Genomic DNA, 71,621 nt, shown 5'->3' on the forward strand with positions numbered 1-71,621 from the left:
AGTCTAGCAACATTTAAGGTGCCCATATTATGCCCGTTTTGGGGCCTAAAAACCAGGTCCTTGAAGTCCCCAAAATGTCCCTGAACACTGTCATGTTGAAAAGCTGTGTGGATTATGACTGGCAAGTCTGAAAATGTGAACAACCTCATTTGAAACTTTTGTGAACCATGAATATAGTTCTGTAAAAAAAAACAAGCATGGACAGGTTAGAACATACAAAATGTTGTAGGGTGTAATAAATGAAGAGAAGAAGTGGATTTTTCATCTGATGACCATATGGGCTCAAAAAACATTCACCTTCCAATGGAATACATGAGTCTGCAATGCATGTATGAAGTAAACGTAAATTAACATTGATTGCAGGTGATCTATTTAGTGTGAATTAATTAAAGATTAGAAGTATGTGTCTTAAACCATTATTATAAAGTGTTAATAGAAAAGTGCACCTAATGTTTAAAAGTGGAAAAAAAATTGTAGAGTTTTAATGCATGTAACGTTTATATACTATTTAAATAATGTTTCACGTCACATGACTCTTTATTAATTTATTTATTTTTAGATTATAACTCAGTACATGCTGCAGCTGCTGAACTCTCCATTTTTAAGGCCAACCTGACTGAGCTTCTCAGTGAAATGAACAAAGAGCTGAATAGGTTTCAGTGTTTGTGCAGGCAGGGTAAGTGTAGGTCATAACACACATGGCACAAGATACCTCAAAACCAACAGAAGAAAGTGCTGCAAACACAATAATCAGTTCAAGATAAGAGTCCCTGTCATGTGTTTTCACAGTGAACTGAAGTTTTCTCGAAGACAGAGGTTGCGTTGGTACATTCTGTGTTCATGTTCTTCTGTGTTGATTCTTAAAGGTTTAAACCTTATCATGTAATGTGCATTGAAGTGGGTTTAGTTGTGTATTATATTAATGAACTGAATTGAACTAAATGTTAATAATCTACCATTAACATATTAATATATTTTATTTAATTTCTAATAGTGTTGTGAGTCATGAACCAAAAGTGACCTCTGATTTACCTCATGCAGTCTTTCTTTGGCAGTAGATGGAGTTTTGTCTTGTCTGACATTTAATGTCTGTTTTCTTATGTTCCAGATAAAACTTGTCCTGCAGGATGGACAAAGTTCGGGTTTTCCTGTTATGTCCTCTCCACTGAGTCTGGTTCCTGGACAATAGGTAGAGAGGACTGCAGAACCAGAGGATCAGATCTGGTGGTTATAGAGAGCAACACAGAACAGGTGAAGAGTGTTTTTGAGACATTTAAAGAAATTAATTATTTTCCATCATATCATGAATGGAACATTTCACAGGTTGTGTGGATATTGCAGGTATAATTTGTCATTGGTTATTTCCAAATGTATGTATTTTTTACTTTGAGTTTGAGTTTTTCCATTGTTTAAATTGAACTGATCTTCATCTCTGGATTTATCAAAGTAAAAACTTATGTATTATCTGTCTGTGTACACTTATACATGTACATGTGATGTGGTTTAAACTTGATTAATAAATAGACTGACTTTTTTTTATTTCTGTCAACCAGACTTTTGTCTCCAACTTCACTAATGCTCACACTTGGATTGGTTTGAGTGACAGAGACAACGAAGGAAGCTGGAAATGGGTCGATGGAACTCCACTGATTCTAAAGTACGATTGAAATGTTATTTACCTGCTTTGAATCCAAATCTTTTATATAATGTGTATCTGGAATTACCAACACAACTGAAACACAGGAGTTTACATGAAGAGATCATAACGGGTTCAAATAGATTTTGAAAAAACAAACCCAGAGTGACAGAAAGTCAAGTAGACAGAGATTTGTACCACAAACGAAAAGTCAACAACTTAAAACAGAGCAAAGAACGAACACACACACACACACACACACACACACACACACACACACACACACACACACACACAATAGGAGATTTAAATTTAACAGTGTTACCATTAGCATCACTTCTTTAACTATAAAGTGCTACTGAGCAACTGTGTTTATATCTGATCTTTACAGTTTCTTCTTCATGTTGTTATTTGTTTGTTTTGGTCAGTAACTGGTGGAAGAACCAGCCTGATAATGGTGGTCGAAGTTCGTCAACTGGTGATGAGGACTGTGCACATATCAGATCTGACTCTGAGTGGAATGACCTGCTCTGTGAAAAATCTCTGCAGTGGATCTGTGAGAAAATGTTGTAACACCGGTGAAATTAAAATATTCTTTTACAAACCTGGATTCATCAGTTTTTGTAGGATTACAGCCCTCTGTGTGCTCCCTGTTCTTGTCTACCAGCCTCCATCTACCGGCAGATGTCCCCAGATTGTCTCCTGCCTCCTTTGTCCTTTGTTCCTCTTAATGATTAAAACAGTTCCTAATGTAAAAGTGAAGCATTAATTAAAAATACAATACAGCACTCAAGTTAATTGTCCTTGTTTTATATTTCTATAGTAAACATGCTTCATATTACATCATGTATGAACCTGTCAAATTAATGTTAACTATGAATAATTCAGATTTCAATGAGTCTGTGCAGAGCATTCACATATCATGGTGCATTTTCTAAACACATTATGGAAATAACACGGTAAACATGTTATTTCCATATTTCCATCTGTGGTTACCTGCAGTCCAGTCTCTACCACATATTTTCAAGTTACTCTGTAAACACAGCTCACTGATAGACTTCCCCAAGAGCATCAATAAAGTCATTATTATCATAAAATACATAATTATGATGTTTTATGTATATATTACTTTAAACAAATTTAAATCTCTCATTTAAAAAAATAATTTTATACAATAATTAAATAAAGTGTTTGTGCTCTGTGTGTGTGAGTTCCTCTTTTAAGTGAGATGATTGGTGACTAACATAACAATACTCACTATTTGTACACATGACTTCCTGGTAATGTTGAAAAGAGCTGAAATCAACATACAGCAGCTTTCATCATTTACATGTAGCACAGCTTTCTCTGCAAGTGATCTTTATAAAACATGGAGAAAACTTATGCAAATTCTAACTCTGACAAACCGATTCAACATTCAAAAGCTCAGTCAGGTAATTTTATTAGACTGAACTGTCACTAAATGTCATTATTACTGTTGTATCATTAGTTATATTCTCCGCTCTGTTCAGGTTCCAGGAGATTTCATGGAGCTGTTTTTGTCTGTCTGGTGCTGCTGAGTGTTTTCCTGCTGATTAGACTCATCAGCCTCGGTGTCCACTGTGAGTCTGGTTCATGTTCAGATCACTTTGTTAGAAAGAGTGTTCAATATCATTTATACATATGACATATCAAAGTGTTGTTCGAAGTTGGGAATTTAACACCCCTTATCTTTGCTGAAGAGCAAAGATAATTGTACATTGCATTATGAAGGGGGCACAGGCTTCAGGCTCACCAGAGAATATTATAGTAATATTACATTATAATAATTAATTTAGTGTTTTTTGTTTCACCAACGTGTCTCTTCATTATTTCAGATCATAACTCAGTATATGGTGCAGATGATAAATTCTCTACTATTAAAAACAACCTGACTGAGCTTCTCCAGGCCAGTCAGATAAAACTGTCCTACCTGACTGAAGAAAAAAACAAGACCAACCTCAATGAAATGACTGAAGAGAACAACAGGCTCCAATGTTTGTTCAGACACAGTTTTTCAATTTTCAAACTGGAATAGTGCTCACACTGTTTCTCTTTAGCAGTAGTTAGAGTTGTGTCTTGACTCATATTTGTTTTGTTTCAGATAAAACTTCAATTCAGCTGTTCCTGTTATTTCCTCTCCACTGAGACTGGTTCTTGGGCAGAAGGCAGACAGGACTGTAGAACCAGAGGAGCAGATCTAGTGGTTGTAGACAGTGATGAAGAACAGGTGCAGTGTGTGTCCATGTTTAAATAAATGGAAATGTTCTGATGTAATGGAAATCATCATGTAATAGATACAGACAAGATACATTGGAAATACTAAAAAGAAAAACACTATTACCCATCAATTCAAAGAAGTACCTGTAATCATGTTGAGTTTAAGTTGGAAATAACTCAGATATAACAGTGTACTCTTTGGACAGTAGAGGGTTAATAATAGTTAGCACAGTATAGTATAATAGTATAATAGAGACACTTCCTCTGTTACTTATCAGGTGAAGTTATAATTGTAGTTACCCAATTATAAATGGTTTAGTGAACCCTCTTTAACTTGTTACTAACTCCATGAACACTTTTCCTCTCGTGTCATGGTACAGTACATACTGGATACACTCTTGTTTTCCTGAAAGTTTAGTGGTAGAATGGAAACTATAACCTTAAATTTATTTGCTTTGAAACAGACATTCCTATCTAACCTATCCTGACTATACCTCAGCAGCTGCAGAACTTTCTATCAAAACCAACCTGGCTGAAGAGAGAGACGTGCTGAAGTCTTGTCTCTTTGAAATTACTGAGAAGAGAGATTTGCTCGAATGTTTGTGTAGAAAGAGTGAGTCAGTAAGAGACAAGGAACATGGTGTCTCAGTGATGACAGTAAAAAACAACTGCAATAATCTTCTGTGGTTAATATTTGAGGACTTAGGCATGGTTGTGTTTGCACAGTTAACTAAATGTCTGAAAGCACTGGTCACAATCTTATTGCATCTTAATATACTAATATAAACATGTTAAGATGCTTGATGAAATCAACACAAAAACATATTATCATCTGCAAACAAATCAGTCATATTTTGGATTGGACTGTACATTATAACAATATTATTATTCTTTAATAATCCTTGTCTTCTGTGATATTTTATTCTATTGATTTCATTCTTTCAGATCATTTGTTTCCTTCCTGACCTTTGACACTGAATAGTTAGTATTGTCATTTCCATCACTTGTATTATTATTATTATTCTTCGGCAGCTCATGAGTCTTTAGAGCACTGAGGTATGGTTTACAGATTGCTAGATTTATAGAGTTTAAGTCTGGGCTGTTTTTGGGCCACTCAGAGATAAATTTCCCCCATAGGTACTCCATCATTACATAGTAGATATGTTCAGATAAATGCTATATGTGTTGTTCTGGTTATGTGTAACATATCTCTCGTCTTCATATCTTTCATGTTGTTAAACAGACATTTCTCTCTGGATTTACCAGTTATTCAGCCTGGATCAGTTTGAGTGACTTAGAAAACCAGGGAACCTGGAAATGGATAGATGGTACTCCACTGACTCTGACGTAAGGCTTCACTTTGGTGGTTCACTCACTGATTAACATTTACATCATTGTATTTTACTAGAATTTATTTGTTTTGGTTTGAATTACCAGCAAACAATTCTTGCATAGACTGCAGAAATATCCTCACTAGAGGACTTTTATGGATAAAGACAAACAACCCAAACTATGTGGTAATAAATACTTAATTTTTAAAACTGTATTGTTTAATGTGTGCTCATATACGGCACATATATGTAAATGAACTAGTTTTTCTGCATCATTTTGAGACAGGATGCTCCTAATTTTTGCACGATGCTGCAGATGTAGGTTCTTCACGGTAGTGCTGGAGGGCTGTGAAATCTAGAGTAACTACATGGTTATATAGTGTAATAGGTTTTGATCCTAAATCTTGTTTGTGAGGGTTAGGGTTAGGCTGTTTTGAACTTTGTCAGGGATAAACAGTTTAATAAATCATTTGTTCACTGACTTCCTAGGTACTGGGCAGGTAGTCAACCTGATAATGGTGGTGGAGACCCTAAATATGGAGAAGATGACTGTGCACACATCAGAAAGATAAGAAAGATAAAAAAGTGGATGTTATGCTGAAGACCATTTTGTTATTTGTGCATTTGTGTTATGCTGAAGACCATTTTGTTATTTGTGCAATACAAATTTGATGAGAAACTACAAGGGTCCAATGAACCATTTGAGCAATAGAATTGCAATTTTTTTACTTTTTATTTTAGAATTTCAGTTTTTGGGTAATAACAACTCACAAAAACACTAATTCCGGTTAATTTCTGACTGGTTACTCTGAATAGTGTTTTTTTAATATATATAAATGTTTACACTGGTAAATGTTGCTGAGCACCCAGTGTTTTGCTGCTCTATGCAACCTAAGTGACGCCAGATTGTCCAATTTTATAAATAAGCATTGAAGCCTAATAATCAGTAAGCTACTTCTGATTATTAATTATTAAATAATAAAAAATATAGTGATAATGTAATTTAAAAGCGATAATATTATACAATTTTAAAATTGGCAAAGATCTGCATTTTAATTAGCTCAAACATGTCAGATCCAACATGTACGGTACTTACTGTATCTTGGTCAGGATGCTACACGTTCTTATGAAAACACTCCAGCAGAGGTGTTCTTAAAAGGCTTTAAAAGGTTTTCAGCACTAGATTATCTCTTGTAAATCCTGATGTAGCTCAGTCTTTTTCCACAAGAACTCAAAGAGGATCAGAAATCTTTGATCTTTTTCTGTGGGACAGTTGTTTTAAATAACTTCATGGGACAACAGAAGTGGTTGGATGTCATGGGTCCTCTAACATATCTGGTGAATGTGAATAGAACATGTGTAAATGGAGATAAATTAAAGGCTTGATGCAAAGAGACATAATGGTGATTAAAAAAAACACTGAAGGAGATTATCAGATGGACACATGAGATGGACAAATGGATGCAGCAACCAGAGGAGATTAAGATCAAGCCTTAGTAGGTGAGCTCCTCCACATACATCAATGGAAATCAAATTAAAATAAATCAAATAATGTTGGATCGAAAGAATCAAGTTATGATGAAAACAGTCATTTGGCTAGGTGTTTGACTTTGAATTAAAACTGAACTTCATTGAAAAACACAAACCAAACTGTCTCAGCCCTCTTACATTAATAAAATGCTGTCAGTGGAAAAAATCATGTGTGAGTGTGAGCCAGTCTGTTAGAGATTTAATCACTTGTGAAATTTCCTGTTTTAGTTTGCACATCTGTACTATCAGTACAGAGAGTAGTGGTGAGTGAGGTGGCAGATGTAGGCAGATGCATTTCCTCTGAAGTTAAAGTTCAGACACTGATAAGAGTTTTATTTCCGGTGTGTGTTGTAGCTTGTGCGGAGAAGTTAACCTTCAAAAAATAAGACATTTTTGTGAGCAATGGATGAAATCTATGCCAATGTTGAGCATGACAAGTTTTGTTCCAATAGTTTCTACATATATTATTATTTGGACTTGCCATCACTGTAGTCACTTTTTTCTATTTTCAGCTCAATTGAGTTCATAAAAGGTATAAAAAGAGCATCTTAAGTCAGACTCTAAAAGGAAACGATGGGCAGAGGTTCACCAATCTCTAAAACGTTGCATCTACTGTACGAAATCTTAATTTCAGAATAATATGATGCATATCATTGCAGGGGTTCAGAAATACTAAACTGTGAGCACGGTTCACCGTGCCATCCAAAAATGTGAGTTGAAGCTCCATCATGCAAAGAAGAAGCCAAATATCAACAGGATTCAGAAGCACCACTGTCTTTTCGGGGTCACAGCTTAAAAAACTGTTCTGTGGCCAGACAAACTGAACGTTGACATCCTTTTTAGAAACTGTGGACGTTGAAGTGAGGGGCCCTCCAGCTTGTTATACCGCTCAATTCAAAAGTCTGCATCTCCCTGGTGTTGGGGTCTATTAGTGCCCATGGAAAGGGAAGCTTGCACATGAAAAAGGCACCATCAGTGCTGAAAGAAACACATATCCAGGTTTTAGAGCAGCTCCCATCCAGATGATGACTTGACAGCAGAACTATGCTAAACTGCTTTTTATAATCTATAATCCCAATTCCAAAAGGGTTGAGACACTGTCTGAATCTGTATAAATTATTATTAAATGGGGTGTGTGTATAAAAATGGTAAATCCCTAAATGGTTGATGCCACAGTTTTGTTAAACCCCTCGAATTAAAGCTGGAAGTCTTGACATCGCTCACATCTTGAGTGTTTCATTTCACTTTGACTGTTTTGGTGTACAGATGCCAAAGTCTAATAAACTTATCTTTGAGAGATATCTTTGTTCCATTATTGAAATAACTGTAGTACATTATATTTTATAGACATTATTTCAGATCATAGCTCAGTACGTGGTTCAGCTACAGAACTTCTCCAGTATAGTGAAAACAAATAGTTTCCCTGACTGAAGACAGAGACCTGCTGAAAGCCAGTCTCATTCAAATGACTGACGAGTTAGACAGGCTTCAGATGTTGTCCAGACAGTGAGTATACATTCATGTACACCCATTTGACACTGTAAATGATCTAAACATGCCCAATTAATGTTTTAGATTTAGGGATACTCACACAGTATAGTAAAGGTAAAGACCCAGCAGACAGGGATGGCAAAGCAATGTGTCAATGCAAAGAGTCAACAACATATAAGCCATTTACAAGGAAGGATTGTTTTGGTGGAATAGCTGGTAAACTGGTAGAAGGCAGACTGAACAAAAGCCGCAGAGCCAGAGTAGAATCATGATAGATAAATCTAAATACAAAAATACAAACAGTCTGTCTATTTATTGTGCATTGACATAGACATTCCTCTCTAGACTCACCAGTCTTCCAAGAAAGAAGTTGGGGATGATCCAGACAGCTGCAACTCATAGCAGCAATACCCACTACACTGTATCCTCATATTATCAATATCAGAGTAGACGGACAAAAGACAATTGTAATTTACAACATCCTGGAGAAATGCACACTGTCAAAGGCCTCTGTGCTGTTTATATGTACCTAACCTACGGCTGACCTCTAGTGGCCATGTGAATTCAGACTAGCCCATCAGAGGGAAAGGTGTTAACGTGCCATAAAAACCCATCCAAGGCCCTGTCCCACCTGCTTCCAATCCTGGTCTTAATCTCTCCTCACCAACATTAAAAGAGGAAAAGCACACTGTGCATTTATTTATTGCTCATCTAATCCAGCTGAGCGACTGTTAGCAGAAACTTTGAATCACAGTTCAGAAAAAACTCATCTTTTCCCTTCCTGGTGTCTTTTCCTTACATACCTTATGATATCTTGCATCCCTGCCTGATCTTCACCACCTGAGCCTGGTTCTTCAAGAGCAGCTTTATTTTAAATTTTAATCAGAGTAAGAATAAAAGAATAATGTCCACAATTCGTACCCTGAAGATGTGTAACATATGGTTGAAAAGAGTAACAAATGATATTTGAATATGTTGAATTAAACATGAAGATATAACCAAATAATAGCTAAATGTAAATTAAGTCTATTGGAATAAATACACCCACACTGCCACACACAGTGTCTCTGCACTCCACCTTCCCTCCTCCACCACTAACCACACTTCAAGCCCAGCTGCTGTCACTCAGCAATCGATAGAGGATCGTCTTCACATTCAGATTTCAGATTGTCGTTGGAGTTTCTGTTCTCTACCTGCTCCTGAGTCTGGCCTCTTGGACGTTTGTTTTACATTTCATGTAAGTTGGTCTTTAGACTGAGTTTTGTGTTTGTGGCTAGCTCCCTGTCTACCAGCTTAGATTTAGTTTTTTCTGTGTGATGTTTCTGTTGCCTGTTTTCTTTGTATTCCCTTTTGTTTGGTCTGATTTTATATTAAAACTTCTTTTATCTATACCTCCTCTACTCAGTCTCTGGGGCCCTCATTTAGTAAAAACCTTTAGTCAGTGTGTGTTTTGAGTAACATTGTCTCTTGGTCGCACTAATGCTGAGAAGCACGTCTCATTAATTTAAATGTTCACACTTCAGTAGAGACAAGATAACAAGATGGTGCTGCCAGATTTTGGTTCCTCATTTCTCAGAGATGCTGTCATTTGACAACCACAGTCTGAAGCACCTTGATCAGCAGTGCACTACATTTTATATTTGTATTGAGTCTCTGTCCCATCTATGACCTGCTGATTAAGATTGCTATCAGCTGTCAGATTCAGTAGTAGGTGTGAGCATAAGCTATCAGAAGATGGGTATTACATGAGGCGAGCAGCATGTTGCTAGAGACCCTGTGGTGGCGAATGACCAGGCTGAAGCCTCTTAAGCACACTTACAGAGGACAATGTTGCTGCAGTATCTACTAGTTTGGTCTAATTTCATATGTGGAGTTTGCAGACCAACAAAAAGAATCAACCAAACATCTACTGAGGACACCACAGTATTTAAAATCAGCAAAAAAAAATGCAACCACATAAAGCAGAAGACACTGAGACCGTCCTTGTAAGCAAGATGTTGTGAGAACTGGATGAGGTTAAATTTCCTTTTTTTTTAATTTGTGTTTATTTTCACTATTACAGTCACTTGATCTCCTTCATCTTACCTTCTTCTGTGTTCCAGTGACCTCCCTCCACAGTTAGCTATGAACACTGCATCACCTCTGGAGCCGTACCTGCTGTGCTGTTGCACAGAGGATAGAGAAATCCTACTCAGCCAGAGCAGTACACTCAGACCCATCATTGCTTCTCTCCCTTCATTCCAATTCTCTCCTTATTACAAATTTACTTTTCAGATTTACCTGTGGTGTCTGCTCTTTTTCTGTGAGCCCTTTTAAAAAAGACATGTATCACTTGATCTAACAAAAAATATAAAATTAGAAGAATGGAGCCAAATTTTTGCTCAGTTCTAGCAATGATAACATTCATTCATACATACATACATCACTTTAAGATAGCATTGGAAATCATGGTGAATGCTTAGTTCTTCCTGAGGGGGGGCGTACCAGGAAATAATTGAGAAGCACTGCTTTAAAGCAATCTATGAATGGATTAGGTTTTGGTGGTTAAAGATGACCTCATGTATGTCCCATTGTCAGCAGTGCTATAATCCTGCCTGCAGGAAATTTCATTACATTTGGCCTAAACAGCCACTTGGACACATGCATAAGCTTATTGAAATATGAGTCTGGAGAGACATGCATGCAAACTACAACTGTACTCATTGGCAGAGGCAAACAAGTGCAGTGTGTTAAGTCAAATCAACAACCCTTTTTTACATGCACTGCAGTCTGTGCAGCAGAGCTGACCCTTCAGGAAATTGTTGGCCATTCTATGAGCAATGGAAGAAATATATATGAATGTTGACCATGACAAGTCTGTTTACTCACAACCTTCAACAAATCAGAGAGGTAAGATTGTTTGGCCAGAAAGAGGCATTGAAGTATTGCGCTGTCTAAAAATGAGTGATCACATCTATTATCACTGGTGTATGTGCTTATTAACATATTAAGATTCTAGTTACATAATTCCCAACAGAATATACACTAAAAAAACACATGTTCTCTGTTTAGCTCCCAGGACATCAGAGAAAATATTTTTTGGAGCCATTATCCTCAGTCTAGGAGTGCTGAGTGTTTTCCTGCTGGCTGGGCTCATTGGCCTCAGTATTCATTGTGAGTCTGGTTTTCTTTTACAATATGAACTAACACATATTCATACAACTACTCAGCAGTAGCAGAGCTCTAGACAAACAGAAACACCTCTTACTGTTTATTTTCATGTCATATTCAAACGCTTATGTCCTAGTACAGTATGATGGAAGGTAAATATGACATAATTTACTGTATAAACATGTTGGGTAGCCTGAAATCAGACAAAATAGACAAAATTAGGAAACAGTAACACAGGGGACACAATGTGAACTGATATATTTTGTTTCACAGACATGTCTTCATTATTTCAGATCATAACTCAATACGCGTTGCAGCTGCAGAACTCTCCACGGTGAAAGCTAACATGACAGATCTCCAGGCCAGTGATAAACTCTCTGCACTGACTAAAGAGAGAGACCAGCTAAAGGCTAAGCTCTTAAAAACAACTGAAGAGAGAGAGCTGTTGAATGCCAATCTCACTGAAATTACTACAGCCAGAGACATGTTGAAGGCCAGCCTCTTAAAAACAACTGAAGAGAGAGAGCTGTTGAATGCCAACCTCAGTTCAATGACTGAGGAGCGGAACAGGCTGCAGATGATCTCCGAACAGAGTGAGTGTAAGGTGTAAGAGATGTGATATCTCAGTGATGCCAGACAGAAGACATGGGCATAAGCATGCTTATACTTATGCATCTGTCAATTTCTATGTGCATACTTTCAAATAGCCTCACCTGGATGACTGACAATCTTTACTGACAAATAGGGGTCATGTACTAAAAACTAACTTCTGCATGTTTTACCTTATACCAACTTTCCTTGGCAGTACATGGAGTCTTATTTCGACTGGTAAATATTGTTTATTGTTTCATGTTGCAGAGAAAACTTGTCCTGCAGGATGGAGGATGTTCAGCTGTTCCTGTTATTTCCTCTCCAGTCAGTTGGGATCTTGGACATTTGGCAGAGATGACTGCAGGAAAAAAGGAGCACATCTGGTGGTCATAGACAGTGCAGAAGAACAGGTACAGCATTATTTGACTGCGTTTGTGTCTGTGAAACTGTCCCTTTTCAAGACAACCCTCAGGATTTCATCGAGAACCAGGACGTGCCATCAACAGATTTTACCATTAAAAACCTGATTGATGAAATGATACTGAGCGCTTTTCTTATTTGCAAACACTTTGGAATCTGAGAGGAAGTCAGCACTCAACTTTCAGGTGCATTAACAGATGGGTTGTGGGACAGCTGAGCTACACAACGAAGACCTGGAAAGAGACCAGACTACACAAACACATATGGAAGAATAACATACTTTTAAAAAAAGGATGAGAGACAGAGTGAAAGGCAGAAACAAGACTGAGACTACCAGTAGATGAAGATCCATTCCCAACCCGTGTGGAATCATATGCTCAGATAAAAACTTGCGAACTGCAGATGTTGTGCTTATACCTAAAATATTATGTCTTTCCTTATGTTGAACAGACATTTCTCTCTGGATTCACTAAGCAACAAACTTGGATTGGTTTGAGTGACTTAGAAAAGGAGGGCACCTGGAAATGGATGGATGGTACTCCACTGACTCTGAAGTAAGACTTCACTGGTGGTGGTTGAGTCCTGACATTAACATTTAGGGTTCATTATTGATCATTAAAGGCCTAATTTACTTAAGATTTGCATGTAGTGAATCAGTCAAAGAACAAATCCTGCTCAGAATAATCCAGGGTTCATCACAGTATTTCTTCAATTGCTAGAGTATCTATATGGTTGGGTGGTATTTTGCTGAGGTTCTGGAGCCTAAAAACAACACAACCTCTTTTTGACTGAGATTTTTCTCTAAAGTTTTTAATTATGTCAGAGATAAAAAGTGTGATGATTTGTTCACTGACCTCCTAGATACTGGACAAGAAATCAACCTGACAATGGTGGTGGAGACCCGAGGTGGGGTGAAGAGGACTGTGTACATATCAGGACTGAAGAAAATACCCTCTGGAACGATCTTTCATGTAACAATTCTCAGCAGTGGATCTGTGAAAAAATACCATAACACTGCTGTAATTTTAATCTTATATTTGAAAATGCTTTTAAACTTAAGCTCTGATTATGTAAAGCTTATTATTTTAGTGTGAATATTGAAAAAAACTTTGTTCACTATTCTAAATTTTTAGCTTTCAGATGATCAAGAATCAATTGATTAACTGATAAAGACTTTTTTCTTATTATTTAACTCTGTTTAGGGTTGGGCAGTAATAAAGTCCAGAAATCCTCCAGAGTCTTCATCAGATGAGATGTTAGCTCACTGGTCTGTAGTTTTCAGGCTCAATTGGGGCTGCCATGCTTCTAAGTACAAAGTGGTCTTCCACACTGCTCTCCAGACTTATCCTGTAATGGTAATTTAAGCTCTTTGTATCTCCTGGTATCAAACTTCCTCAGACACAACCTTCTTTTTTCTCACCAAAGTCTGAAACAAATTTTTCCCTTTGATCATGCCGTCTGATTTCCCTTTGCTCAGGGTCTTTCTTCATTCTGACCGCTCGCGCGTTGATTGACCTTCTTTGCTAAGAAATAAAACCTTGTTGGCCGGCAGAAGTTTCATTCTTCACCAGCAGAGGAAAATTTCCACAACAATCCTCAGGCTGAAGATGGTATAATTATTGTTTGAATTCCATAATTATTGGAATAAATAATTAGACCATGCTTTGTCTTTGTGAGAACACAACAGATTTTTGTTCAAAAGATCAAGGTAAAATGTATTTGTTTGTTTTTAGTTCCAAAGACTGATGTAGTAGAACTAGGACATCCCCTGTGTGTGCGGTGCAGGTGGAAATGGGGATAACGCCACTGTGTTTACGGAGAAAGCAGCTCGTAGTTAATTACTGGTTACGTTTAAAAGGGATATATGGGTGAATATATGGGTGACCATCCCACAAAAGAGGTTTTGTAGGACTGTTGGGAGAGAAGGGACATGAGTAAGAAGAGTTTTGGGTAGGTGAGAGATAAGACAGCAAGAGAGATGGAAATCCTGGAGAGGGCTTTTTGCCCATCTGTGATTTGGCCTTTGATTCCACTATGGGGGTTGGGGAGTCCAGTTGTGAACTTGGATGTATTAGGGCAGGGGTGTCAAACTCAATTGCACAGGGGGCCAAAATCCAAAATGCACCTTAGGTCGCGGGCCGAACAGGATAAACATTTAGTGAACACACTAAATCTTTTAAAACTTAACTTTTTTTGAACATAAACCTTAAATAACTTATAATATTTTGCTCTCTATAAAAAATATATCCTGTCTAAATTATTTAAGTTAGAAATAAAGCAACATTAAAAGTCAAAGCTATCCAAATTCAAAATATGAACATGCTGCATAACAAAACCTGGAAGTATAAACAAAATTTGTGCTTTTCAGAAAATCATTCAGTTGTCTTTGCTCTTGTCTCTGTCATTTTATCAGAGCTGCATCTTTTGTTGTCAACAAGTTCATTTATATTTGTTGTGAGGTTCTGTGTTGTGGAGATTCTCAGGATGGACTGTAGGTTCTCACCAGTGAGACGACTCCTGTGTGCTGTTTTGTTAGTTTCATCACTGAGAACAGCTTCTCACTAAGATTTGTGCTACCAAACATAAACAAGGTTCGAGCCGCATCTGGACGGAGCTGGGACATTTCTGCGGACAGGAGTGAATAAACTGTGCGGGTCCTGCAGTGTCCTACTTTACCTTCAGTCATTACACTGCAGCTCAATCAGCTCCATCTGAATCTGCACAGGTGCAGTTTACACATCGACGGCAAATGGGTTGCGAAGCAACTCAAAATTCTTTTCTTGTTCGTCAAAGTCACCAAAGCTCCGTGAGAACTCAGTTTATCAGCAACGTGCGTATTTGCGGACACCGTTGTGCCGATATGGTTGAACATTACTTGGCATCCTACACACCGGGCCGGATGTGGCCCGTGGACCGTGAGTTTGACACATATGTATTAGGGATTACACAGGAAAGGGAAATTGGGGATTTAATTTAATCAATTTCTATGAGCATGTGGAAAAGCAATACCCTGGGTTCACCCATGTATATGGGTCATAAAGAGAATTTGAAAAAGGCAACGCAATAATTTTCCTACAGATGGCAGCAATGAAACATTTTTGGATGCCGGCTGCCTTAAAACCTCAGAGAAGAAGAAGTTTTGATCCACGGTTTGTAAATTAAGTGCAGTTAGTTTGTTTGTCATTATTAGCCTAAGCTTTGTATTTTTTCCGGTGTATGCTGTTTTGTTTTCTTCTTTGTTCCAGTGTTAGCTGCGTTTGTTGTTATCATACCTGTTAATCTTTTGTGGGAACTCTCACTCTGCATTTGTTGTCCTTCTGCGAGTGGGTTTGCTAGTTGACATGAGTAAATATTTAAAGTAAACTGACTTATCATAATTACAACAAAACGTGCATTATTTTCATGTTAATCCAAAAGTGCTATTTTCAGTCTATGCTTTAAGTAACTTCCTCACTGCTCAGCTGCTAACACTTAAGTAGCAACACGAAAAGTAAGTGATCTGCTAGTTTTACTTCCTCTTCTCCTCTTATTATTTTTATTTGAGTATGATTCAGTGCTACAAAAAGTGCCTAAAGCACACTCTCAAGTTCTTTAATCGATAATCTATTGCAGCTGCAAACAATATTTGATCTTTTGTGATTTTTTTTTTATCTATAAACTAAAGTGAACTTGTTTTAGTGGCATTGATGGGCTGAGATTTCTCCCAATACACAACAAGCTGTGATGCACTAGGTTTTCTAAGACTTGTTGAATGCATGTCAGCTACAACATCAATGGATGGTGGTGGCACATAACCACAAAGAGGTCATTCTAGGTTCTCATTCTGTCAACAATAAAACCACTCGGTTCTAGTAACATTGTGTCATGGTGGCTAGACTAAACGTGACTTTGTTTTCTATTGATTTTTTTATCATGAATAAAAATTGTACCTCATAAAAGACAGAACTAAGTGCTTCAGTGTTCTGTGGTTGCAGCATGGTATGTCTTATAACTGCCCACAAACTTGTCATTTCCTCAGCAGCTCAGCTTCCTGAAATCAAAGGGTTTTAACATTATGTGCATTTACTGCAGTCTGTGCAGCAGAACTGACCATTTAGGAAATCATCGGCCATCTTATGAACAATGGAGGAAATCTATAGCAATGTGGACTTCGAGAAGTCTGTTGACTCAGAACCTTCTAGACATCAGACAGGTAAAAACTGTGTCGAACTGTGAAAACATCTATGTTCAACTGATGTTCCACTGTGTGTATAACTCTGTTTAGGTCCAAAGAGCTCAGAGAGAAAATGTTATAGAGCTGTCATTGTCATTCTGGGGCTGCTGAGTGTTTTCTTGCTGGCTGGGTGCATCGGCATCCGCGTCCACTGTGAGTCTAGTTTTCATAAGATAATAATTATGTCGATTTTCAGGATTTTATATAACTTTATAATGTTCTCCCCTTGTTATGTGAAATGCTTTGAGATGATGCAGTTATGATTTGGAACATGTACAAATAAACTGAATTTTTGAATTTTTGGAACCTTATATTACTCTAAAAGCTGTTTTATATGTTTGTTTAAGCTTTTAATATGTGTTGGTCTTACATGCTAGGCTTTTCTCAAATGTTTCATGATTTTTAAAACTTTTGAGAAAACTGAAAATGCTTTAATCTAAACTGAAATAAAACATAAAGCAGAGATTTCAACATGACAAATGCATGCAGATATTAGGGCCAGACAAGCAGGAACTTCAACTAAAATTAAATTCTGACATGATGTCTCAGTGACGCAGCCATGCAAGTGTGTTATTACTTTACTAAGGTTACTATAGCACTTGATGGTTGGCATGTATTTCAAAGTAGCTGATATGTGATGATTGTTTAATTCTCCATAAGGTGTCTAAAGGATTGAATAAACATATTTTATTATAGCCTTACTAATATTACATAACTAACTGCACATGGTGTTATTTGTTTCACACACGTCTCTTCATTATTTCAGGCCATGGCTCAGTCCAAGCCAGTAATAACAAACTGTTTGCTCTGATGCAAGAGAGAGACGAGCTGAAGACCAACCTCACTGAAATGACTGAAGAGCACAATAAGCTTCAGAGTTTGTACAAAAAGAGTGAGTACAGACATGCAAGGCTCCATTTTCTATCTTTTTTAAACCCAGAAAATAAATAACTGCAATCACACTAGTTAAGTTATTATCAACATTAGTTATTCAGTAAAACATCTTTTCCAAATTTGCATGTTTTACCTCAAAGTCTTTGTTTGGCAGTAGAGTTGCATCTTGACTGTTTTCCAATGTCTGCACTAACACAGAAGGCCATATAGTTCATACTGTGAGGATCCAACCAACCAAAATCAATGCAACAGCAAATAAAGCACATACACACTAACTTATATTTACATTTTGTATGTTCTACTACATTTTTCTAGTTGGTCTCTGTTGAATCTGTTGACTCTTCATTTCCATATTTCATTAAGTCATATCACAGAGTCAACTTCATGTAAACACGACACATTTGGCAAATAAAGTGATGATGATTCTTTTGTTCTCTGCTGCAGAGAAAACCTGCCCTGCAGGATGGAAGATATTCGGATGTTCCTGTTATTTTCACTCCAATAAGTCTGGTTCTTGGACAACAGCTCAAGAGGACTGCAAGAAAAAAGAAGCAGATCTAGTGGTCATAGGCAGCGCTGAAGAACAGGTACAGCATTTTTGTTGCACATTGAACATTTTGTTCCTGGCAGGTCAGTGTAAAACCCGCAAATACCGTTGTGGCAGTTTATTGACTGATTGATTGATAATGTCTCTTTCACCCTAAATGTACATATATTGCAGTTAAAAGTAGAATATATGTGGTTTTGTTTTGGTGATCTTAAACAGAACAGAACAGAAAAGGAGAACACTTGGAAATGGATTGATGGCTCTCCACTTACTGTGAAGTAAGGTTAAAACCTTAAAAAACAGAAAATTAAACAGTTTCATAATGCACGGAAAATGCACAGGAAAACACATCAACCAAATCAGAGCAGAGACACACAGACAAAGGCAATAAAAGCTGAAACTGTGTCAAATGTACATTATTTTGTTCTGATCACCACTTTAACTCTGTGGAAACTCACAGAGCTGCTAAAATGGCTGTTAACTCACAGTGTCACTGTGTAACTCTGCCTGTGTCACTGCTGTCATTTAGGAGTAACTGTGACAACAGTTGTCCGGGAACTCCACAACTCGGTATCATGGACACATGTCCAGATCAGATGGAGTGTCACAGTTAAAGTGTTTGCTTGCTATTTTTATGCCACTCTCTCGCCTACTGAACTACAAATGGTTCATGGCTACTTCTAATAAATAATATGTCTGATAACAATCCTCTACATTCTCTCACTGACGCTTTTGTCTCACTCTGCCCATCAGTCCTTTTATTACTGCAGAAAACACGTAATGCAAAGGGCAACATACAGAACATAAAGTGCTACTGAGGATCTGTGTTTATGTCTGTTAAAACATCATTAGTGTGATGTTTCTTTTGTTCATTAAACTCTTAGGTACTGGGGGAGAGGACTGTGGACATATCAGAGTTCAGCTTCAAGACTGGAATGACCTGTCCTGTAACAATGCTCTGAAATGGATCTGTGAAAAAATATTGTAACATTGGTGAAGCTTTCATATCATACATTTGATCATGTTTTTACAGTAGAAGTGATGATTATGCATAAGTATGGTCACTGCCTCTGTCATGAAGAAATGAATAAATGATGTGATATAAACAGCAACATTTACTATTTGGGCTATTTTGTGATTTTACCCCACAGTGCATCACATCAACTGTAATTCTGGTAACACTTCATGATACACCCTGCAAGTTAAAGTTAATTATTATGTGCAGCAGTGTATCAGTAAAATATCTACCCGATACCAACATAAGGATAAATGTGTGCATTCCCATGCTCAAAAAAGACAAATAGTTTAGGAATAGGAGGAACTGTGACCTCTGCAACCTGGATTCATCCATTCTTGACTTCTTCTATTTAAATATTCTTTGAGTCAGTTAAAAAATAAAGTGGGCAGACTTTTGTTTTTCATTTCTGTCTTGAAGTGCATGTTGCTTCATTACAGATATGTAGTCTGATATGTGGGTCAGTTCAATTGTTTGCAGAATATTAAAAAACACAGTTATGTTATCTAAGTGACATGTAAAGCTGTTTGTCTTTTAACATATTAACAAAGAAGATACCATCTCAGATGTGGGTAAAGACAAAACTATCTGATGAGCCTAATGGGCACAGACTCAGGATGCCATAAATTACCTGTTTGAAAAACAAATTACCATTAAGACACAAAAAACACATGCACCTACTAAAACATATGAACAAAATGAGCAAGAACAGAACATGACTAAAAACATAACACAAAAATTCACCAAAAAAAACAAAACCAGAAAGAAAAGACCACAAAGAGATTAAATGAGGAAAACAAGACAGCAATGGTCAAAAAAGATAAAAAGTACAGATACATGACAAAGTATCTGTGTCTTACAGTATCTTTGCTGTGTCTTATAGTATGTTTGCTTGAGGAAGCATGAGCCAAACCACTGAAACTCCCCATTTCCTCTGCAGCTCGCACAGCCACAGACTGAAGCCAGTGAACCTTTGATCATTCTTTATGTGTGTTGCTGTCTGTGCAGCAGATCTGACCACCTGATGGAGGAAATATACATTAATGTTGAACAGGATAAGTCAGTTTACACAACATCTTCAACAAATCAGACAAGTAGGAATGTTTTATCAGACAGATGCTGTCACACCGAACAGAAAATAAATCTGTACTATCATCTTTTATTACTAATATAAATTAATTTTTTCTTTGTCCAGGTCCCAAAAGCTCAGGGAGGAGATTTCACTGGACTGTTGTTCTCTGTCTGGGGCTGCTGAGCATTTTTCCGCCGTGAGTCTGTTTTTTAAAAGTTATGATCAGAGTCAACTTATGACTTTCAGGACTATTAATTTACTATGAAAGATGTGGTAGATTATTAGGTATTTGTGTCATTCTGGTTTCATTCAGATGAGTGTGGATCTTTTTTTCTAGCCTCTCATGTTTATGAAGGTAAAGTTTTGGTTGTGTTGATGTAGTAAAAATACAACATTTACTACAATTTAGAAAACTTAAAATGTCAGCAGGAAGAATGTGTGCAGCCAGTATTAAAAAAACAGGCACTTAACATGACAGATTATGAGTCATGTGAACCTAGCATTTCCTTTTCTTTTGATGTGATAGAATTATTATTAGTAGCAGAAGTGATCGTGCTGTATGTGGTGCATGAAGCTCCAGGAGACCACGTAAATAACAGAAAAATGCACTTCCTGTAGTAAAAGTCTAAGTTTGAATAGAAATGCTTAATGCATTGACAGTCAGTTCTGGTCATGGGACAAAATTAGAAAACCTTTTGTAATGTTGTAATATTACATGATATGGTTTCATATCATTTATGTTTCATAGATATGTCCCTTTTTTATTTCAGACCATGACTCATGGTGAGTACGTGGTGCAACTGCTATCAAAGCCGATCTCCAGGCCAGTAATAACAACATGTCTTCCCTGATGCAAGAGAGAGACCAGCTGAAGACCAACCTCACTGAAATGACTAAAGGGAGAGACCAGCTGAAGACCAGCCTCACTGAAATGACTAAAGGGAGAGACCAGCTGAAGACCAGCCTCACTGAAATGACTGAAGAGCGAGACCAGCTGAAGACCAGCCTCACTGTAATGACTAAAGAGAGAGACCATCTAAAGACCAACCTCAATGAAATGACTAAAGAGAACAATAAGCTTCTGAGTTTGTACAAAAAGAGTGAGTACAGATATACAAGGCTCCATTTTCCATCTCTATTGATTTCAGGAAATAAATAGCTGCAAACAGACTGGTCATTATCAACATTAGTTATTTAGTAAAACATATTTTCTAGATTTGCATGTTTTACCTTAAACGTCTTTGTTTTGCAGTAGAGTTAGATCTTGACCGTTTTCTACATGTGTATGTTGTCTGATCTCCGATGTCAGTTGTTTTTTGTTACAGATTCACCTTGTCCTACAGGATGGAATATATTCAGGTGTTCCTGTTACTTCCTCTATGAAGGATCTGGTTCTTGGACAAAAGGCAGACAGGACTGCAGAGACAGAGGAGCAGATCTGGTGGTCATAGACAGTGATGAAGAACAGGTAATAAATCTGATCTGACATGATTATTACATTTAAACCTTTGATTGTTTTCACCTTTTCAGCAGCTTGTCATCAGATATTTAGCTTGAAAGTGTGTCTCCTCTGTAATATGTTTAAAGTAAGAATATAATTACAGTGACTTTCTTTTGTTTTTGTTGAACAGTCTTTCCTCTCTGAATTCACCAACATGAACACTTGGATCGGTTTGAGTGACAGAGACAAAGAGGGAACCTGGAAATGGGTTGATGGAACACCACTGACTGTGAAGTAAGAAGGAAATGTGCTTCACCTTGTTTAAATCCAGATTCCCTAAATATAATGTGACTTTTAGAAACTGTGGATCAGTAATGATGTTAATTAACAGATGACAAATACAACATGTGCTGTGAAATTGACTTTTTGAAATTAGCAGATTAAAGACAGGAGTGTCCAATATCAGCGTCTAGGTCTTTCCCTGTTATTGTAAATTAAAGGCTTATGACAACTTATGTCACCACTGGAAATTAGTGACTAATGCAAACTCCTGGATCATTTGGATGAGAAGTAAAACATTAACATTGTCGTGTTTCTTTTTATTGGACCAGGTACTGGTCGGCACCGCAGCCAGATAATGGAAATGGAGATCCACAATTTGGAGAAGAGGACTGTGTCCACATAAGAGAAGCTGGAACATCCAGTTGGAACGATCTTTCATGTGAAGCTTCTTTACCATGGGTCTGTGAAAAAAGTCATGCTCAAAAAAATAAGGAGACAGCATACTGAGTGTACGATATAACCAAACCAAATAAAATTGCAGCTGTACACAGAAACTTTGTTGTGATTTAAACTCATTTAAACTCAGCATTTAAAGTTCCACTGCAGAGTGCATCATGTTTTCACCCGGGTCCTTAAACAGTTGAAATGTTCCAGAAAGATGTCAAATGTATAAAGGCCTTACAGATTTTGTGGTTTGTACCTCTGTATCAGACAATTACAGGTATTGGAGTAAAGAATATCCATCATGTTTTTACATTGTCTGCAAGATGTCTGCCAACAAACCAAAAACCTGTGCAGTGTGCTCTGCCTCCCCTCTGCTCGCACCTCTGTTCTGCACCTGCTGTTATTCACTGAGGATTTAGCTGATCTAAATCCTGAAAATAGCTGTTTCAAGTGGGATGACTGGTGGCAACACAAACTACTTTTAGATGGGATTTCCTGGTGTGGTTTAAAAGAACTGACACCAACGTTCATCATTTACTGTGCATCTGGCACAGCTTATTGTGCATAGCTATACAGAATTCACACCAAACAGGGTGTTGCTCAGAGTGCAAATTGCTCTTTCTGCAACCAAGTTAGGTGGTGAACACTCTGCCATCATCACCACATGGTCTGTTTTTTAAAACCTGATTTGTTAATATCGGCAGATTTTTACTTATAGAATTTTACTTTCTTTTGGTACCAGGTACTTGTGAGTTTTGCAGTGTAAATAAACTGTAGTTCTCCATCAGTGGAACTTGTCGTAGTAACAGACATAAACGTTCAAAAGCTCAATGACAATTCACATGTCAAATTTTATTTTGAAACACTGAAGGCAGCACAATGACAGTTTGGGAAATAATCAAGACAAAAGTTTGTTTGTACTCTTATGTGGACTGTTCTTCCGACAGATATGACTCTGTCATTAGTCTGCATAACAGACTTTGCATGCAATGCAACAAGCCCTCATAAGGTGGCAACAGTGGGGGGCAGAATGACTGCAAGAGTATGACAGAATAAAAAGTTTAATTTCTTCAGGATCACAGTCGAGTGTCCGCAATGATAATGCTGCTTAGCAGAGAGTTGGCCTCTATCAAATTCACCTAAACAGAATTTGATGGAGGCCATCAAATTCTGAAGGTGTCGCAGTAAGACCCCAGTGAAACTCTCAGATGTTCTGCAGTTTGTAACTTTCCAGGTTTTCCAATTTGCCCATATTATTAGCAATGGAGGAATTATATATAAATGTTGACCATGACAGGTCTGTTCACTCAAGACTTTTATATCAGACAGGTAAGAACCTTATCTTATTAATCTTCAGGTGCCAAAAGAAGATTTCATGGAACTGTGTTTTTCTGTTTCTGGTGCTGCTGAGTCTTTTCCTGTTAGATGGACTCATTGGACTCGTTGTCCACTGAGGGTGTTCATGTTCTTACAATATTGCTAAAGTGAATTTGTGGTTTTCAGGAGCTTCAGATGTTTGTTTAGGCTGATTGAAGAAAATTATACTGATGCCAGCCTCAGTGAAATAACTAAAGAAAACCATCATTTAGTCAGAACTGGACACTAAAAAGCAGTTTTTCCCTTGACTGAGTGAGTTTATGGTTTTGTTTTTAATTCTAGATAAAACTTGTCCTGCAGGATGTAAAATGTTCAGCTGTTCCTGTTATTTCTTCTCCAGTCAGTTTACATCCTGGACAGAAAGCAACGAGTTCTGCAGTAATAGAGCAGACCTGGTGGTCATAGACAGAACCAAAGAACAGGTTCAGTGTTTGTGTTCAGCAAAGAGTTTGAAATGATAAAATAAAGGAATTTTCACATATCTTTTAATAATCCAGTTTTTAGTCTGTGCAAACGCATTCTTGTCACGGTCCTGACCCCGTTTCCAGTTCTGTGCTTTTATTTTGGTTACTTCCTGTTCCCTATCATGTTTTTGTCTCCCACTTCACTTATCACCTATATTATTTTCACCTGTGTCTTGTTATTTCCCTCTATAGACACCATCCTGTTCATCTACACTTTGCCAGGTAGTCAGTTTCCACACTACTCTCCAGCCGCCCACCCTGCCTTCTAACCATGTCCTCACCTGGACTTGGACCTGGTCCTTTATTTCATTCCTTGTTTAATCCCTTGTTTTTGTGTGAATCTTTGTGTTGTGTCCTGTCCCTGACTTGCTCTTCGCCTGGCTCATGGACTATTGTTGTGAGCCTTTTTTTGTTCTTTATTTTCTAGTATCCACTGCGCTTTTTGTCCCTCACTCTTAAATCTAGTTTATAAATCCTTGATTTTCATTTATTGCCCTGTTTCTTTGTACTTGCTCACTTGTGTTTTTGTGTTCAGCACCCTGTATTGCAATGAACGCCATCTTGGTTCTCCTTCCTGCTTCCTAATCTATTCCCTGTACCATCCTACAAACCCTCTAGTGATCATAAAAACCTGCTTTTTCTGCGTTGTTCTCCAACACATCTTCAACCTCAGCCTGCATCTGCAGAGAGTTCCTCTTGGGTGGTAAAAAGTCGTGCCTAGTTCCTGTGAACAAGACACCACGTCTTAGAGTCCTCAAAGGCTACAGAGCAGTGGCTCTGACATCACACATCATGAAGGAAAGAACTTTTGAAAGACTGATCCTGGAGTCCCTCCGACATCTGGTCAAACCCTCACTTGAACCCCTCCAGTTTGCCCATCAACCCCAAGTTGGCGTGGATGACGCCATCATACATCTGCTCCATCACAAGCCTGGAGGCTTAGTGAGGATCATGTTTTTCGATTTCTCCAGTGCATTTAACACCATCAGGCCTGCACTGCTGGGAGAGAAATCTTGGGAGTGGTGGACTCAACTACCTTCAACTGAACATCAATAAAACAAAGGAGCTGGTGATGGACTTCAGGAAATCTGGGAGTCTTGTCATCCCTCTCTCTATACAGGGGGAGGAGGAGGAGGTGGAGGTCTGAGTACTGAGTATCAAACCAAGTAGTACAAATACCTTGGAGTGTACCTGGACAGCAAACTGGACTGGGCTAAGAACTCAGCAGCACTGTACAAAAAGGCTCAGAGACTCAGGTCCTTCAATGTCTGCAGCAATATGCTGTAAATGTTTTATGAGTCTGTAGTTCCAGTGTCATCTTCTATGCTGTGGTGTGCTGGGGCGGCAACATGAAGGTGGCAGACACTAACAGGCTGAACAAACTGATCAGGAGGGCTGGCTCTGTTCTGGGGGTGGAGCTGGACCCTCTACATGTTGTAGCTGAGAGGAGGATGCTGTCCAAACTTCTCTCAATTCTGGACAATCCCTCCCACCCACTACACAGTGTGTTAGCTGGACAGAGGAATATGTTACTTGAGGCCAATAAGTCATCAAGGGTGAGAATGTGGTTAGACTTAGTGTCGCTGAGAAAACAAAATAACATCCAGGACATCCAGGCCTTTATGTCTTTTAAGCATGCTTGAAGTTTGACTGATTGACCAGTTTCTTCTGGTTTCATAGATAGGTATAGGTGGGTATCATCTGCATAGCAATGGAAATTTTGAGAGTGTTTCCTAATAATATTGCCTACGGGGGACATATATAGAGTGAAAAGAATCGGGCCGGGCACAGAACCCTGTGGAACTCCATAGCTAACTTTGCTGTGCATGAAAGATTCGTCATTAACATGTACAAACTGGAATCTATGTGATAGATATTATTTAAACCACTCTAGTGCTGTTTCTTTAACCCTAATGACATGTTCCAGTCTGTGTAATAAAATGTTGTGATCTATGATGTCGAATGCAGCACTAAGATGTAACAAGACGAGTATAGAGAGTAGTCCATTGTCTGATGCTAATAGAAGATAATTAGTAATCTTTACCAGTGCTGTTTCTGTACTATGATGTACTCTAAATCCTGGAAATCTTCATACAAGTTATTTCTGCGCATGTGGTCACATAATTGCTAAGAATCCATCTTTTCAAAAATGTTTTTTTTTTTGGTAAAGGGTAGATTGGATATTGTTTTATAATTTACTAAAACCCCTGAGTCCAGAGTAGACTTTTTGAGCAGAGGTTTGACTATAGCAACCTTAAAAGCCTTTGGTATGTAGCCTAAAGGTAAAGGTAAGACACCTTTGAGGAGTCTAGTCGGGATGGGCTCTAAGAGACATGTTGATGGTTTAGAGGAATTCATTACTGAAATTAATTCAGAATGATCAACGGGAAGGAAGCAGTCTAAGTGCTTGGTGGTCTTACAAATAAATCTAAAGTTGTTGTACAAATGAGACCATCAAAACCGTATGCAGGAAAGATCTGATCAGTTTTTTTCTCTAATAGTTATGATTGAATTGTAAAGAAATTCATGAAATCGTTACTGCCAAGTTATTACTTTATGCAAGTATAAAGACCGTGGTAGTGTCCAGCCATAACAATGTTTAGGAAGAAGACAGGTTCTGAGTCCCGGAGATGAACATGCTGTAAAAGCTGAAGTCAAGTTGGTAATACTAACTGATCTTAAACAGAAAAGGTTTAGTCTGATTTAATGTCAGACAGTGAGAGAAAAGCAACTTAAGCTTCTCAGAAATGCTTAATGCCTTAATTTAAAAATAATAAGATGAGTTGCTTTTATTGTATTTACTGTATGTTTTACTGTGTTAAAATAAGACGATCAAGTTAAGACAGATGTGATATTTGCTGACTACATCATCGATAGTTTGCTTTTGTTAGCATATACGTTTATTTTTCAGGATATTTTTAAAAAGCCTGTACTTACAGCAAAGAGCAGTATTTCAAACTGTGTGTCAACATTGAATTCAGTAAAATGTTAGTTGAAGATTGTGTCCTGATCACCGTGCTAATTAGATCAAGTATAAATCTAAGACCAAACCATGTTAAGTTAGGAGCTCTTTGTTTTAAAGAGATTTAACATGAAATAATAAAAAGTTATAAAAGTTGTCAGTTTCAATGTTTGTGTGAAGTGTTATTGACATAACCTGAATATTTTTGGTTGAATATATTTGTAGTATAAACATTAGCATGAACAAGAATATGCTAATTTTCTCTATAACAGCAAATGAAAAGTTCACAGACGAGAGTTGCCACAATTTAATAATACTAAATCTTTTTTGTTAATACCAGGACCTGATTTTCTGCTGAAGTTTAAGGGAACTGAAAAAGATGAACAGAAGAGTCATCATTTACATTTAAGTTTTAAAAGATGTCAAGAATGTTCAGTTTTTTCTAATTTGTATTATATTATTTTAACTATTTAAACAAAAAAACACCTAGAAAAACAGAAATGGAGCAACAAAAGGTGAATATATCAAACATGAATTCAGGAAGAATGACCTTTCCAACTAAACACTGATGTTCACACTGGTGATGGTGGTGGTATACATCATTCTCTTTATACTACAGGACCCCAAACAAACAACTCTACCTTTAGTTTTATCTGTCTGTGGGACATATTTCAGTGTTGTCTAGGGTCAAGTTGGTATTTTGCAAATTTGTATTTCAATTTTAATTTCATAATTGAATCTGAAGCGATGACAGAAAGAGTTTTGTCTGAGAGAGTGAGAGTAGTGGATTATTACAGTTCGTTCTTATCAGTCTGTGTCGATGTTATTTTTCAGTGAAGATTCTGATTATTTTTCTCCACATGTGATTTAAAAACTAAAATTATCTGTCAGGCGACCAATACTTTGTTATAATATTACAGTAGCTCCTGCTCTACTTAGTTTGTTCTCATCAGTTTCTCTTGTTGTTGCTGAGTGATCTTTGTCGCCACCTTCTGTTGTAGCCTAGAGATGGAACAGTGCAGCAGCTTGTACCCAGAAAAGGATGTTAGTGAAGTTCAGCTCTTCACTGATTATTAACTCTTCAGTATATTAGAATAAAGTTTTTACTGTGAGTCTATTTAATTTTGTTTTATATAAAATATTAAACTCGTTGTGACTTTCCATATAAACATGAGTTAAATTCAAAACTTTTAAAGTGTCTTTAACTTCTTAATCCTCCAACAAGCAGGTCAGAGTTGATCCTCAGAGCAGAACCCAATGTGAGTTTCAGTGTTTTTTAATGAAGCTTGATGGCACTCTGTGTGTTGATCTGTGTTCACCGCACTAATCTATATCTTCATGTTGTCAACAAGCAAAAGATGCTGAATTTACACAACACAACATCCTACAGATACCAACAGAAGAGGGCGCTTTAGTCCTTCTGTCATATTTCAAACTTGTCACTTCCTCAGAAGATAAAACATCAAGAGACTGAAATAAACACAACTTCTGCTTCACTCATTCTTCAGTCTGTGCTGCAGAGCTGATCTTCCAGGAGATATTTGACCATCTAATGAGCAATGGAAGAAATTTATAACAATGCTGAAGATGATAAATCTCATCATTTAAGACCATCGACAGATCAGACAGGTACAAATGTTTTATCACACTGAGCTGTTAATAAATCTGTTCTCATCTATTATTACTTCTGTATCATTGATTATATTAACTGATCTGGTCTCTGTTCAGGTTCCAGGAGCTCAGAGAGGAGACGTCCTGTTGCTGATTTTCTGTCTCTGGTGCTGCTGAGTGTTTTCCTACTGACTGGACTCATCGGCCTCCGTGTCTACTGTGAGTGTTCATGTCATAAGTTAACATAAAGTCAACCAATGATTTTCAGGAACAGATATTTACTGGAACTACAAGATACAACATTAGACTTCAAATAAACCCACTGTGCTCCACGTAGACATCCCTCTCCCTGTTCTGGACTCTAACTTAACTTATTGTTGTGAAGTTTCAATAATAAAAATTTCTAAATCTTAATCATCAAGCAGAATAGTAGAAATCTCTGATTGGCTACAAAGGCGAGCCTCACTCAGATATTTCTAAATTGCACTACTGGCAGTACTGTTCAGTTAGTCTGAACGACGAGAAGCTTTAACAACTCTTCACATTAAGATTGGTTGTAAAGTGCATTACTATTAAAAATATTTGCAAGGTGTTCATTCTGTATCTTTAAATTATGAACATCAGTCATGATCACAGGACTTAACATAAATACCAATATTATCATATTATGTGAATGAATTTATTATTTTGTGTTTCACAGACATGTCTCTTCATTCTTTCAGATTATACCTCAGTGTCCTCCCTGACTGAAGAGAGAGACCAGCTGAAGACCAATCTCAATGAGATGACTGAAGAGAACAATAATCTTCAGAGTTTGTCCAAAAAGAGTGAGTCAGTGAGAGACAAAGCACATAGTGTCTCAATGATGATGAAGAAAATAACTGCAAACACAATGATCCAGTTAAGATTATTAAGGATTAATTCATGCTTGGGTTTCTACAGTGAACTAAATGTTTCCCAAACTCACTATAGTTGCATTAGTCATGTTTTGTCATATTCATTTACTAATGTTAAGATACTTGATATTTAATTTCAAACTGGAATCATGTACTGTAAATCCAACTTTGTGTTTTACCTCACACTTTCTTCCTTTAGCAGTAGATGTAGCTGCATCTTCACTCATTTCTTGTTGTTTTGTGTTACAGAGACAACTTGTCCTGATGGATGGACAAAGTTATGCTCATCTTGTTATTTCCTCTCCACTGAACGTGGTTCCTGGACAACAGGCAGAGAGGACTGCAGAACCAGAGGAGCAGATCTGGTGGTTATAGACAGTATTGAAGAACAGGTGAAGTGTGTGTTCATGTTTGTCTGACAAGGAGTGAATGATAATGTTTAATGTGCACATACAAATTCAGATGAGGATTTAGTCTGAGTTTAAGTTCATTTTTACATGTTCTCATTAAGGTTTACTGGTAATATCTGTGTTTTTGGTTCTATTTGTGAGCTGATAATGTGACTGAACATTTGATTGATTATTATTTGATTGATATGTCTCATCTGTCTGTGAACACACATACATGTTCATGTGATGTGGTTTAAACTTGAACATTAAATACAGTGACTTCATTTGTTTCTCTTAACCAGACCTTCCTCTCTGGATTGAGCAACAAGAACACTTGGATTGGTTTGACTGACAGAGACAAAGAGGGAACCTGGAAATGGGTCGATGGAACTCCACTGACTGTGACGTAAGACAGAAATGTGCTTCACCTTCTTTAAATTTAAATATCCCTGCAAATAATGTGACTCCTAGTAGTTGTGGATTTATAGTTAAGTTAGTTAATACTTGACAAATTCAGGTTGTGCTGTCAAATTGACTTGTAGTGAGATTAAAATCTATTTAGATGTAAATATCAGTCTGTGTCTTTTCCTCTTGTTGTACATTTTGATTTGTGTAGAAATATTGAGATTTTGTTCAGTGTTATGAAAAAACTAAAAGTATTAAGATCAAATATTATACTGTGTTAAAAGACTCATGACATCTTACAACAACTTATTCAGAGCAGCTTTTAGTTTTTAATGAGAGCAGCACAGTTAAAAACATTAAAGTAGCTGAAAAGACCAATTTAAGTCTGACATTAACAGTATCGTGATTCTGTTTGTTGGGCCACCAGGTACTGGGCATCAAATCAGCCTGATAATAAAAATGGAGAGGACTGTGTCGAGATCTTAAGTGATCAGTCATCTAAATGGAATGATATCTCATGTGAAGATTCTCGACAGTGGATCTGTGAAAAACCAGCTCAGCCTTGAGATTCAAAAGATTTATTCTTTTCACAGCTGTTTATAATATTATATCAAAAATAATCAGATAAAACACAGTGACAATGTAAAGAAAGCAGTAATTTTATAGTAATGTTCCCATTTCTCTAAACTCTCCAGAAACTGGATAAATGCTTCTCAGAAATGCTTCATGCCTCTGAATATAAAAAAACATGAGCTGCTTTTATTGTTTTTATGTTTTTCTATGTTAACACATTGACAGCTGTGATATTTTCTGGCTACATCACAGATTGTTTGATCATCTCACACTTGGTGAAACATGTACATTTATTTTTCAGGATTTTTTCAAAACATTTTGAAAAATCCTCTAAAGCTGAAACAATAAACAGCAAACAGAAGTATTTGAAACTGTGCAGTTATTTCATTAAGTTATTTTATTAAAATTTTAGTTGAAGATTGTTTCTTGATTATAACATAAGTTATAATTGCTTCAATAGTCTATAAACGAGGATAATACACATACAAGTCTCTATAAAATATACCTCTGTCACGAGCTGCATGAAGGACTCCATGGCCAGAGATATGACAGGACAGGACCGAGTATGGAATCTTTATTTACAGCAACAGAACAACAGTGGATCAATGAATGCAACAGTCACTAGATGGGAGGAGATGAGATATGGTGAGTATGGTGGTCCGGTTGGAAACCGGAAGTGACATCACGACCAAGATGGCCAACCGACGGAGAGCACATGGACAAAATGGAGGACAATGAAGAAGGTTCAAGAGTGTAGCAAAAGTATTATCCAAGCACGAAGAGAATATAGTCCAATCCAACGTAATGCAATAATATGTCTAAACCCAGTGTGGGAAAACAGGATGGGGTTATGAACACATACTGTCCAAACAATGAATCCAAAAGGCTAAACTCAGAGTTCAAGGGTAATCCAGGTCATACACGGTAAGGCAGTTCAGAGAAAGGTCCGGCAGGCAAAATCCACATCAGTTAGACAATCCAGGTCAAAACACAAACGCGGTCCAAACAGTTGGGGAAAAGAAGAACGAGGAACAAAACAGAACAGAAAAAAACATTCACTGAACCAAAGCATGAAGCATGAGTGTGTAAAGTGGGTACTGACCCACTTTACACACTCATGCTTCATGCTTCTTGCACTCTCTCTGGACATTCGGGACAATCATCAACCCTAGTGGTCACTGCACACCTTTCATATTACTATTTATTCTATTATGCACAAGTCACTTTAAGTATGAACACTTTACAGCATAACTGCACCCCCCCTGGACACTTCTATTTATACTACACTCCTTCCCACACAAAATTCCAAATCCTATATTTTTCTACATTGTTCACCCAGGTAGACCCAGGTTTTATTCATTTATTATATTTTTCTCATATTTTTCTTATATTGTACATTGTACTGTACAGATATTTTATTCTTGTACAGATATTTTATTCTTTATTCTCTCATTCTTATTCTCAGTTAAATCTACTTCTACTTCTTTATTATATTTATTTCCTATAAACAGTCTTTAATAGTCTTTTATTTTTTAAGGTCATGGGCAGTTGCCTAAGCATTTTACTACTTATCGTACTGTGTATGACTGTGTATGCGACAAATACAATTTGAATTTGAATTTGAATTTGAATTTGAATTTGAATTTGAATTTGAATTTGAAGCAGATTCAGGTACAGGTCTGGTACTGTGAGCAGGGGGAATGACAGGGAATAAACAGAACTCACAGCACCAGGGGGTGAGGCAAGAGACGGGGTCCAGAGCAGGCAGGGTCCGAAAAATCCAAAATAAGTCGATCCAAGAGAAACACTTGATAGTGTCCGGGAATTAAGAACAGACTATCTGGCAGGGGAAACAGGTGAGCAGGCCGGTATTTATACTGTGGGGGAAACCAGGTGAGTGCATGTGATCAGACTGGGAAGAGGAAACAGGAAGTTGCCAAAATAAGAGCACGGGGGGAAACACCAGCAGCAACGAGACTGGAATCATGACAACGTCTCTGAATGGATGATACCTTCACACATGTGCAAGTCACTCATGCTGTGGGCACTGATGCACCTCCATATCATCACAGGCGCTGGCTTTTACATAATTGTAATTTGCAAAAGCCAGTGTCAGCCAGTTCTTAAGAAATGAATTTGATTGATTGAAGTGAAGTGTCTGTATATTTGCAAAATTCAGTGAAGTCGAAAACACAGAAAATCTTTTTTTTATCTTTTCTATCAGATAAATAAAGGTCCAAGCTAAATGACAAATCACACATGTTTGTTTTTTGGAAATATATAATTTTCTATTTGAAGTGGTAATTTTTTTCTTCTTAGAGAAGAAATTCACAGTCTAAAGACCTGAAATAACTTTGAAATTGAGGAAGTACAACTCAGACCAGGCAGGGTTGATACAGAGTTTCCTCTTCATGGTTTTTTTCAGTGCATTTGCAGCATCACTGTGGTTGATAACCGTCAGTACCTCAGTTAGATGGTGTGATAACATGCTATGTGTGATGCACATTAAGTTAGAGTCCTAGCTAATGTCTGAAAGACTGTGTAGTTGTTTTTACACTTAAAGAGAAATATTTAGATGTTCTTTAATTTTCTGCCTGTTAGCAGTTTATCTAATTAACAGTCAGTGTTAACAACCAGTATTTCTCTGCCTCATAGATCTTTATGCACAAACATGAAAATTTATATTGTTTAAAATGACACCACAAGATCAACTCTACAAAAAATCTATTTAATAATAATGTATATTTTATTGATCTCCTTGGGGAAATTTGTTTTGGACAGCTGTCAGACTGAGTTGGCGCTACTACAGGGTTTTGGTGTGTGTCCAGAGACACCTCAGCAAGTAGCCAGGAAGAACCGGGAATCAAACCACTCATTCTGGGGTTTGTAGGCGACTGCTCTACCCCCTGAGCTACTGCCGCCCCTGTCAAGCATCCTTGACCCAGCTTAAAGCTGCAGTACTAAATTCTACTAAATGAGTAAGTTTGTACAAACACCACTGCTCTACAGGAAGTTCCTGACCACTCAGTTAAATCTGATACTTTTTATTTGTATTTTCACACATTAGTCCAAACTGTGTCTCACTCATAGACAGATGAACGTGAAGATAAGAAAACCACTTTTTGTTATGTAAGAAATCGACTTCTCCCTCTTATACCCACAAAAACTGTACTGTGAGCATCATTAGAACATCATAGTCTGGCATCATGAAGTGAATTAAACATGTGTCTTACTTTTATAAGAGCTGCAGCTGGAACCTGTAAGGAGTGGTGAGCGGTGCTCACTGCATTCAGCACATCTAGCAGAACCAAAGGGAGCATTGCATGTCTGTGGTCCTAAAGTGTGTTTGTCAGAATGGAGAATGAATTCTCACATTTTACTGTGGATGAACCAAATGTTAACGTCTGTTTAAGAGCAGTCAGATGTGTAGGGGAGGATGTGCTGTACACTACAAAATAATTAATACAACCTAAGGTTCAGTGCCAAGTGCTTGGTCTGTGGTATGTTTATGTTTATTTTTACTTTTAAAGTGAGGATTCTGATCATTTTTATCCAAGTATTAACTCAAGATCAAATTTATCTTTCAAACATCTAAAACTGTGTCATTAAGTTACAGTATGATTAATATTTCATGATCTTTCTTCTTGTTGCTGAGTGATCTTTGTCGCCACCTGCTGACTTGTAAACTGTAAGTGCAGGGATGAGGTTACTTTATGTTCCACACTAAAGATGTGAACAGTTTGTGAAGTTCAAAGTTATAAACTTTTTGTCTTTAAGCCTCTTCTTTCACCTTTAATCCTTCAGGAAGAGTCGGGGCTCAGAGGTGATCCACAGAGCAACACCTGGCATCAAGTGCTTAATTCACAACACAACTTCCTGCAGATACAGCTGCAGATAGAACAAAGGCACACCGCTTGGCAGACGATGGCCCTTTTAGTGTTTCAGGGTTGAAGGTCTGTGAACTTCCAGGAGACGTTTGGTCACCTTGTGAGTGATGGAGGAAATCTATACCAATGTTGAACATGACAAGTCTGTTCACTCCAGATCTTCAACATGTCAGACAGGTAAGAATGTCCGACTGAGCCAATCCAAGCTGTCAATAAATCCCTGTTCTCACCTGTTACTGTTGAATCATTGAGTGTTTTTGCTGGTTGTTGTTCTGTGTCTGGTGATGCTGAATGTTTTCCTGCTGGCTGGAGTCACAACTGGCAGCTAAAAAGCAGTTTTTCCCTTGACTGAGTGAGTTTATGGTTTTGATTTCAATTCTAGATAAAACTTGTCCTGCAGGATGGAAAATGTTCAGCTGTTCCTGTTATTTATTCTCCAGTCAGTTTACATCCTGGACAGAAAGCAGAGTGTTCTGCAGTAATAGAGCAGACCTGGTGATCAGACAGAACCAGAGAACAGGTTCAGTGTTTGTGTTCAGAGAGTTAGAAATGATGGAATAAAGGAATTTTTTCACATTTCTTTTGATAAGTTGATCATAAAATCCAGCTTTTCAGTCTCCACAAACATGTTCTTCTGGCCCTATTTCTGGTCCTGGGATTTTATTTTGGTTGATTTCCTGTTCCCTATCATGTTTTTGTCTCCCACTTCACTTATCACCTATATTATTTTCACCTGTGTCTTGTTATTTCCCTCTATAGGCACCATCCATCCTGTTCATCTACTGCCACCCACCCTGCCTTGTAACCATGTCCTCAACTCGACCTGAACCTGGACCTTGTCCTTGTTTCATCCCTTATTTTTGTGTGAATCTTTGCGTCGTGTCCTGTCCCTGACTTGCTGTTCACCTGCTCATGGACCGTTGTTGTGAGTTTTTGTGGAAGTTTTGCCTTATTTTGTTCTTTATTTTCCAGTATCCACTGCGCTTTTTGTTCCCCACCCTTAAACATAGTTGATAAACCATTTGATGCTCTGTTACTTTCTACTTGCTGCTTTGTGTTTTTGTGTTCAGCACCCTGCATTGCAGTTAACACTGTTTAATTTACATTTACTTCAGAGTGGAATGACAAACCATGTGAACCTTCTCTGCCATGGATGTGTGAGAAAGCAGTGTAACACTGGTCCATGTTTTTGATACTGTCTCCACAGTGTAAATGAGGGTTATGTCAGCCTGTGTCTGCTCTCTGTCTCTGTCATCTCCTTCCTTTACCAGCAGATGTCCCCAGATACTCTCTTACCACCTTTTCTCAGTCACACACTTCACTATCTCCAGCTGCCTTTACCACCTGACCTCTACACACAAACTCAAATGTATGTGTCATCAGCTCAATCTCCCTGAACATGAACGTCAAAAGCCCACACTCATTCTTTGTCAGACAGTTCTTCTGTGCTTCTGATTTGTTCAAGCCTTTGTGTGATGGTGGAGTTCAGATTGTAAACCCCTCATGAACCCAACAATAAACCATTTTAGTAACTCTGTAAATCAAAGTGGATGTTATTCTGTAAGATTTAATGTTTCTGGAAAAGATAATTGGTTGTTGTAGATCAGATATGTATTTGGTGCACTGGCTGCATTTTATTGATATTCACAGTATTAATGTATTTGCAATTATTTACAATCATTGTCTACACGTCTTCACCATGTTTACAGAAAACCTCTGTTTTTCTAATTGTGTTGTCTTAACTCCTACTAGTGAAATCACCAATGCTCTCTGGAAGTTTTGTCTCTACACAGGATGGCGTACGCAGGAAACCAATGTCAGGAAAAAAATGGTCAGATCGTGATGGGTAGAATGAATGGGACTTCTCCATTCGGTTTCTTGTGAATAAACAAACAGAACAAATAGTTTCAGTTCTTCATGACTGCAGTAAGGTGTATCCTATAATAATACTGAGGGTTTGCCACCCTGAAACATTTACATTTTAGTCACTTAGCAGACACTTTAATCCAAAGCGACTTACAAGTCATTACAAGGTACAAGGGTAGGCAGGGCAGAGTGAGGAGGTCTTGCCTAAGGACCCCTACTGGAGGTAGGCCACAGCTGGGATTTGAACCCCAGTCTCCCACATGGGAGGCAGTGATGTTACCACTACACTAACCAGCCGCCGAAACATGTCACTTCCTCAGAAGCTAAAACAGTGAGGGACTAAAAGGAGCTTCATCATTTACATGGACTACAGTCTGTGCTGCTGCAGATCTGACCATCCAGGAGCCATTTGACCAGCTTATGATCAATGGAGGAAATATATATGAATGTTGAATATGACAAGTCTGTTCACTCGAGCATCAACAAATCAGACGGGTACGAATGTTTGGTCAGACAGACACTGACATGCTGAGCAGAGAATGAATCTGGATTCTCATTTATTATTACGGTTGTATCACTGATTTTGTTCACTGGACTTTTCTCTGTTCAGGTCTGAAGAGCTCAGAGAGGAGATTTCATGGAGCTGTTCTCTGTCTGGGGCTTCTCAGTGTTTTCCTGCTGGCTTTGCTCATTGGCCTCAGTGTCCATTGTGAGTCTGAGTTCGAATTTGGTTTTGAAACTATTGTAAAGCTGTAACACTGAGTACAGTTTAAATTGGAAACATTAATGCTGCTGTTCCAATATGACTGACTATGACGTGCAAATAATAGAAAATGCACTTACTGAAGGTTTATAAGTAGAAGACAACAATTTGCTCTGTTTGTCCCTTATTTAAAACATCACACATTGTTCTTGAGAAACCCAGTGGAGAACATGTTTGTCTAAATCCATGTTTATAGATCAGAAGTCACTACGTGGTGCAGCCACCCATCAAAGCCAACGTGAAGGAGCTTCTCCAGGACAGTCTTAACAAACTATCCTCCCTGACTGAAGTGAGAAACCTGCTAAATGCCAGCCTCATTGAAACGACTGAGGAGCGTGATAAAAATGATCACACAGAGTGAGTGAAGGCTGTAATGGACATGACACAAGAACCTCAATGATGTCAGATAAAGAATGCTGCAATCTTTAAATACAACTGTCTTTAAAGAGTGAAGTTCAAAGAACCACTTGTTATATTATAGGAATCCAGTAGAGCATTGAATGAACATGTCTTTGGCCATAGATGGACTTTTATCTTGACAGATTTTTAATGTCTGTTGTTCTGTTACAGGGAAAACTTGTCCTGCAGGGTGGACGAAGTTCAGATGTTCCTGTTATTTCCTTTCCAGTGTGTCTGGTTCCTGGACTGAAGGCAGACAGGACTGTAATAAGAGAGGGGGAGATCTGGTGGTTATAGACAGCGCTGAAGAACAGGTACAGCATGTGTTCATCTTGGTGTGATTTAAAGAGGAAAGAGTGATGATGAAATAAATCTTCACAAATCCTAATGAATCGTCATCGTTATGTATGATGACATGTACCTGTGGATGTAATGTGGTTAAAACTGGAACATGAATACATCGAGTTTTCATTTTGTTTTTGTTGAACAGACTTTCCTCTCTGAATTCACCAAGGTTGAAAGTTGGATTGGTTTGACTGACGGTGACAAAGAGGGAACCTGGAACTGGGTCGATGGAACTCCACTGACTGTGAAGTAAGGAAGACCTGTACTTCGCTTTGATCAACTTGAAACGTTCTTGTTTTTAATGTCACTCCTAGTAATCATGAGTAGATAAATTAATCCTTGACACATGGAAATTGTGCCATCAAATTGTCCTTTGGTACCAGATTCAAATCTCTTGAGGAGCATAAGACAGGTGTCCAACATCGTCCTCTGGGTCCTTTCTCCTTGTTGTAAATTACACAGCACAGTTTACAGAATTTACTGCTGGTGCCATTAAACAGATGATGTACCTGAAGACACAGGGTCAGCTCACATATTAACAGTATCATGATTCTCTCTATTGTGGTACCAGGTACTGGTCAGCAGGGCAGCCTGATAATGGAAATAGAAACCCAATATTTGATGAAGAGGACAGTGTCCATTTTAGACAGGAGGGAACAGCTAACTGGAACGATCGTTCTTGGAGCTTCTCTGCCGTGGCTCTGTGAAAAAAAGCCTCCTCAAACATGATATTTAAAAAAGCAAATAGCTAAAAACTGCTGTATAAATAAAGTTAACTATCAATATTTTATGAATGCTCATATATTTTCTTTTTTTTTCTATATGTCCTATATTTGTTTTATTTTAAGGTCAACAACACTTTATGTTGATTTATTTTAAACAGTGTTGAAGTATTCATAATAACAGCGGCGTATTGTCAGGATAGTGTCCACTAGAAAAAGTCTGATGGTTCAACAGATGTGCTGAAGACAAGTTAACCCACAAACTATAGTGGTTTTGTGGATTTCATTAAAATGCCAGAGAAGTAAAGACTAAGCTTGAATGCCACTCACATATTTCTAAAGGTAAATATTTCTCCACTCCTGGCAGTACTGCAATGAGAGGCTTTAACAGCATCTCTTCAAGTTAGGATACTTTATTTATTATTTATTAACTGTATCTTTAAATAATGTGAATAACTTAACAATCATGGAGCAAACTGAGAGAATATTTAGACATATCTACGTAGTTTCTTATATTGTAATATTACATTATAATGTATTTTGTGTTTCACAGAAATGTCTCTTACTTTTTTAACATATTGCATCATCTGCAAACAAATCATCCATATTTTGGATTGTTGATTGTAAATTATAACAATATTATTATTTTACTTTTTTTTTACTCTACTGTTTTTACTTTATTATTTTTAAATATTTTTATTTATTTTACTTTAACAATCCTTGTCTTCCACAATCTTTTATTCTATTGCTTCTATTCTTTTTTTAATTCTTCAACGTCTTTGTTAAGATAATTTTTTCCTTCCTGACCTTTAAAAAGTCCATCAGGATTTATTACTTGGTAATTCACAAATTACATTAATTTCATTCATATTTTCGCCAGGTTGTTTTCCTCCAGCCGATTTGTTTTAGCAGTTATTCAGTCAAAATTCTTTATATAAGTAATAGTACTTTCCTAATGCTGTTTGTAGAGGGCAACACAGGTCATCTGAGAGTGTTGGGACACACGACCTACATGGATATTAACATTTGAGAGTCAGCCTCTTTTCCACCAGCCGTTTGTCTGTTGTTTTCCATCAAGTAGATCACAAGCTGAAATTGTCGTCCAAGTTTCTGAAACAGTATAGTTAGTATTGTCATTTCCATCACTTGTATTATTATTATTCTTTGGCAGCACATGACTCTTTAGAGCACTGAGGTATGGTTTACAGATTGCTTCTGCTTTTTCTTCTGCTAAGTCGAGTCACTTCCTCTTCCAGGAGAGATTCATAAACCACACTGTAGTAGGGAGGACACAAGTCCTCTCTGGACATCGAACAATTTTTCCATGTCTTCTTACGTATGCAGTGAGCACTTCAGACCATAACTCAGGATTTGGTTCAGTGATGATTCTTACCTACACGATTTGTCATATTTTTTTTTTGCATAACCACAACTGACATTTCAAACATTATCATAAATGACTCTCAATGCTCCTGATGATGGAATTGGTAAATAATGTTGCATCTCCTCAATCAGTTTCTGACAGGGTTCAGTGAATGATTTATTTAAATTCTAGAACATCCGGGAAAACACTTGAAGATAGATGGTGATCGAGTGCAATCCAGGGGAGAGGATAAGAGGAACTCTAAGAAACACAGGCAAAGGTCCAAAATCACCACACAGACGACATTAGAGAGAATAGAAAACAAAGCAAGATAGAGAATCTGGAAAATGATTTGGAAAACAGGTTGTCTATAAACAGAGGAGCTAATGCCAGAGAGAGGAAACAGATTTAGGTGGGTGGAGGAGGCCAGGCCAGAGGAAATGTGAAACACGACATTCTGTGGTTTTGTGGTTCACACATTATTGGAGCTGTGAAATATTTGTCTTGAACGGACAGCTGCTACATTTTCATACAAGACTTTTCCAGCTGTAAGTGATGTGACATAATTCTCACCTAGTATTTTTATCACTTATTATTTACTTCCTTAAAACATCTGAGAAACTAGATAGCGACAGACTGCAGACACAGACATCAATAAAGTAGAACAGAATTTAGGTTCTCATTTTCCACTTCTGTGTCAAATGTGTCCATATGAGCCACTTTGTACTCAGGTTCGACTGTAATACTAAGTGTATTAGTTAGAACATAGTATTTCAAGATCCAGTCAGCTTATTTTTATCTTTGGTGAGTGCGATGTGCTTCTATAAGAAACTGCTTAAAAAATAATCATTTCACTCAGATGTTAATTTTGTGTACAACAAACACTTGAATGTGAAACCTAGGAATTTCCATACTTCATGAAGGCAGCATGACTGAGCGTACGGACATCAACTATTTTGAGAGGTTGTCACTGTCTGTTAATCTCAACTCAAATCAAATTTTAATCTGAAACTATTATTAAGAAGGATTTTATACCAGTGTTACTTTCTCATTTCACAATACTAATGTACTGTATCTGTATGTTTTTTTACAGTGTTAAACAACAAGTTATCAGAACCCCGTCCAGCATTCTTTGACCTTTAATCCACAGCTGATATCACAGTATATATGGTGCAATTTGTTTTATTTGTTTTAATTTGTTTTTTATCACTATGGTCAATATTTGCAATGCACATTTTGCACATGCTAGAAATTCAAGGACTGTGGGTGCAGAGTATGTGTCGGGGGGGGGGGGGGGTGCTCTGGTTTTTGTTGAGGAGCTTGATCAGTAAGAAATTCTTCTTAGACCATAGTCATAGAGGACTTTTTCAAACAGTTGTGTCAAGGGTGGGTGGTGGTTGGCCATAATCTTCAGAAACTGAGCTACTGTTGGTTGAAGAATGAGAGGAGGAAAATGTGTTCGTAGGCAGAGAGAAAAGAGGAAAGGCAACGGTGAAGGACTGGAAGTAGGAACTTTGAATACTGGGACTATGACAGGAAAGGCTAAAGGGTTGGTTGACAGGATGCAGAGGAGGAGGGTGGACATACTGTTTGTACAGGAGAGCCGATGGAAAGGCAACAAGACTAGAAACTTAGGATCAGGGTTCAAGTTATTGACCGTGACTTGTACCTCAACTGTTTCCCACAAGCTACAAAACAGGCAAATTGAACCATTTAGTTGATGTCAGTTTTTTGGAGTTTCAAGTGGATGATGTGTGGGAACATGTCACCTTTCTTAAAATAGCGTCTGATGATCTTAGTGTGAGGAAATACAAACTGTAACAGTAACAGTAAGTTTCTAACACATTAAAATATTTTCTCTTTACCTTTTCAAAATAAAGCCAGCAGGCTCTTATATTACCCCATGGCTTATTGCATGGGTTAGCTGCTGAACGCAACAACATGGTCATACCTTACAAATATTCTTCTTGCTAAAAGTCAAGCAAGTCTAGTTTCCTGTGTTGCATTTCTGTACATCAAGATTATTGTTCTGTTTTTTTAAGGAAGGTGTTAGATGACCACAGATAAGACATGTTTAACTGCAGAAACTTCCTCAGAAGACAAACTAAACAGACACATTGATGAAAAGTCTGCTTGTACTGTAGCTTGTGTCAAACAGCTCACAGGTCCCTCTTGAAAAAATTAACTCTGTGCAATGGAAGAAATCTACTGCAACGCTGAAACTATCAAGTCTGTTGATTCAACACCTTTAACAAAACAGACAGGTAGGAAGGCTGAGAGACTGTACCGTGTTTGATTATATATTAGAAGTTGTATTAGGTGGTCTACCTGTCATTGTTTGTTGTTTTTTTTTCTGTTCAGGTTCCAGGAGATGTCCTGGAGCTGTTGTTCTCTTTCTGGTGCTGCTCAGTGTTTTCCTGCTGGCTGGACTCATCGGCCTCTGTGTCCACTGTGAGTCTGGTTTTCACAAGTTAACGTCTAAATGTCTCTAAGCTTGACCTCATCTGAAAGTGTGAATGTGTTCAATGTTTTTAGGCTGCATGTGTAAAAACTTTATAACAACTAGCACATATTGAACCAATTAAAAAATAACTTGCACTGACTCCTTTTAGTTTAAGAGTTTTTATAAATTTTACTTGTTTCTTAATTAGTGAACTTTGACTCACAATAAATTTCTCATTTACACATTTTTTACTTGAAAATGTATTGTTGAGACATTACGACTAAACTTTAAACTTCATTTACTGACATTTGTTCTTATATATAATTTTAACTTTCTTCTGGTGTGAGAGTTTCTTTTGTTTCTTGTAAAGTTACAACACTTACAATACACAAAACTAAACTTTTAAGAAAGAGGAAGATGATTTGCATAGCAATGTGGTATTTTGTTTCTCAGAGTCTGTAACAACTCTACAGTAGAGCAAAGTTGCAAAGACAAACAGGAAATTCAGTTCATCTTTTATCTTAACATCATATTTATATTATACTTGAATGTCTACATACATCATGTTTTCATTTAATGGACAGAAAAAAGAGACGTGTTTTGTAGCATAAAAATGGGTTTTGGAGCCAGTTATTTTTCATTTCATTAATATTGTTAGAATTATTTCAATAAATATTGAAGCAAAATTAGTTTGATAGAAATTTCTAGAAATTCATACAGTTTTGTGTTTCAAAGACATGTCTCTTCATAATTTCAGATCATAACTCAGGATGTGGTTCAGTTGCCAATCGGACTGAGGAGCTCCAGTCCACTCTCTTGATTCAAGAGAGAGACCAGCTGAAGGCTAAACTAGTTAACACAAGTGAAGAGAGAGACCAGCTGAAGGCTAAACTAGTTAACACAAGTGAAGAGAGAGACCAGCTGAAGGCTAAACTAGTTAACGCAAATGAAGAGAGAGACCAATTGAAGGTCAGCCTCATTCAAATGACTGAAGAGAGGAACAGGCTGCAGGATTTATCCAAACAGAGTGAGTAAGAGTTGTAGAGACATGATGCATCATAAAGATAAAACTCTTTCTTTCCTGTTGTGAGTCTTGCTACATAAATTTGCTTCATATTCCACAGAGACTGAGGAAACATAGTTCACATTCTGTTTCTATGTTAATAAGCTAATGGTAACATGTTCAGATACTAATTCACTAATAGCAGTTGAAACATGCACTAAATCATAACCCCTGTGCTAAATCTGCACTTGTCTCCATAGTGTCATTTACTGGCAGTAGATGGAGTTTTGTATTTCATGATTAATATTGTCTGTTGTTTTATGTTACAGAGAAAACTTGTCCTGCAGGATGGACGATGTTCAACTGTGTCTGTTACCTCCTCTCCAGTAAAACTGGTTCATGGCAAACAGGTAGAGAGGACTGCAGACAAAGAGGAGCAGACCTGGTGGTCATAGACAGTGCAGAAGTCCAGGTGCAGTATTTTTGATCATGTTTGTGACTGAACAAGGAGGGAGAAAATATTAAACAGGACTTTTCATGTAACTGGGAACAAAATCTACAGTCCTTACTGTGTAGAAAGTATGATATCTTCAGTGATCAGAGAGTGATATCTGTGAAATGTAAACTTCAGGCCTGTCCACAGTGTCACGAGTAAGGGAAGGGGACGAGGCAGGTATGAACTGAAAACTAGATTTATTCCCAGAAAAAAACACACAAAACAGGGAACTAAGGGGAGTGTCAACGGACACCACAAAAACAAAAAAACACGAGGACAAAGTAACAACATAAAACTACCAATATGGTAGATGTGCAATGTGCAATGAATTACTGGGAGCAAAGTTAAAGCTGGCTGGGTGCCAGTCCAAAATGGTGACACACAAATGTTCTACAGAGTTTAGGTCTGGGTTGTTTTTGGGCCACTCAAGGACAAACTGCTACTCCATCATTACATAGTAGATATGTTCAGATAAATGCTGTATGTGTGTCCTGCACATGTTGTGGTTATATGTAACATATCTCTCGTATTTATATCTTTCACTTTGTTAAACAGACATTTCTCTCCAGATTCACTAAGCAACAAACCTGGATCGGTTTGACTGACTTGGAAAACGAGGGAAACTGGAAATGGATAGATGGTACTCCACCGACTCTGACGTAAGGCTTCACGTTGGTGGTTCACTCACTGATTAACATTTACATCATTGTATATTACTAGAATGTATTTGTTTTGGTTTGAATTACCAGCAAACAATTCTTTCATAAACTGTAGAAACATCCTCACTAGAGGACTTCAGGACATTTCAAGTCAAACAACCCAAACTATGTGGTAATAAATACGTTACAAATATTAAAACTGTACTATTAAATGTGTGCTCATATGAGCTACAAATATGTAAATGGATTCGTTTTTCTTTTCTTTCTTTACAGTAGTACTGGAGGGCTGTGCCATCTAGAGTAACTACATGGTTAAATAGTATAATTCTACGGTTTGGGGGCCTAAATATTGTTTGTGAGGCTGTTTTGATCTTTGTCAGGGATAAACAGTGTCATCCATCTTTTGTTCACTGACTTCCTAGGTACTGGGCACAGTAGTCAACCTGATAATGGTGGTGGAGACCCTAAATATGGAGAAGAGGACTGTGCTCAAATCAGAACTTATACCAATGACTTATGGAATGATCTGTCATGTAGTTATCAACTGCACTGGATCTGTGAAAAAACACCATAATACTGCTGAATAACTTCATCATAATAATGCAAAGCTTTTAGTAACATGTTCTTATATCACTGTAGCATCGCTGGGTCTCTGTGTGCCAAGTTCTGTTGTCGCTCGACACCAGATTGTCCAACTTTAAGTTAAAGTTGAAGATGAAGCAGCATCTAACTTCAAAACAGTGGCAGTTCAGTACTTGCATTACTACAAAGTAATAACAATTAAAAATATGTAAGGTCAAATCAGTGTTTGCATTAATATTCACCCCCTTTAAAATGTCTGACCTAATCCAACAGAGGTTCACATATTTGGTGCTATTAGCCCCACAGTTAGTGAAATGGGGATCACCTGATGCAGTGAATGCGTAACCACACAGACTCCATGCTGTGATTGCAGCCAAAGGTGCATCTACTAAATAATGTCCTGAAGGAGGTGAATATTAATGCAAACGCTCATTTTACTTTATATATTTTCATTTAATTGACATTACTTTGTAGAAACCTGTTTTCACTTCGACGTTAATGAGGTATTTTTCTGAGATTTGGTCAAAGTCGCCAACTTTTATGACCATGATTGATTTATAATGTCTATAAAAGAACCTCGACCAGTTGGGGTGAGTGGAGATAGAAAAAAACAGCATGCAACAAAAAAAAACAACAACATGCAGCAAAAACATTGGGCAGGTCAACTGGATTCTGGAGATATATAGCTCCAAGGACGAGGATACCTGCAGAAAAGTACAGAGAGAGGGAGACAGAGAGGAGGAAACACAACTACAGGAGAGAGAAGACACAAAGTTAATGACATGCAATGGTGGCATTGGGTGCAGTTTTCTTTAATGGTGACTGTCACTGGGGAGAGAAGTGTCAGATGTGAAATGTTGCTTTTACAGACAGTTGGATAGCACACACATACTTGACGTCTACTTAACCTTTTAACCTTCCAGAACAGATAATAGATGAGGTTGATAAAGTATTATGAGGTATATGTGCTGGAGATGTGGTAGATGCTGATGTCATAACTTTTCTAACAACTTGTTAGAAACAACTACATCTGTTGTCCGTTTGTTGACCTCGTGATGACATCTAAGTTTTATTCACTGATTCAATGAATGTTTTCTGTAAAGCATTAGTCCCCAAAAGGTCACAATTTTAAGATCAGGCAAGAGAGGGAGGAAGAGTTTTCATCTATCAAGCTCTTCTCCTGTAGATCTAGCTCCCCCTTCAGGTTGGTTAGCCAGACTTTTAAGACTAGACTTGTAGTTATTCTTTTTTACAAAGCTCATGGTCAGAACTGTCTCAGGTGACTCTGAACCATCTCCTCTCCTCTATCCACTTATAAGCCACCATTCATTATCTTTGTCCTCCTTCTCCTTTCCCACACTGTCTACCTTTCTGCAGGCTATTTCCTGTGGGCAGTTACTGACCGAACCAACCTTTCCACTGTGTCGTCTGCTGCTTGTTGTTGTTGTATTTTTTTTAAACCTGTAAAAATTGTAAAGTGCCTTGGATGACTTTTAATGTGATTTGACACTTTATAAATAATGATTTAAAACACAAGTCAAACTGTCTGCAGCCCTGAATTTTTTCTATTCACTTTTTCTTCTATAAGTAAATTGCACAAGTTTAAACTGCCTTCCTCTTCAGCTTCTTACATGAATAAAATGCTGTCTGTGGAAAAAAAAATAATGTGTGAGTGTGAGTCAGCCTGTTCGAGATTTAATCACTTGTGAAATTTCCTATTTTAGTTTGCACTTCTGTACTATCAATACAGACAGTAGTGGTAAGTGAGGTGGCAGATGTGGGCAGAAACATTTCCTCTGAAATTATCAGACACTGATAAAAGTTTTATTTTCTGCATGTGTTGTAGCCTGTGCACAGAAGCTAACCTAAAATAAATAAGACTTTTCTGTGAGCAATGGACGAAATCTATGCCAATGTTGAGCATAACAATTTTGTTTCAACAAATCAAAGTGTTTTTACATATAATATTATTTGGACTTGCTGTCACTGTAGTCACTTTTCTTTATTCAGGTCCATGGAGTTCATAAAAGGTATAAAATGAGCATCTTAAGTCAGACTCTAAAAGGTAGCGAAGGGCAGAGGTTCACCAATCTGTAAAATGTTGCATCTACTGTACAAAATGGGTAAATAAATAAATAATAAATAAATAAAGAGGTGAGGGGCCTTCCAGTTTGTTATAGCACCCAATTCAAAGGCCTGTATCTTCCTGGTGTTGGGGTCTATTAGTGCCCATGAAAAGGATAATGCTAAACTCCATATTTATAATCTATAAATCCAATTCCAAAAGGGTTGAGACACTGTCTGAATCTGTATAAATTATTATTAAATAGGAGTGTGTGTATAAAAAAGTGTTGTTTCTACTGTACAAAAATGTCAAATTCAGAATAATGTGATGCATGTCATTGCATGGGTTCAGAAATACTCATTGTGCCATCCAGAAATGCAAGGAGTCCAGCTGACTGAGCTTCTCCAGTATAGTGAAAACAAACTAACAATCTTAATTAATGTTTTAGATCACAGATTTAGGGGTACTTACACAGTGTACTAAAGGTTTCCTAAACACTGCGAATGTAGTGGTGTTACTGATGTTAATACACCAATGAAACTTTAAAGTAACATTGCAGGTAGTTACTTTAAGATATGTTGTTGGCACCATCATCAGCAGGAGTTGGATCGGTTTGACTGACAACATGGAGAATGTCTGGAAATGGATTGATGGAACTTTGCAGGTTAGAGTTGCATGTATTTTGAAATTGGGGTTCCGGTGTCTGGTTAGTTGTTATTAAACTGTCTTTAAATCTTTTCTTTGATCACTAATTAAACAGGAAAATTCTTCCAAGAAAGAGGTTGGGGATGATCCAGACAGCAGCTTGTAGCAGCAATACCCACTACACTGTACCTTATATTATCAATATCAGAGTAGATAGACAAAAGACAATTGTAATTCACAACATCCTAGAGAAATGCACACTGTCAAAGGCCTCTGTGGTACACTACACACTAACCCTAATCCTTCAAATCACAGTTCAGAAAAATGTAATCTTTTCCCTTCCTGCAGTCTTTTCCTTACATACCTCATGGTATCTTGCGTGGGACGAACTAAGACACGTTATTCCCAGTTGTCCAATCACCTCGCTATCTGATTACCTATTTTCCAATCGAGGTGAAACCTGCTCTTCTCACCTGTTTCACCCTTGAGAAGTAAGTTTCCTCGTTCAATTAATTTACCTGCCTGTATTCTCTTTGTGGTTTGTACTTGAGCCTTTCCTGTCTCTGTACCCTGTTTGTATTCATCCCTGCCTGATCTTCACCACCTGAGTCTGGTTTATCAAGAGCAGTTTTATTCTAAGTTTTAATCAGAGTAAGAATAAAAGAATAATGTCCACAATTCGTACACTAAGGATGTGAAACAGATGGTTGAATAGAGTAACAAATGATAATTGAATATGTTGAATTAAACATGAAGACATAACCAAATAATAACCAAATGTAAATTAAATCTATTGGAAATAAATACATCCACACTGCCACACACAGTGTCTCTGCACTTCCTCCACCTTCCCTCCTCCACCACTAGCCACACTTCAAGCCCAGCTGCTGCCACTCAGCAATCGATACAGGATCCTCTTCACATTCAGGTGTCAGATTGTTGTTGGAGTTTCTGTTCTCTACCTGCTCCTCAGTCTGGACTCTTGGACGTTTGTTTTACATCTCATGTAAGTTGGTCTTTGGACTGAGTTTTGTGTTTGTGGCTAGCTCCCTGTCTGCCAGCTCACGTTTAGACCTCCTTAGATTTATTTTTTTCTTTGTGATGTTTCTGTTGCCTGTTTTCTTTGTATTCCCTTTTGTTTGGTCTGATTTCATATTAAAACTTCTTTTATCTCAACCTCCTCTGCTCAGTCTCTGGGGCCCTCATTTAGTAAAAACTTTTAGTCAGTGTGTGTTTTTAGTAACATTATCTCTTAGTCGCACCAAAGCTGAGAAGCACGTCTCATTAATTTAAATGTTCACACTTAAGTAGAAACGATAAAAAGATGGTGCTGCCAGATTTTGGTTCCTCATTTCTTACTAATTACAAACTGTCATTTGACAACCAAATGGGTCACAGTCTGATCAACCGTGCACTATTTTTATTGTGTCTCCATCCCATCTACAACCTGCTGATTGAGATTGCTGTCAGATTCAGAAGTAGGTGTGAGTATAAGCTAATAGAAGATGGGTATTACATGAGGCGAGATGCCTGTTACCGGAGACCCTGTGGCGACGAATGACCAGACTGGAGCCTCTTCAGCACACTTACAGAGGACAATGTTGCTGCAGAATCTACTAGTTTGGTCTGATTTTCATACGTGGAGTCTACAGACCACCAAAAAGAATCAACCAACCATCTACTGAGGACACCACAGTATTTAAAATCTGCCAAAACATGCAATTGTATTGAGAAACGACCTGATTCTAGATGAAGATCTTGTCTTCCACCTCTCAACTGTCCGTTGGTGCGCACTTCTACCTTTTGTCTCTCCGTGTGTGTGTGTGTGTGTGTGTGTCATCAGCAATGCTGATAAATAAACTTCTCAAATTTACCTTTGGTGTATGCTCCTTTAACATATAGAATAAAATAAAAAGAATAGAGCTAAATTTCTGCTCAGTTCTAGCAATTATAACATTTGTGCACATGTTTTTGTAACTAGTAGCTTTTTGTTGCTTACCAAGACCTGAGCACCTAATTTTAGCTTGTTAACACATAGAGACGTCATGCTATCAGTTTTACTTCCTTTTTTCAGCGGTAATGTTTTATTTGATAATTTTTTTCTTCTTTGATGCATTGCTGGCTTAAATACAACATTACATGAGTGCAATGTTCAAAATGTTACTTTAATGCACTGTAATTTAAACCCTATTCTTGTAAACACTATCGCAAAGGAGGGAATTTATTCACATTTTGGACAAAATGAATTGATTAGATTTTGATGGTCAGAGGGAAAGGTCACTGATCTCACACTCCTGCAGCCTGTCTGTCCCTTTCTTGAGACGGCAGTACTACAGGAATGCCATGAGGTCTTGGCTCAAGTGTCCACTTAAACTCAACTGTGAATGGATTAAATTTTGGTGGTTAAAGGTGACCTCATGTATGTCCCATTGTAAGTAGTGCTATAATCCTGCCTGCTGGGAATTTTATTACATTTGGCCTAAACAGCCACTAAGACACATGCATATGATCATTGGAATATGAGTCTGGACAGACATGCATGCAAACCACAACTGTACTCATTGGTAGAGGCAAGTCTTCAACATTACCACTGCCAAGTGCTAACATTATTCTCAATAATTGACACACACAGTCTTAAATTGTACTTTATAAGAGACAGAAGTAGATGCTTTATTCCTCCACTACTCCCTCTCTTAAAAATACTTTAATGTAAATAAAGTGTTTGCTCTGTATGTGTGAGTTCCTCTTATATGTGAGATGATTGGTGACTAACATAGCAACGCTCACTATTTGTACACATGACTTCCTGGTAACATTGAAAAGAACAGAAATCAACATACAGTAGCTTTCATCATTTACATGTAGCACTGCTTTCTCTGCAAGTGATCTTTATAAAACATGGAGGAAATTTATGTAAATGTTGACTCTGTCAAACAAATTCAACTTTCAAAAGCTTCAAAGAATCAGTCAGGTAATTTTATTAGACTGAACTGTCACTAAATGTCATTATTACTGTTGTATCATTAGTTATATTCTCTGCTCTGTTCAGGTTCCAGGAGATTTCATGGAGCTGTTGTTCTCTGTCTGGTGCTGCTGAGTGTTTTCCTGCTGATTGGACTCATCAGCCTCGGTGTCCACTGTGAGTCTGGTTCATGTTCAGATCACTTTGTTATGAAGGATGTTACATATCAAAGTGCTGTTTGAAGTCAGGAATTTAAAACCTTTGGGCTCTGATTTACTAAAGGTTTACTAAATCATGTCCAAACTTGATTAAAAAAACAGGTCTCGTGCCACTTCTGAAATGTTCACCTCCATATGTTCTAAATGATCACAGATCAGTTGCCTTCACCTCACACGTCATGAAAGTTCTGAAGAAACATTTGTGGCTTCAGGTTGAAACATCATAGACCCACTACAGTTCGCCTCTCTGCAGTAGATGCAGTAGAGTTGCAGTAGATGATACCATCATATACCTGCTTCAGAGAGCTCTCTCACACCTTGACAGAGCAGGCAGCACTGTGAGGATCATGTTTTTTGAATTATCTATCCATCTCATCTGTAGTAGTTCTCAGACGACTGCAGTTGTGGGATGTATCAGTGGTGGTGAGGAGAAGGGTACAGAGGCCTGGTGGACTGTTTTCACCTGACCTTAAATGTAAAAATGACCAAGGAAATGGTTGTGGACTTCTGGAGGAACAGAAACGGTTTAAACACTATCTCTAATTTGGGAGAGCAATGTTAACACTATTTTATTGCATGCATAAAAGAATTACAAGAGAGTTAAAAAACACTCAAAGACTCTAAATTCAAAATCTCTATGACACTCACTGATTAAGAAAAATACATTGATACAGAAAAAAAACACAGGTTTTGGAAAGGGTTCCAATTTTGGAGCTGTCAGGTAAGCTACAGAAAACAGCATTATGAGTGGCATCCAACTACCTCCACTTTGTTTGCAGCTGTTTTTGTAATTTTTCTTAGTGGGTCTCACACACATGCTCAAAAATGAAACACTGGATTTTTGAGTTTACAGTTCAGCACTTGCTGTTTGGGATCTTAGTAAATCAGAAGTTACTCGTCTAAGCAAACTGCCCAGTGTTGTTTCCGTCTTTTTGTGATGTTTTTGTTTATTGTTTCCTGCTGTTCGTTTCTCTGTCCTCTTTCCACTCACCCTAACCAGTTGAGGCAGATAGCCACCCTTTGCCTGGTTCAGCTGGAGCTTTCTTACATTAAAGGGAGTTTTTCCTCTCCAACTATCGCCCAGAATTGCTCTAGTGTGATCATTGGATTTTCTATAAAATTCAGTTGACAGTTATATTTTGTAAGGTCTTAAAGCCTAAACACTGAAAAGTGCCCTAAGGCAACTTTGTGATTTGATTCTATATAAATGAACAGAATTTTTGCATGAGAGATCATTTAAATTTGCCTAAATATTTTTTATACTGTAATATTACATTATAGAAATGAATTTAGTGTTTTTCGCCAACATGTCTCTTTATTATTTTAGATCATTACTCAGTACGTGATGCAGATGATAAATTCTCTACTATCAAAACCAACCTGACTGAACTTCTCCAGGGCAGTCAGATAAAACTGTCCTCCCTGACTGAAGAGAGAAACAAGCTGAAGACCAACCTTACTGAAATTACTGAAGAGAGAGATCAGCTGAAGACCAACCTCAATGAAATTACTGAAGAGCACAACAGGCTTCAATGTTTGTGCAAACAGAGTGAGTCAGTGAGAGATAAAGCACATGGTGTCTCAATGATGACAGCAACAAATAACTGCAAACACAATGATCAAGTTAAGATGATCAAGTCATCTCATGTTCATTTACTAATGTTAAGATACTTATGTAATTTCAAACTGGAATCATGTACTGTAAATCCAATTTTGTGTTTTACCTCACACTTTCTTCCTTTAGCAGTAGATGTAGCTGCATCTTTGCTCATTTCTTGTTGTTTTGTGTTACAGAGACAACTTGTCCTGATGGATGGAAAAAGTTATGCTTGTCCTGTTATTTCCTCTCCACTAAGTCTGGTTCCTGGACAACAGGCAGAGAGGACTGTAGAACCAGAGGAGCAGATCTGGTGGTTATACACAGCGCTGAAGAACAGGTGAAGTGTGTGTTCATGTTTGTCTGACAAGGAGTGAATGATAATGTTTAATTTGCACGTACAAATTCAGATGAGGATTTAGTTTAAGTTCATTTTTACATGTTCTCATTAAGGTTTACTGGTAATATCTGTGTTTATGTTCTATTTGAGAGCTGATAATGTGACTGAACATTTGATTATTATTTGATTGATATGTCTCATCTGTCTGTGTACACACATACAGTACATGTTCATGTAATGTTCAAGGTTTAAACTTGAATATTAAATACAATGATTTTTTTGTTTCTGTTAACCAGACCTTCCTCTCTAAATTAATCAACAAGGACACTTGGATTGGTTTGAATGACAGAGACAAAGAGGGAACCTGGAAATGGGTCGATGGAACTCCACTGACTGTGACGTAAGGCAGATATGTGCTTCACCTTCTTTCAATTCAATTCAATTCAATTCAATTTTATTTGTATAGCGCTTTTTACAATTGACATTGTCGCAAAGCAGCTTTACACAACTAAAGAAACTATGGAAGTTTACATGAACAGTGAATGTGTATGAATCATAATCAGATTGTCCCTTCTTCTTTAAATACAACAACTTATTCAGAGCAGCTTTTAGTGTTTAATGAGAGCAGCACACTTAAAAACATTAAAGTAGCTGAAAAGACCAATTTAAGTCTGACATTAACAGTATTATGATTCTGTTTATTGGGCCACCAGGTACTGGGCATCAAAGGAGCCTAATAATGGAAATGCAGACGGAAATGTGGCCGAAGAGGACTGTGTCAAGGTTTTAGGTAGTCAGTCATCTAATTGGAATGATAACTTATGTGAAGCTTCTTGACAGTGGATCTGTGAAAAACCAGTTCAGCCTTGATATTGAAAAGATTTATTCTATTTACAGCAGTAATATTATATCCAAATAATCAGATAAGCTACTGTAACAATGTCAAGAAAGCAGTAATTTTATAGTAATGTTACAGTAATGTTCCCATTTCTCCAAACTCTCCAGAAACTGGTCAAATGCTTCTCAGAAATGCTTCATGTCTCTGAATATAAAAAAAACATTTGCTGCTTTTATTGTTTTTATGTTTTTCTATGTTAACACATAGACAGCTGTGATATTTTCTGGCTACATCACAGATCGTTTGCTCATCTCAACACTTGGTGCAACATGTACATTTATTTTTCAGGATTTTGTCAAAAGATTTTGAAAAATCCTCTAAAGCTGAAACAATAAACAGCAACAGAAGTATTTGAAACTGTGCTGTTATTTCATTAAGTTATTTTAGTAAAATGTTAGTTGAAGATTGTTTCTTGATTATAACATGATAAGTTATGATTCCTTCAACAGTGTATAAACAAGAATAATACACATACAAGTATACGTGTCTATAAAATATATGTCTGTGTGAAGGTATCATTGTAAAATATACGATGATACCTTCACACATATGCAAGTCACTCATGCTGTGGGCACTGATGCACACCCATATTATCACAGACAGGCAGTGCTTTAGAAAAAAATTTGATTCTTCTTCTCTTTCGGCTTTTCCCATCAGGGGTCGCCACAGCGAATCATCATTTTCCACCTAACTCTATCATGAGCATCTTCTACCCTAACACTAGCCAACCTCATGTCCTCTGTTAAGACATCCATATATCTCCTCTTTGGCCGTCCTCTTGCCCTCCTGCCTGGCAGCTCCATCTCAAACATCCTTCTACCAATATATTCACTATCCCTACTCTGAACATGTCCGAACCATCTCAGTCTGGCCTCTCTGACTTTGTTGCTAACACAGACAACGTGACAACTTCACCTCAGACCCCTGTAACCTAACGCTTCTACCTTGATCCCTCTCGTTTAGACACATGTATTCTGTCTTACTACGACAGATCCTCATGCCTCTTCTTGCTCTTCCAGAGCAAACCTCCACCTCTCTAGCTGTTCCTCTACCTGCTCTCTACTCTCACTGCAAATCACAATGTTATCTGCAAACATTGTCCAGGGAGATTCCTGTCTGACCTCATCTGTCAGCCTGTCCATCAACATAGCAAACAAGAAGGGACTCAAAGCTGATCCTTGGTGTAGTCCCACCTCCACCTTGAACTCCTCTGTCTGACCTACAGCACATCTCACCACCGTCATACTTCTCTCATACATGTCCTGAACTAGTCTGACGTACTTCTCTGCCACTCCAGACGACCTCATACAGTACCACAGCTCCTCCCTCGGCACCCTGTCATACGCCTTCTCTAAATCTACAAAGACACAATGCAGCTCCTTCTGACCATCTCTGTACTTTTCCATCAACATCCTCAAAGAAAAAATGGCATCAGTGGTGCTCTTACGGGGCATGAAACCATACTGCTGCTCACAAATCTCCACCTTCTTCCTAAGCCTGGCTTCCACTACTCTTTCCCACTGCTTCATTGTGTGGCTCATCAACTTTATTCCTCTATAGTTGCTGCAGTTCTGCGTGTCACCCTTGTTCTTAAAGATCGGAACCAGAACACTTCTCCTCCATTCCTCAGGCATCTTCTCACTCTCTAGAATCCTATTGAACAAACTGGTTAAAAACTCCACTGCTGTCTCTCCTAAGCACTTCCACACCTCCACAGGTACGTCATCAGGACCAACAGCCTTTCCACTCTTCATCCTTTTCAAAGCCTTCCTAACCTCATCCTTTCCAATCTCTGCTACTTCCTGCTCCACAACATCCACATCTTCCTCTCTTCTTTCGCTGTCATTTTCCTCATTCATCAGCTCCTCAAAATACTCCTTCCATCTTTTCTGCACACTCTCCTGGGTTGTTAGCACCTTTCTATCTCTGTCCTTAATCACCCTTATCTGTTGCACATCCTTCCCATCTCTATCTCTCTGTCTGGCTAGCCTGTACAAGTCCTTCTCTCCTTCCTTTGTGTCTAACCTGTCATACAGCTCATCGTAAGCTTTCTGTTTAGCCTTTGCCACCTCCCTCTTCACTCTACGCTGCGCTTCCTTGTACTCCTGTCTACTTTCCTCAGTCCTTTCTACATCCCACTTCCTTCTAGCTAACCTCTTCCTCTGGACGCATTCCTGTACTTCCTCATTCCACCACCAAGTGTCTTTACCTTCTTTCCTCTTTCCAGATGACACACCTAGCACCTTCCTACCTGTTTCCCTGATAACTTCTGCTGCTCATCCTGACCACCAAGAACCTGAATTCCTCACAAGTTTCTTCATTCTTTAGCTTCCACCACTTGGTCTTCTTCTTCCTGACCTCCAGAGTCATCTTGCACATCACCATGCGGTGCTGTCTGGCTACACTCTCTCCTACCACCACTTTGCAGTTACTAACCTCTCTCAAATGACCTCGTCTACATAGGATGTAGTCCACCTGCGTACTCCTACCTCCACTCTTGTATGTCACTCTGTGTTCCTCTCTCTTCTGGAAGTAAGTGTTGACTACAGCCATTTCCATCCTCTTAGCAAAGTCCACCACCATCTGTCCTTCCAGATTCCTTTCCCTCACACCAAACCTGCCCATCACCTCCTCATCACCTCTGTTGCCCTCACCAACATGCCCATTGAAGTCTGCTCCAACAACAACTCTCTCTCCTCTGGGGTTACTCTCTATGACCTCATCAAACTCACTCCAGAATCTCTCCTTCTCTTCTAACTCACAGCCAACTTGAGGAGCATACCCAATGACTACATTCACCATCACCCTTTCAATTTCTAGCTTCAGGCTTATCACCCTGTCTGAGACTCTTTTCACCTCTAGGACATTGTTCACAAACTCCCCCTTCAGGATCACTCCTACCCCGTTTCTCTTCCTATCCACACCATGGTAGAACAGTTTGTATCCTCCTCCAATACTACGTGCCTTGCTGCCCTTCCACCATGTCTCCTGCACACACAGAACATCTACCTTCCTTCTCTCCATCATGTCTGCCAGCTCTCTGCCTTTTCCTGTCATAGTGCCAACGTTAAGAGTCCCTATTCTCAAACCTATGCTCCTGCCTTTTCCCTTCTCTCTCTGTCCACGAACCCTTCTGCCTCCCCTCTTTCTTCAACCAACAGTAGTCAAATTTCCACCAGTACCCTGTAGGTTAACAGCATGGGTGGCGGTGGTTGTTAACCCGGGCCTCGACCGATCCGGTATGAACGTCTTCTGGATGAATCGCATGGTTATTTTGGCAATTTTTACGCCGGATGCCCTTCCTGACGCAACCCTCTCTATTTATCCGGGCTTAGGACTGGCACAGAAGTCACTGGCTTGCAACCCCTGTGGCTAGATTAGAAAAAAATTTTATTGATTGATTATTAATTTTAAAATTTCTTATATTTACAAAATACAGTGAAGTTGGTGAAAACACTGAATTTCTTTTTTATTACTTCAATCAGACAAATACCAGATTTTAGTTTTTTGGAAATATATAATTTTTTATTTGAAGTGATAATTTGGGGACGTTTTTTGACGACTTAGAGAAGGTGTAGTAGCACAGTCAAAAGACCTGAAATAACTTAATAAAACTTTTAATGTGAGTTAAGAATTTGGGAAAGTACTGAATACACTGTACAGTACAGTGAAACATGTCACTTCCTCAGAAGCTAAAACAGTGAGGGACTAAAAGGAGCAAAACCTTCATCATTTACATGGACTACAGTCTGTGCTGCTGCAGATCTGACCATCCAGGAGCCATTTGATCAGCTTATGATCAATGGAGGAAATATATATGAATGTTGAATATGACAAGTCTGTTCACTCAAGAGCATCAACAATTCAGACAGGTACGAATGTTTGGTCAGACACTGACATGCTGCAGAGAGAATGAATCTGGATTCTCATTTATTATTACTGTTGTATCACTGATTCTATTCAATGGACTTTTCTCTGTTCAGGTCTGAAGAGCTCAAAGAGGAGATTTCATGGAGCTGTTCTCTGTCTGGGGCTGCCGAGTGTTTTCCTGCTGACTTGGCTCATTGGCCTCAGCGTCCATTGTGAGTCTGAGTTCGAATTTGGTTTTGAAACTATTGTAAAGCTGTAACACTGAGTACAGTTTAAATTGGAAACATTAATGCTGCTGTTCCAATATGACTGACTATGACGTGCAAATAATAGAAAAATGCACTTACTGAAGGTTTATAAGTAGAAGACAACAATTTGCTCTGTTTGTCCCTTATTTAAAACATCACACATTGTTCATGAGAAACCCAGTGGAGAACATGTTTGTCTAAATCCATGTTTATAGATCAGAAGTCACTACGTGGTGCAGCCACCCATCAAAGCCAACGTGAAGGAGCTTCTCCAGGACAGTCTTAACAAACTATCCTCCCTGACTGAAGTGAGAAAACTGCTGAATGCCAGCCTCATTGAAACGACTGAGGAGCATGACAGGCTGCTGAAAATGATCACACAGAGTGAGTGAAGGCTGTAATGGACATGACACAAGAACCTCAATGATGTCAGATAAAGAATGCTGCAATCTTTAAATACAACTGTCTTTAAAGAGTGAAGTTCAAAGAACCACTTGTTATATTATAGGAATCCAGTAGAGCATTGAATGAACATGTCTTTGGTCATAGATGGACTTTTATCTTGACAGATTTTTAATGTCTGTTGTTCTGTTACAGGGAAAACTTGTCCTGCAGGGTGGACCATGTTCAGATGTTCCTGTTATTTTCTGTCCAGTGTGTCTGGTTCCTGGACTGAAGGCAGACAGGACTGCAAAAAGAGAGGGGGAGATCTGGTGGTTATAGACAGCGCTGAAGAACAGGTACAGCATGTGTTCATGTTGGTGTGATTTAACGAGGAAAGATGATAAAATAAAACTTCAGAAATCCTAATGAATCGTCACCTTTATGTATGATGACATGTACCTGTGCATGTGATGTGGTTAAAACTGGAACATGAATACATCGAGTTTTCATTTTGTTTTTGTTGAACAGACTTTCCTCTCTGAATTCACCAAGGTTGAAAGTTGGATTGGTTTGACTGACAGTGACAAAGAGGGAACCTGGAAATAGGTCGATGGAACTCCACTGACTGTGAAGTAAGGAAGACCTGTACTTCACTTAGATCAACTTCCTTGTATATAATGTCACTCCTAGCAATTATGAGTAGATAAATGAATCTTTGACACATGGAAATTGTGCCATCAAACTGTCCTTTGGTACCAGATTCAGATCTACTGAGGAGCATAAGTTGGATGTCCCATATCGTCCTCTGGGTTCTTTCTCCTTGTTGTAAATTACACAGTTTACAGAATTTACTGCTGGTGCCGTCAAACAGATGCCTATAAAACGTATTCACCCCCTTGGACCTTTCATCCTTTTATTGATATTATAAATCAAACATGGTCAATAAAAGTTGGTGACTTTGACAAAAAAAATATTTAAAAAATATCTAATTAATGTCATAGTGAAAACAGGTTTCTACAAAGTAATGTCAATTAAATAAAAATATATAAGGTGAAATCAGTGTTTGCATTAATATTCACCCCCTTCAGGTCAGTATTTAGTAGATGCACCTTTGACTGCAATCACAGCATGGAGTCTGTGTGGATAGGTCTCAGTTAGGCTTGCACTCATGCACACTGGAATTTTATTCCATTTTTCTTTTCAAGTTCTGTGAGGTTGCGTTGACCTATTTTGTCAAATTCATCTCCCTCTACCTCAACCAGCCTTCCAGGGCCGGCTGCCGGAATGCATCCCCACAGCATGATGCTGCCACCACCGTGTTTCACAGTGGAAATGGTGTGTTTGTGGTGATGTGCAGTGTTTGGTGTGTGCCAAACATAGCATCTTGTCTGATGGCCAAAAAGCACCATCAGAGCAAAGAACCCTCTTCCACTGGACCATGGAGTCTCTCACATGCCTATTGGCAAATTCAAGTCTTGATATAACATGAGTTTTTTTCAACAGTGACTATGTTCTTGCCACTCTCCCATGAAGCTTTGACTGGTGAAGATCCCAGGCAACAGTTGTTGTATGTACAGTCTCTCCTCTCTCAGTTGCTGAAGCTTGTTACTCCCTCAGAGTAGTCATCGGTGTTTTAGTGGCCTCTCTTACTAGTCTCCTTCTTGCACGATCACTCAGCCTGTTCTAGGCAGATTTAAACATGTGCTATATTCCTGTAATTTCTTGATGATGGATTTCACTGAACTCTGTGGGAAGTTCAGTACCTTGGAGATTTGTTTTGTATCTATCTTGTGCTTTTCAATGGCCTGTTCTTTGAGTTGCTGGGAGTGTTCTTTTGTCTTCATGGTGTAATGGTAGCCAGGAATGCTGAAAAATTAGTGACGGAACCTTCCAGACACAAGTTTCTCTATACTGTCTACCTGGTTTATTTACAATACAACATGTATTTTAGAAGACTTCACAAAAATCATCTACAAGAAAACAACAAAGAGCAATAGAGAAGCACTTTTTATTTTTATTATTATAAAATGCACAACATTTTTGCCCACTGCAAAGGAATAACCTATTTAACTATTAGAATGTAAAATAATACATAGCATTGTAGCGACCCAGAGGTGAAGCACATTGTTCTTTGGTGTTTGATGCTGCTGTTTCAGTTGCTGCTGTTATGTGTTGTGTGGTTTTCTTGATTGGTTCTTTTATTTTGTAGTGTACATAGTTGAGTGACGTCAGGTGTACTTCCAGGGGGAGAGGGGGTAGGGGACCCGGGAGAAACAGGCGGGAGATTCAGTGATTCTGGGGTGTCTGTAGACTGAACTGAGACCTGCTGTCACTGTCTGATGTTCTGTTAAAAATAAGAGTTGTTCACTCAGAGGCTCGTCACAGGATTAATTAAACTCAAGGGGGCTTTTGCTGGAATTGTTCTTGTGCCGTTCTAGATTTTATTCTTGATTTTAACATATCATTAGCTAACTACATTATGAAGTGGTATGTTTAGTTCACATTACATCATTTATAAACCTATTAAACAACTTTAACAACTATTTGCAAATCTCATCTGAGTCTGTAGGAAACATTTACACTTTATGGTGCATTTTTTAACCAAATTACTGAGTTACTGTGACTTTGTTACCTCCATGGTGAACACTTCTGTGTTTACATCATAAATGTCTAATCCAAAGAACACAGATCATAATATGGAATCAGCAGACAGTGACTGTGTGTCTGTGTATAAAGACATCAGAGGACCAGACACATCAGCTCAACACATATCTACTGGCTCATGTGAAAACCTGCATAAAACTGCAGCCCTAAACTAAACCACCACCTCTCAACAGGAAGAGCTCTACCACACATTCTCATGTGTCTCTGTAAACACAGCTCACTCACAGATTCTGAATGAACTAGGTAGATAGATTTTATTTTTTCATTTTGAAAATGTCAGTGTTTCTCATCCATGTTACCTGCCGCCCTTCAAAATATCAGATTGAAATGAATGTTAACTTGAATTGTCGTGTCTGTATCTGCGGTTTTGCTCTTGGTACCTTTCATAACAGAAATGTCACACAGAGGAACATTGCTTCATTACAGATTTCCATGTAGCCTCGTACTTTGGTCAAATTTATATGGCCCAGCACATCTCTACATCATTGTCACAAACTGTTTTGTTTGCAGTGTTGCTATAAAATTAATAAAATTCAACCTAACTACAGTTCATTTTTAAACACTGTCATTTGGTATTTTGGTATTTTTATTTGGTATTTTATTTTCTTAAAGTATTTATTACAACTATTATCATTAATCTTACAGGAAAACCCCTGCAATAAGAAAGTCAGAGGTCATCCAGATAACATGGTATTTTTCCCATTTTAACATGGGATCAAATCATGTTTAATTACAGCAAATGTCCAAAGGTGACATGTTATAGTACTGTATGTTCTCCTGAGGCCATGTGAATTAGTTCAAGTGTTTGTTCTTCATGATGGCTGTATGGTGTGTAATAACCACCACTAAAGCCACAGTAACTTCACACTTCCTCAGATGCTGTAGCAGTGATAGACTGAAATCAGGAAACCTTTTCATCATTTACATGTGCTGCAGTCTCAGCAGCAGATCTGACCTTTCTGGAGACCTTTGGTCACCTCGCAAGAAATGGAGGACATATATATCAATGTTAGACCCAGCAAGTCTGTTCATCTAAGATCTTCAACAAATCAGACGGGTAAGAATGTTTGATCAAACATCAGAAAATAATTATCTGTGTCTGTATCACTGATTATATTCACTGGTCTTTTCTATGTTCAGGTCCAGAGAGTTCAGTAAGAAGACCTTATAGAGCTGCTGTTCTTTGTGTGGTCCTGCTGAGTGTTTTCCTGTTGGCTGGACTCATCAGCCTCGGTGTCCACTGTGAGTCTGGTTTTCATGAGATAATACCATAGTCAGCTTGTGATTTTAAAGATATGTATATTTAAGCATAAGCTTAAATAAGTAGTAAATCTCTCCTGAATATTTTCAATACTTCTCTGTCCACTGAATATGTGCCAGATTATTTATAAATTGTATGCGTGCAAGCTCTTTCCAAAAAACCTGGACTAGATCCCTCATCCCCTGAAAACTCCAGACCGACCTATTAACTTTCATATCAAAGATTTTAGAAAAGTACGGATCTAAACACTAATTTTGACAACTATAACATTTTTAATGAATTACAAACTGGTTTTCACAAACTTCACAGTACAGAGACCACCCTACCAAAAGTGACTAATTATATTTTGTTGGCCTCGGACACTGGTATTTGATCTGTTCTTGTCCTCCTTGATCTTAGTGCTGCTTTTGATACAGTAGACCACCACATTTTGTTGGACCAATTAAGCACTGGACTGGTTCTCTTCATACCTGTCCAATAGATTGTTTGTGTTTCTGTTAATAATGCAAGTCATCCCTTTCTCCTGTAAAGTATGGTGTCCCTCAAGGTTCAGTGCTGGGGCCAATCTTGTTCTGTTTGTACATGCTCCCTTTAGGACATATCATTCGTAAACACAGTGTTTCTTTCCATTGCTGTGCTGATGACACTCAGCTGCACTGTCCCTTTAAGATCTCAGACCATGGAGTTCCTTACATAAATGTATAAATGAGCTAATAAGTTGGATGGCTCAAGATTTCTTGCAGCTGAATTCTGAAACAGAAATAGTTGTTATCAGTCCACAACATAAAGCCTAACACATTTTGCCCTGCACGGATCCCCTTTTAGATAATTCAAAGCCCTCTGCAAAAAGCCTTGGTGTTTGGTTTGATAGTAAACTAAACTTTGAGCATCATGTCACAAAGTTTGTTCAGGCATGTTTTTATCACCTTAGAAGTATCTCCAAAATATGTTAAGGTCCATCTTTTCATGATACAGAAGTAATCTTAACTTAACTTGAGCCTGGTTCTGCTAGAGGTTTCTACTTCTAGGGGGAGTTTTTCCTCTCCACTGTTTGCCTAGTGCTTGCTTAACTTGGTCTTGTTGGGCTACATGTGTTTTTGTCTCTTTTGTGAGGCACTTTGTAACATATGTTTAGAAAAGTTCTCTATAAGTAAATGTATTATTATTATTATTATTAGTAGTAGTAGTAGTAGTAGTAGTAGTAGTAGTAGTAGTAGTAATGTACATTAAGTGCACTTAATGTTAAAAAGTGAAAGAATTTAGTAGAGTTTTAATTCATTTATATTTAAATGAAATTACATTTACTTTACATTTATATACTATTTAAATAATGTTTCACATCACATGCCTCTTTATTAATTAATTTATTTTCAGACCATAACTCAGTACGTGCTGCAGCTGCAGAACTCTCCACTTTTAAGGCCAACCTGACTGAGCTTCTCCAGGCCAGTGACGATAAACTGTCCTCCCTGACTGAAGAGAAAAACGAGCTGAAGATGAACCTTAATGAAATGACTGAAGAGAGAAACGAGCTGGAGACGAACCTCAATGAAATGACTGAAGAAAGACACCAGCTGAAGGCCAACCTCAGTGAAATGAACAAAGAGCTGAATAGGTTTCAGAGTTTGTGCAGACAGAGTAAGTGTAGGTCATAACACACATGGCACAGGATACCTCAAAACCAACAGAAGAAACTGCTGCAAACACAATAATCTGTACACGATAAGAGTCCCAGTGATGTGTCTGCACAGTGAACTGAAACCTCCTCGAAAACTGAGGTTGCGTTGGTCACATTCTGTGTTCATCTTCTTCTGTGTTGATTCTTCTTATCATGTAATGTGCATTGAGGTGGGTTTTTTGTGAATTATATAAATGGCTTGAATTGCAGTAGATGGAGTTTTGTCTTGTCTGACATTTAATGTCTGGTTTCTTATGTTCCAGATAAAACTTGTCCTGCAGGATGGACAAACTTTTGGTGTTCCTGTTATGTCCTCTCCACTGAGTCTGGTTCTTGGACAATAGGTAGAGAGGACTGCAGAACCAGAGGAGCAGATCTGGTGGTCATAGACAGCGACACAGAACAGGTGAAGAGTGACATTTGAATAATAGATTGTTTTCATATCATATCATGAATGGAACATTTCTCAGGTTGTGTGGATATTGCAGGTATAATTTGGCATTGGTTATTTCCAAATGTATGTATTCTGTCTTTACTTTACCTGAGCTTTTCCTTTGTTTGAATTGAACTGATTTTCATCTCTGGATTCATCAAAGTGAAAACACTCATACATGTGCAGGTAATGTGGTTTAAACTTGATTAATAAATAGACTGACTTTTTTTTTTTCTGTCAAGCAGACCTTTGTCTCCAAATTCACCAATGTGGACACTTGGATTGGTTTGAGTGACAGAGGCAATGAGGGAAGCTGGAAATGGGTCGATGAAACTCCACTGATTCTGAAGTATGACTGAAATGTTATTTACCTGCTTTAAATCCAAATAATGCATTCTTCTTTTATATAATGTGCATCTGGAATTACCAACACAACTGAAACACAGGAGTTTACATGAAGAGATCATAACAGGTTCAAATAGATTTTGAAAAAACAAACCCTGAGTGACAGAAAGTCAGGTAGACAGAGATTTGTACCACAAACGAAAAGTCAACAACTTAAAACAGAGCAAAGAACGAACACACACACACACACACACACGCACACACACAATAGGAGATTTAAATTTCACAGTGTTACCATTAGCATCATCCCTTTTACTATAAAATGCTACTGAGCAACTGTGTTTATATCAGATATTCACAGTTTCTTCTTTATTTTGTTGTTTGTCTGTTTTGGTCAGTAACTGGAGGAAGAACCAGCCTGATAATGGTGGTGGAAGTTCATCGACTGGTGATGAGGACTGTGCACATATCAGATCTGACTCTGAGTGGAATGACCTGCCCTGTGAAAAATCTCTGCAGTGGATCTGTGAGAAAATGTTGTAACACAGGTGAAAGTTAATTAAAATATGATTTTACAAACCTGGTTTCATCAGTTTTTGTAGGATTACAGCCCTCTGTGTGCTCCCTGTTCTTGTCTACCAGCCTCCATCTACCAGCAGATGTCCCCAGATTGTCTCCTGCCTTCTTTGTCCTTCGTTCCTCTTAATGATTAAAGCATTTCCTAATGTAAAAGTGAAGCATTAATTAAAAATACAATACAGCAATCTTACTCAAGTTAATTGTCCTTGTTTTATATTTCTATAGTAAGCACGCTTCATATTACATCATGTACGAACCTGTCAAATGAACGTTAACTATGAACAATTCAGATTTCAATGAGTCTGTGCAGAGCATTCAAAATGCACCATGATGTTGGTGCATTTTCTAACCACATTAAGGAAATAACATGGTAAACACGTCTGTGGTTACCTGCAGTCCAGTCTCTACCACATATTTTTTTATGTTACTCTGTAAACACAGCTCACTGATAGACTTCCCCAAGAGGATCAATAAAGTCATTATTATTATCATTATTATTAGATACATAGATATGATGATGTTTTATGTAGATATTATTTTAAACAAATTTAAATTCCTCTCTTTAAGAAATACTTCAATGCAAATAATAAATATTGCGCGTATATAAATATTGATACGTTTGAGCCGGTAACACTCTCGCTTTTGGAGGAAGTGATTAGCCACATCAAGCCATCGGGCTCCCCTCGAGATGCTCTCCCTCCTCAAACAGAGGTTTTCCCCAGTATAGGGCAGTTGGTTTTGTCCATTATAAACGGCAGCCTGATTTCAGGTGTTGTCCCGGCAAATTTCAAATATGCAGTGATACAACCCCTGCTTAAGAAACCAGGTCTTGACCACACTGAGTTGGCTAATTTTTGGGCCCATCTCCAAGTTGCCTTTTATCTGTAAAATCCTAGAGAAAATTGTTTATGCGCAGTTAAAATCTTTTTTAGTTGAGCAAAATCTTTTAGAGGTTTTTCAATCTGGTTTTAAAACCCTGCATAGCACAGAGTCAGCATTGCTAAGGGTTTTTAATGACATTCTCCTGGCAGATTCCTTGTCCAGGGATTGGGTTGTCGAGGCACCTCCACACGGCTGCCACCCAATCCACACTGCACCGACCCCCTATGCTCCTTCCTGCGGGTGGTGGGCCTACAGGAAGTCGGTCCCACGTCGCTCCTTCGGGCTAAGCCCGGCCGGGTCCCATGGGAAAGATCCCGGCCACCAAGCGCTCACCTACGTGCCCCAACCCCGGGCCTGGCTCCAGGGTGGGGCCCCGTTGACGCCAATCCGGGGCGACGTAACGGTCCTTGATTTTTTATTCCTCATAAGGGGTTTATGAACTGCTCTTAGTCTGGCCCGTCGCCTAGGACCTGTTTGCCTTGGGAGACCCTACCAGGGGCTTAAACCCGCCGGCAACATAGCTCCTAGGGTCACAGGTTGGGGGTGAGATCCTTCCTCAAGTGGAGGAGTTTAAGTATCTTGGGGTCTTGTTCACAAGTGAGGGAAATAGGGAGCGTGAGATTGACAGACGGATTGGTGCATCGGCAGCAGTAATGCGGTCAGTGTACCGGTCCGTCGTGGTGAAAAAGGAGCTGAGCCGAAAGGCAAAGCTCTCGATTTACCGGTCAGTCTACGTTCCTACCCTCACCTATGGCCATGAGCTTTGGGTCATGACCGAAAGGACAAGGTCGCGGATACAAGCGGCCGAAATGAGTTTCCTCCGTAGAGTGGCTGGGCGCACCCTCAGTGATAGGGTGGGGAGCTCAGTCACTCGGGAGGAGCTCGGAGTAGAGCCGCTGCTTCTCTGCATCGAGAGGGGCCAGTTGAGGTGGCTTGGGCATCTGTTTCGGATGCCTCCGGGACGCCTCCCAGGGGAGGTTTTCCGGACATGTCCCACCGGGCGGAGGCCCCAGGGAAGACCCAGGACACGTTGGAGGGACTATGTCTCTTGGCTGGCCTGGGAACGCCTCAGGAAGCTGGAGGAGGTGTCTAGGGAGAGGGAAGTCTGGGCATCTCTGCTTAAGCTGCTCCCCCCGCGACCCGGCCCCGGATAAGCGGAAGAAAATGGATGGATGGATGGATTCTCCTGGCAACTGATGCTGGTGATTTTGTGATCCTTGTTTTGCTGGATCTGCTTTTGATACTGTGGACCATAATATTTTATTATCTCGGCTGCAGCATCTGGTGGGCATTCATTGTATCGCTTTGGAATGGTTTAGGTCCTATTTGGCAGACAGAACCATAAGTGTGAACCTTGCTGGTTCTGAATCATCTTCAGCTCCCCTGTTATATGGAGTTCCTCAAGGGTCAATTTTAGGGCCTCTCCTTTTTTCCCTTTACCTACTTCCTCTGGGTTCCATCCTAAGGAAGCATGGTATTTCTTTTCATTGTTATGCTGATGACAGTCAAATCTACATGCCACTGAAGAAAAGTGATGACTTCTGTATAAAATCCCTTCTTTCTTGCATTGATGACATTAAGGAGTGGATGGCCGTAAGTTTTTTAAAGTTTAACAATAAAAAAACCGAGGTGATGTTGATCGGTCCAAATGGCTTCGATAAACTCTCCCTGGTCACCCTTGGCCCTTTGGCACAGTTTGAGAAGCTGATTGTGTCAAACTTAGGTTTTAAGATGGAATGTGATTTCAAATTGGATCGTCAAATTAGTGCAGTTGCAAAGTCTGTTTTTTTCCACTTTAGGCAGCTGGCTAAGGTAAGGCCTTTCGTTACACAGCAGCACTTTGAAACAGTAATCCATGCCTTTATTACAGCTTGGCTGGATTACTGTAATGCACTGTAGTTTGGTGTAAATCAATCTTCCCTTGCACGTCTCCAACTGGTCCAAAATGCAGCTGCTCATCTTATGGTTGGGGCACGAAAAAGGGAGCACATAACTCCCATCCTGGCATCTCTCCACTGGTTGCCCGTGCATTTTAGAGTTGAAAATTAAAATTATTTTATTTGTTTTTAAATCTTTACACGGTCTTGCCCCCACTTATCCTTCAATTCAATTCAATTCAATTTTATTTGTAGAGCGCTTTTTACAATTGACATTGTCACAAAGCAGCTTTACACAACCAAAGAACAGTACATGAACGGTGAATGTGTATGAATCATGAAATCAGATTGTCCCTGATGAGCAAGCCGAGGGCGACGGTGGCAAGGAAAAACTCCCTGAGAAGGCAACAGGAAGAAACCTTGAGAGGAACCAGGCTCCAAAGGGAACCCATCCTCATATGGGTGATTACATGCTATGTAGGCAGCAGGCAGTCCAGTATAACAGTTAATGTCTTTAAGTTAATGTGGAGTCCAGTTAGTTAATTGCAGGCAGACTTGTTCCATTCCTAGACTATCGAGCATTGAGTCGGCTGCCAACGTCCGCCGAGGGCAAGACCGACTTCATAGTAGTGTGTGACCAACTCCAGTCTCCAAATGCATCCCATTGGGCAAACGGTGGATCCAGGTGACGAGATCTCCAGCCAGAAGTTGGGCGAGGTAGAGAAAGAGAAAGATGGCAGTTAGTTGTATTCACAGTCAGATAAAGTTTGAGGTGAATGTATATTTAGAATAGTGCAGCAGGGACTCCGGCAGGACTAATTATGACAGCCTAACTAAAAGGATGGGCCAGAAGGGAACACAGACATGAGGGCTCCCTGGGATGTAGAGCAACCGAACACTTCACCATCAACAAACCTGAGTGATCAGTGAGAGTTGGGAAGACAGCATCTAAACATACCAGTTCACCATAATGCTCTACATCCATGAGTCCTTCCCAAATCTATTTACAAAAATGCTTGACTAAATAAATAGGTTTTCAGCCTAGACTTAAACACTGAGACTGTGTCTGAGTCTCGAACGCTATTTGGAAGGCTATTCCATAACTTTGGGGCTTTGTAAGAAAAGGCTCTGTCGCCAGCTGTAGTTTTTATGATACGAGGTACTGACAGGTAGCCAGCATCCTCGAAGTAGGCGTGGTGGATCATAAGACACTAGCAGTTCACTTAGATACTGTATAGCGCAAGACCATTTAATGCTTTAAATGTCAAAAGTAGTATTTTAAAATCAATGCAAAATTTCACGGGGAGCCAATGAAGTGTAGATAAGATAGGGGTGATGTGCTCATATCTTCTGGTTCTAGTGAGGACTTTCGCTAAAAGCAGAAATCACGTAGGCTGGAAAGGAGGTGGCGTTCCACAAATTTAGATGAATATTGCCTAGCCTGGAAAGATAGTTTAATAATATATAAAAAAGTTCTCTGTAAAGCTAGAACTTCATATTACTCCTCATTAATAGAGGCAAATAAGAACAACCCCAGATTTCTTTTCAGCACTGTAGCCAGCCTGACAAAGAGTCATAGCTCTGTTGAGCCTAGTATTCCCTCAACTCTAAACAGCAATGATTTTATGAATTTCTTTACAAATAAAATCATAACTATTAGAGAAGAAATTGATCAGATCCTCCCTGCATGCAGCATGGATTGTACAACAACTCTAGATTCATCTGCAAGACCACGCTCATACTTAGACTGCTTCCTCCCCGTAGATCATTCTAAATAATTTCAGTAATTAGTTCCTCTAAACCATCAACATGTCTCTTAGATCCCATCCCGACTAGACTCCTCCAAGATGTCTTACATTTGATCAGCATGTCTATACTAGATCAAATTAATCTATCTTTACAAATAGGCTACGTACCACAGGCTTTTAAGGTTGCTGTAGTCAAGCCCCTGCTCAAAAAACCTACTCTGGACTCAGGGGTCTTAGTGAATTATAGACCAATATCCAATCTGCCCTTTATCTCTAAAATTCTTGAAAAGGTAGTTTCTAAGCAATTGTACGACCACCTGCGTAGCAATAACTTGTATGAAGATTTCCAGTCAGGATTTAGAGTACATCATAGTACAGAAACAGCACTGGTAAAGGTTACTAATGATCTTCTATTAGCTTCAGACAATGGACTACTCTTTATACTGGTCAAATGACAACCTGGCCCCCTGTGGACAGTTGCTTTTATTATGTAAAGACGGTCGTTAGCGGCACACGTCGGGGTGGGGGCAGACGGGGGGAGGGTTGTCGCTGACTCACCACAAGAGGAAGGGAGGCACGATGAAGTTCTGGCTCACCAAGACATCTTATGGAGACATCCACGCACATCTTCTTCTTCCTTCTCCAAAGCGGGATGACAAGTCGTCTTTGGTGCTTTATCCGTTCGTCACGTAACAAATACATAGAACTAACGAGCACATCCACACAGTGAGACACGTAGCGGGACCAGACACCGTAACACGCCGTCGAAGCAGTTCTACAAAGAGGGACGACAAGTTGTCTTTGTCTCTAAACTGGGTGCAGTTCTCAAGTTAAAAAATATTATATTATATTAAAAAGTGACTCACAAGTAGGGTAAAAGTGTAGGTCTTACCTAAAGACCCCTACTGGTTGTAGGCCACAGCTGGCAATAGAGAGTGAAGACGATCCAAATGGGTCACAAGAAACATAGGTTATAGAGTAAAGAATATAGACTGAAGAAACACTCTTCACAGAACAACAAGAATTCAACCACAACGTTATCACTATATTATTGTGTGCAATAAAGAATCAAGATGTCCATCATTGGAGTGACATTTATGCAGAACAAAAATGTTTCAAAACACTCACAGACTTTAAATTCAAAATCTCTGACACTTCTGCACAGATGGCTACTGTTAGGTTGCAAATGACACATTAAGGAATGGGTCCATAACTCATGTTTCTCACTTGCAATGATAATACAATCACGTTGTTTGGCAAGTGATTCAATTTTGGAACTGTCAGGTGAACTACAGGCTACGGCATTATGAGGGGCATACAACCACCTCCACCTTGTTTCCAGCTGTTGGTCACATAATTTTTCTAGGTCTCCCACTCATGCTCACTAATGAAACACTGGATTATTGAGATTGCAGTTTAGTACTTAC

At 38.5% G+C, this 71,621-nt stretch overlaps 5 protein-coding genes across 7 annotated transcripts; all 5 read left to right on the forward strand.

Annotated features, from left to right (window-relative positions):
- The first annotated feature begins 9,322 nt into the window (after positions 1–9,322).
- On the forward strand, positions 9,323–13,421 carry LOC113173068 (CD209 antigen-like protein E). 2 transcript variants are annotated; one of them, XM_026376348.1, is made up of 7 exons: positions 9,323–9,463; positions 10,995–11,115; positions 11,278–11,379; positions 11,670–11,969; positions 12,235–12,377; positions 12,838–12,941; positions 13,249–13,421. In XM_026376348.1, the coding sequence occupies exons 2-7, from the start codon at positions 11,046–11,048 to the stop codon at positions 13,397–13,399; spliced, it is 870 nt and encodes a 289-aa protein (XP_026232133.1). In that variant the 5' UTR covers positions 9,323–9,463; positions 10,995–11,045; the 3' UTR covers positions 13,400–13,421. The 2 variants fall into 2 exon arrangements, with proteins under 2 accessions (XP_026232133.1, XP_026232131.1); XM_026376346.1 differs by lacking the exon at positions 9,323–9,463 and having other exon boundaries at positions 9,603–11,115.
- Positions 13,422–16,509: 3,088 nt separating this feature from the next.
- Positions 16,510–18,980, forward strand: LOC113173463 (CD209 antigen-like protein A). The gene is made up of 6 exons (XM_026376875.1): positions 16,510–16,579; positions 16,652–16,753; positions 17,367–17,492; positions 17,939–18,081; positions 18,261–18,319; positions 18,926–18,980. The coding sequence occupies exons 1-6, from the start codon at positions 16,510–16,512 to the stop codon at positions 18,978–18,980; spliced, it is 555 nt and encodes a 184-aa protein (XP_026232660.1).
- Positions 18,981–20,599: 1,619 nt separating this feature from the next.
- LOC113173464 (CD209 antigen-like) lies at positions 20,600–30,989 on the forward strand. Its single transcript, XM_026376876.1, has 10 exons — positions 20,600–20,618; positions 20,941–21,025; positions 21,131–21,228; positions 21,454–21,596; positions 21,760–21,863; positions 22,181–22,323; positions 28,827–28,928; positions 29,432–29,544; positions 30,297–30,400; positions 30,827–30,989. Exons 1-10 carry the CDS (start codon positions 20,600–20,602, stop codon positions 30,963–30,965), a joined length of 1,050 nt encoding a protein of 349 aa, XP_026232661.1. The 3' UTR covers positions 30,966–30,989.
- Positions 30,990–37,700: 6,711 nt separating this feature from the next.
- Positions 37,701–54,304, forward strand: LOC113173075 (CD209 antigen-like protein A). Of its 2 annotated transcripts, XM_026376360.1 has the most exons (4): positions 37,701–37,845; positions 38,059–38,201; positions 53,624–53,727; positions 54,041–54,304. In XM_026376360.1, exons 1-4 carry the CDS (start codon positions 37,794–37,796, stop codon positions 54,162–54,164), a joined length of 423 nt encoding a protein of 140 aa, XP_026232145.1. In that variant the 5' UTR covers positions 37,701–37,793; the 3' UTR covers positions 54,165–54,304. The 2 variants fall into 2 exon arrangements, 1 of the variants encoding a protein (XP_026232145.1); XR_003299810.2 differs by lacking the exons at positions 37,701–37,845; positions 38,059–38,201 and adding an exon at positions 53,205–53,327.
- Positions 54,305–62,273: 7,969 nt separating this feature from the next.
- Positions 62,274–65,820, forward strand: LOC113173069 (CD209 antigen-like protein E). The gene is made up of 6 exons (XM_026376349.1): positions 62,274–62,448; positions 62,532–62,633; positions 64,027–64,290; positions 64,594–64,736; positions 65,009–65,112; positions 65,507–65,820. The coding sequence occupies exons 1-6, from the start codon at positions 62,379–62,381 to the stop codon at positions 65,649–65,651; spliced, it is 828 nt and encodes a 275-aa protein (XP_026232134.1). The 5' UTR covers positions 62,274–62,378; the 3' UTR covers positions 65,652–65,820.
- Positions 65,821–71,621: the final 5,801 nt, after the last annotated feature.

The sequence above is a fragment of the Anabas testudineus genome, chromosome 21 (genome assembly GCF_900324465.2).
Source record: "Anabas testudineus chromosome 21, fAnaTes1.2, whole genome shotgun sequence".
Lineage (NCBI taxonomy): Eukaryota > Metazoa > Chordata > Actinopteri > Anabantiformes > Anabantidae > Anabas > Anabas testudineus.

Bases quoted from the DNA above. Each gene is read 5' to 3' on its own strand.
- LOC113173068 (XM_026376348.1), top strand. From the start codon at position 11,046: ATGGAAGAAATATATATGAATGTTGACCATGACAAGTCTGTTTACTCA. The intron at 11,116-11,277 runs GTAAGATTGTTT...TTCTCTGTTTAG, and splicing joins ACCTTCAACAAATCAGAGAG to CTCCCAGGACATCAGAGAAA. The intron at 12,378-12,837 runs GTACAGCATTAT...TATGTTGAACAG, and splicing joins TAGACAGTGCAGAAGAACAG to ACATTTCTCTCTGGATTCAC.
- LOC113173463 (XM_026376875.1), top strand. From the start codon at position 16,510: ATGGAGGAAATCTATAGCAATGTGGACTTCGAGAAGTCTGTTGACTCA. The intron at 16,580-16,651 runs GTAAAAACTGTG...AACTCTGTTTAG, and splicing joins ACCTTCTAGACATCAGACAG to GTCCAAAGAGCTCAGAGAGA. The intron at 17,493-17,938 runs GTGAGTACAGAC...TCTCTGCTGCAG, and splicing joins TCAGAGTTTGTACAAAAAGA to AGAAAACCTGCCCTGCAGGA.
- LOC113173464 (XM_026376876.1), top strand. The intron at 28,929-29,431 runs GTGAGTGTTCAT...TCATTCTTTCAG, and splicing joins CATCGGCCTCCGTGTCTACT to ATTATACCTCAGTGTCCTCC. The intron at 29,545-30,296 runs GTGAGAGACAAA...TCTCTTAACCAG, and splicing joins TGTCCAAAAAGAGTGAGTCA to ACCTTCCTCTCTGGATTGAG.
- LOC113173075 (XM_026376360.1), top strand. From the start codon at position 37,794: ATGCCAGCCTCATTGAAACGACTGAGGAGCGTGATAAAAATGATCACA. The intron at 37,846-38,058 runs GTGAGTGAAGGC...GTTCTGTTACAG, and splicing joins GATAAAAATGATCACACAGA to GGAAAACTTGTCCTGCAGGG. The intron at 53,728-54,040 runs GTAAGGCAGATA...TTGGGCCACCAG, and splicing joins GGAACTCCACTGACTGTGAC to GTACTGGGCATCAAAGGAGC.
- LOC113173069 (XM_026376349.1), top strand. From the start codon at position 62,379: ATGGAGGACATATATATCAATGTTAGACCCAGCAAGTCTGTTCATCTA. The intron at 62,634-64,026 runs GTGAGTCTGGTT...ATTTATTTTCAG, and splicing joins CATCAGCCTCGGTGTCCACT to ACCATAACTCAGTACGTGCT. The intron at 64,291-64,593 runs GTAAGTGTAGGT...CTTATGTTCCAG, and splicing joins TCAGAGTTTGTGCAGACAGA to ATAAAACTTGTCCTGCAGGA.